The 72,089-nt window shown below is 41.0% G+C and overlaps 2 protein-coding genes and 1 pseudogene across 6 annotated transcripts in view; 1 reads left to right on the top strand and 2 right to left on the bottom strand.

The window, feature by feature from the left end:
- CLEC4D (C-type lectin domain family 4 member D) overlaps positions 1-5,455 on the bottom strand; it is a 7,330-nt gene extending 1,875 nt beyond the window's left edge. The window contains exons 1-4 of one of the 2 annotated variants that reach the window (XM_036301387.1): positions 5,196-5,454; positions 3,326-3,406; positions 2,029-2,115; positions 1,199-1,350 (exon numbers count right to left, since the gene is read on the bottom strand). In XM_036301387.1, the coding sequence (XP_036157280.1) occupies positions 1,199-1,350; positions 2,029-2,115; positions 3,326-3,406; positions 5,196-5,223 (348 nt within the window). In that variant the 5' untranslated portion in view covers positions 5,224-5,454. Of the gene's footprint in view, positions 1-1,198; positions 1,351-2,028; positions 2,116-3,325; positions 3,407-5,195 lie in introns of both variants that reach the window. The other variant, XM_036301388.1, reaches the window with a different exon arrangement.
- Positions 5,456-27,235: 21,780 nt separating this feature from the next.
- Positions 27,236-28,028, top strand: LOC118650740 (annotated as a pseudogene).
- A 10,781-nt stretch (positions 28,029-38,809) lies between these two features.
- On the bottom strand, positions 38,810-52,678 carry LOC118651673 (C-type lectin domain family 6 member A-like). Of its 4 annotated transcripts, none has more exons than XM_036301099.1 (6): positions 52,516-52,677; positions 51,758-51,850; positions 50,204-50,305; positions 41,732-41,883; positions 40,343-40,458; positions 38,810-38,965 (listed from the first exon to the last, which is right to left on the bottom strand). In XM_036301099.1, exons 1-6 carry the CDS (start codon positions 52,547-52,549, stop codon positions 38,821-38,823), a joined length of 642 nt encoding a protein of 213 aa, XP_036156992.1. In that variant the 5' UTR covers positions 52,550-52,677; the 3' UTR covers positions 38,810-38,820. The 4 variants fall into 4 exon arrangements, with proteins under 4 accessions (XP_036156992.1, XP_036156993.1, XP_036156995.1 ...); XM_036301100.1 differs by having other exon boundaries at positions 52,522-52,677; XM_036301102.1 differs by lacking the exon at positions 50,204-50,305 and having other exon boundaries at positions 52,522-52,678.
- Positions 52,679-72,089: the final 19,411 nt, after the last annotated feature.

Raw genomic sequence — 72,089 nt, 5'->3', positions numbered from 1 at the left:
CTTTCCTGCTGGCCCCGTCACCCCCAACTGCCCTCCCCTGCCTGCTTGGTTGCCCCCAACTGCCCTCCCCTGCCTGCTTGGTTGCCCCCAATTGCCCTCCCCTGATGGCCCGATTGCCCCCAATGGCCCTCCCCTGCTAGCCTGTTTGCCCCCAACTGCCCTCCCCTGCAGGCCTGGTCTCCCACAACTGCCCTCCTCTGCTGGCCTGGGCACCCCTAACTGCCCTCCCCTGCAGGCCTGGTCGACCCCAACTGCCCTCCCCTGCTGACCTGATTGGCCACAACTGTCCTCCCATGATGGCCACATGTGGGCTGCCATCTTTGACCACATGGGAGCGACCATCTTGTGCAAGGGTGTGATGGTCAATTTGCATATTACTTCTTTATTATATAAGATTATAACCGTACATCTGAATTATTTTTTCTATGCTTTATCCTGTAGCTCTTTTAGTGTCAATTAACCATTCATTTATTTACTTATTATGACAGTTATTAAGACATAGCCAGAGTGCCTAGCACTGTGCAGGACATTAGTGATACAAAGATGAGTAAGGCATGGCCTCAGCCTTCTACAAAGTAGAAATCATTGGAAGAAATGGAGTATTAAAAAGATAATTGCAGGACACTAAAGTAAGTGCCATGATCACACAATGCACAAAGTACCATAAAACACCTTCAACTTAGAATATGGAGGGTGGAGTAGGGAAGATGGTCAGGGTAGTTTTCTCTAGGAAATACTACATGAATGACATCTGGAAAGATCCAAAGAAATTGGTCATATTAATTAAATAATAGAGGACCCAGTCAGTGTGGTTCAGTGGTTGAGCATCAACCCATGCACCAAGAAGTCACTGGTTCAATTCTCAGTAAGGGCACATGCCCAGGTTGCAGGCAGGCTCCATGCCTGGTGGGAGCTGTGCAGGAGGCAGTAGATCAATGTTCTCTCTCTCTCTCTCTCTCTCTCTCTCTCTCTCTCTCTCTCTCTCTCATTCTCTCTCCCCCACCCCTTCCTCTTTCTCTAAAAATAAACACACACACACACACACACACACACACAAGTAAGGGAGGAAGAAAAGGCTTTCCAGGCACATGGAACAGATGAAGCAAAGGCACAGAAGCATGGTAGAGCAGACAAAGTCCTCTCTCTCCTCTAAGAGATTCAAAGCAGCAGAGAAACTGATGGGAGCCTCCCAACATACCTGCTCAGCTTCTGTGCTGATGGTGACCAGGTGGGCCCCTAGCCCTGTACAGTTCCTTCCACTCTCCACCCATGTCTTGTTGTCATGAAAAGGAAAATAGCAGCTGGACTGGAAGGCTCTCCAGCCAATAGGACAGCAATTCCAGGTGTCCCCTCATGAGAATATTGAAATAGAAATTAGTTACAAAGGAGCATTCATCTATACCAGATTGCATAACTCTTCTACTATCTAGTGTCCAGTTACCATTTATGGGAATAATATCAAGGTTACCAAAATCATTTTGTTTCCCTTTCAAAAAATATTCCTAATTACATTTCAAAATATCTTCTAAGCAAGAGTATTAAAATCATGTATTAACAATAAGAAAATTACAACATATTCTCTTAGAAGGGATGATTATTTTTCAATATCCCTGCATCTATTTGCATTTACTTTTAAAGTGTTTTCATAACAAAGCCTTTTACAGGACATTTTATCTAATGGGTGTGAAGAACCTACTAAAACTCTCAAGCGTTTCCCCATTCTTCAAAATGAGACTTTATAAATTCCAGAATAATAAAAGCGATAAAGACGAGAGTCGGAGGAAACAGTCCTTATGATATGTCTGAATCAAAAGATATGGAATTAAATTATACATTCTCCATTTATTTGATGACAGTCATGAGAAATAGTTCTATCTCAATTACTGATGTGGCCTCTTGTGCCATATTCTCAATCATGTTACTTTAATCTCTCCTGGTTGACTACAAATCTACTCTAAATCCGATTGTGAATTTTAATGGAAGTGGAAATGAGAAAGAAATTCTCTTATGTGTCTCTGCCACCTGTACCTTTCAGGTCTGATTTTTCCTCAATGCATGTCAGCTTGGACATTCCAGTGCTGCTTTTCTTACAGCGTAGAAAGTTGGTGTGGGTCACTGCCAAGGAGAAAAATAGTTTGTTTCCTTTCCCTATATAATCACTTAATTTGGAAAATGGGAGCTGACTGCTCTAATCTTTCTCTTATCCTAATAGGCCCTCACATTCTCTTTTTTTCCCCTTTGCAGTTCCTCTGTTGTAGCTCCAAGTGAATTGGTTGAAAGATATTGTTGAAATTAATATTTTTATTATCATACTAGAAGCCTGTTGCATGAATTCATGCATTTGGGGGGGGGGGGTCCATTAGCCCAGCCTGTGCTGTCTCGTAATACGGGACCTCTCGGGGGATGTCCGACTGCCACGCCACCCTCTGGTGGTCAGCGCATGTCATAGAGAGCGAGCGAACTCCAGGTCTCCTGGTCGAACTCCCAAGGGGACAATTTGCATATTAGGTATATATATATATATATATATATATATATATATATATATATATATATATATGATCCATTTTGTGCTTTATGGGAGTAGTTTTTCAAACCTTTAGTGCATGTGCTTTTAAGCATATTTTTTTATTAGACTTGGTGTTAGAGTGGCAACTTTTGGTAAACACTGGGATATTTCTACAGTTTTATGAGCCTTTTTGTACATGATATGAGACAGGAGACCAATTTCATTTTTAAAATCATCAATGGTATCTACACCATTAATTGAATAATACTATCCTTTTCCTATAATACTGCCATTGCCCCTTCTGTTTTATATAAAGAACTTATATATGCAGAATCTGTAACTAAGCTTTCTATTCTTTTCTTTTGGTCTATTTGCCTTTATTTGCACTTATAATGCTTTACTTAAAATAACCTTATACAAGGTCTTGATATCAGAAATAACAGGTCTTCCAACTATTCTTTTTAAAGCCAGGCTTTTAAAAGTCCGTCTGAAAGTTGTTTCTTTGTTGGTTACTCTTTACTCATACAAGGCAGCCCTTTGCAGTCCTACTCCAAAATGAGGGCTGATTTTACTGGTCACCAGCCTTCACATGTATAGATAAGGGTCTAAATTCTGTCTTTCATTTCCCAACACAAGGCAGCAGCAGCAAAGAATAGCAGATCTAGCATGTAGCTCTGAATGGTAAATCCAAGACCCTGAAGACATTATAGGATGATTTGTTGAGGAACGTAAAGATAACAAAATGTTTGGCACAACTTCATAAAATTTGTTTAGGGAAATAATTCAAGGAGAAGTCTACTTTTGCTAACAACTTACCCAAACAATTTGCAATAAAGCAGGCACCAAGAAGTGAGATGAAAACAATAGCAATGACCCAAGTGAAGTGCTGGCCTCCTTCTACCAGGACAAAAAGAAAGATAAATAGGTTACCCCCTTTTCAGCCCCAAGAGCTAAGGAAACTAATTCTATCAAGGAACAAGCTAAATATGAGATCATCCAAAGATATTTTAGATGTGGAGAAGAGCTTAAAGATTTTCCCTGAATAAGTCAATTTCAGGGTTTATAAATAAATAAAGAAGTAAATAAATAAAATGTAAGCTTTTTTTAATAGGAAAGGCTTATTATAAGTAAGACACAAAATTCAAAAATTGTAAAACATTGATAATTTGGGTACATAAAAATTAAAACTTCTGCCTGGCTGGAGTGGCTCAGTTGGTAGGAACATTGTCCTGTACACTGAAAGGTTTCAGGTTTGATTCCCTGGTTAGGGTATGTACAGAAGGCAACCAGTCGATGCTTCTCTCTCACATCAATGTTTCTCTCTCTCCCCCTCCCTCTCTCTAAGCATGGTCTTCGGTGAGGATTATAAATAAAAAATTAAAATTAAAAAATAAAGCTATGATATCTTTAAAAATATAAAAACTCCTATATAACAATATTAAAACAAAAGGAATACCTGGAAAAAATTATGTCACAATATTAATATCCAGACTATATAAAGAATTTTTTAAATTAATTAGAAAACAACAAAAATTTGATGAAAATTTAATTTGTTGATATTACAAATGGCATTAAACAAATAAAAATATGCTCAATCAGAGAAATGTAAACTAAAATATCATGCTATGATTTTTTCACATATCAGAGTTTTTAAAGTAAATTAAAAATATAACATCTTAGGTAAGAAAATAAATGCTACTGGTGAACTATAAATTAGAAAGCCATTTAGACAGATTGTTAGCAACATTTATCAATTTTTAAATGCATTATATTTGCCACAACAATTTCATTTTTATTTTTAATTTCATTTTTAAATTATAGTTTATATTCAGTGTTATTTTGTAGTAGCTTCAGGTATACAACATAGTGGTTAAATAATCATATACTTTACAAGTTTCATTTTTAGAGATTTGTCCTATAGAAATAACTAAATTTATTTCTATTAAAGGATATTCATTGGAATACTTTGGAAATACAGAAAACACTGAAACCTAATACTTATATATGTATTGTCAATAGTAGATATTTTAAACTATGATGAACCCATATGATAGAATTCTATATGGCAATTAAAATAGTCATGTATACCAGTATGTATTGTCATAAGAAATCTCCAAGACCTACTGTTGCATAAAAAAAGGTTTTTTCAGGACCATCATTCATTATGGATTCACTGAAGTTTGCCATGGTGTGGTGATGAGAGAAAGTGAAACATTAATTTTAAAATAAGATATTTCTGCATATGCTCTATATATTTCTCAAAATATTATTCAATGTTCTCATAATACACATCCACTTATGTCACTTTAGTAAAACATAAAATGGGATGAAGTTAAAGCCTCAGGAACAGCCTTAGTCAGGATGTTTTCTATATCTTTTCTCACTTTCCTTTAAAAGAACCTTCCCAAATTACTCTCTTCCCTTCCATCTTGTTTTTCTTTTATACTTTATATACTTTAACTCCCCTCTTGGCCTAATTTATGTTTTACAAAGAAGTTTCTGTTTCCCAGTGTATTAGGATTTATTTATAGCCTTTTTCTTCATCAAAGTCATTCTTATTTTCTTCCATCTTCTCCTCCCCATATCATCATTTTCAATCTTCACAACTACAACTATCAATTTTATTTTTAAATCTTAGTCATAATTTTATCTGCCTCTTTAAAATTGAAAAGAGAGAAGTACTCACGTTTATTTTGAGATCCTTCTTGCCCCATTGTGTGTTAACTCTCTTGCTGTCCAGTGTTTGGGAAAAACAGATGCCTCTTATATTTTTTCCAGGGTATATTTCTGTGGATAAAATAATATCTTCAGAAACACTTGAGATTAAACATCAGTCTTACTATTCTGGTGAGACTATAAAGCTCTCAATATAAAAGACTCGACTCAAAAGAAGAAGTCTTTCTAAAGATGAGTTTCCTTTGATTCACTCTGAGAGATGGAGCAAAGAAAAAAGGAAATTGAGAAAGCAACATCCAAAAACAGTTAGTAGAAATTTCCATAAGTATCTTGAGATCAGTAATTATGTATCGTGTGGAATTATTCAATTTATTTTTATCTATCTAAACATAAAAATTAGCAGTACCATAACAGAATAATCATTATACCTAATAAAAATTGAATGCATCTGACAGACTTGGAACAGTTGCTGCTGCTGCTGCTAAGGTTCCAGCATAGGTGTAAGAAAAAGGGTGCTTGCACTTTCTGTTCTGTCTGATTGTGGCAACCAACCTTGAATGCGGGGATACCGTAGAAAAACATGGAGCTATTACAACTCGAAAATTGCCTTGTAAACAGTCAAAGAGCCTGTTTTACTCCAAAGAAGAATCTAAAATACAAGTTTACAAGTGAAAAAATATTGATGAACATGCTTTCATTTTTCTCTTTTTCTGGATTTTATATTTTCAAGGCAGTTACATGCTTGAGGTAAACTCTGCTCCAGAAAGTCTTCTGTAGTTAGTACGTTGTGGCCAAATGATAAAAGACAATGTGACCAATGATCAAAAGCTTTTAATGCACACAGTGTATATACATTGTATGTAGAGACATAAAAACCTTTGTTTTGTGTTGAGAAGCTATTGATTAATTTGGTGGTGGAGCTATTGATTAAATTCCAAAATTTTTATAGATGAGAGAAAATAGTATTGTTACTGCAAAGGAAATAAAAGTGTGACATCCTGTGATAAAGTCACCATCAGGGTCCTTGACTTCATCTACTGTCTCTCATGCACTGAATGTTTTTGTCTTTCCATCACTGTGCTACCACCCTGATCTCAGATTTCCCAACTTTCAGAACTGTGAGAAATAAATGTCTATTGTTATATAACACCTGATTGCAAAAAAAAAAGTACAGACTAAAATAGCCCAACCAGCGTGGCTCAGTGGTTGAGCACATGGAACATTCTCTAGGATAGGTTATGTTAGGCCACAAAACAAGTCATAATAAATGTAATAAGATTGTAATCATATCAAGCATCTTTTCCAATGACAATGGTATGAAACTACAAATCAATAATAAGAAAAACTGAAAATGCACAAACATGTGGAGTTTAAACAGCGTGGTACTGAAAAATCAATGGGTCAAAGATGAAATCAAAAGAGAAATCCAAAAAAATCTTAAGACAAATAAAAATGGGAATACAACCTACAAATATATGTGGGATGCAGCTAAAGCAGTTCTAAAAGGAAACTTCTTAGCTGTAAACGACTACATGATAAAAAAAAAATAGTTCTTTGAAGTAAAAACAAAATTTTTAGAAATTCAAACATGCATTTAAAAAGTGGCATATAAATCAAATCAAGCTACTAAATCCATTAAGATTTTGACCAGACAACCCTTTCAGATAATCAAACTAACTTACAGTAACCAAGCCCAGAAATGGAGATAAGCATATGGAGTGCGAGCTTCGGAGGCTTGCTAGAGTGAAGAACCTCGGATATCTGTTATTGAAAATTTATAAATTTTTGAAAAGTCTGTAGATAATTTAGAGCACCCCTTTCTATTAGGCTGTGCAATCTCTTCTACACCACAGGTTACTGGTTTTTGCCATTTTTCACTTTGATGGCCTTGGTCGAAGACTGTCCCACAGTGTCTTACAAGTGAATTTTTGCTCTGAAGTGAAAGAAACAGTTCAGCCTCAAATCTTATTGTCCAAATTTAGCAAAGAAACTGTTCCTTTGCCCTCAGAGTTTTTGGATTCATACAGATGACAGAACCTAAAAAAGGATATATAGAAAATAAACATAACGGGGAACTACCTGATGAAAAACCAGAACTAGGAAGGAGATGGAAATAAAACTAATCATTCAGTTATAAAAATTTAGTGATAATCTACTATGATGCTAGACCAGTGATGGCAAACCTATGGCACGCGTGTCAGAGGTGACACGCGAACTCATTTTTTGGGTTGATTTTTCTTTGTTAAATGGCATTTAAATATATAAAATAAATATAAAAAATATAAATCTTTGTTTTACTATGGTTGCAAATATCAAAAAATTTCTATATGTGACACGGCACCAGAGTTAAGTTAGGGCTTTCAAAATGCTGACACGCCGAGCTCAAAAGGTTCGCCATCACTGTGCTATACACTTTGTAGACTGTAGGAATATAGCAAGGAACATTGTCTTTCACTAATTCCACAATATACTTACTATTTTCCAGGGACTCTTCCACACTCGGGAAAAGGCAGTGGCTGAATAGGTAAAAGTCACCTATTCTAGCATGTCCTAGATGATGAGTAGAAGTTGTCTCCCATGTCTTCCTAATTAGATGAAAGAGAGTTTCTTTCAAATGTGACAGAGACTCGGTACTTTACAAGATTTTTGTGTCATTCTTTGTTCTAAGATAATTTTATAAAAAGTTAATGCATAAAAATGACAAACCAGTAGTCACACACTCAAAATATTTTAAAAGAGCAAACATCAAGAAAGGACCTTAATAATAGGAACAATCTCCTTGAGAGAAAAAAATAAACAACACACACACACACCTGAATTAATGCATGGGACACATAGAAAAAAAAGACATAATCTTAGACCATTCTTGGCCCAAAAAGGTCAGAATCGTGTAAAAGTTCATTGACTAAATTGAGCCTCTCTAGAATACATGGGCACTAAATCATGGATGTCATATATAATTAAGTGCTAACACTTTAACCAGGTAAACATAAAAGTGTGGCTGACAAAAGGTAGAAATCATTCTCATTTTAATAGAGATATAACAAAAAATAAATGAACAACCTCTAGCAAGGGAGATGTTTTACAGACAAGTGAGAATCACACCTTAATTGTGTTTTTCCTGTGGCTTAAAAATGTTTTTCACATATTTATTCAATTGTTCAATCATTTATTCATTCATGCTTGAATTCAACAGGTTTCACTCCAGACCCAGTGTGTCCTCAGTGTCCTAGTGCACCCTAGTGTCCCGTAGAGGAGAACACATTAAATAAAATATGAGTTATTCCCTTACGGAGCTCCATTTCCACATGATTCTTCTGGTTACTCAAGCAGGAAACTTCGAGTGAAGTATTATTAGATAACACCCAATCCACACTTCTAACTTAAACACAAGTGGGGGACAGCTCAGCAAGGTATCACTTACCTAAAGCATGGGCCAAGAGCTTTTCATTCCTTTTTGACACCACAGTCACTCTTGTGAAGATCAGGTTTTTGTTCTAGGACCAGGATTGAAGGCAGTGGTGTCCAACATGGGATGTACAAGACAACTCATCAGGGGCACAGGAAGAAAATATTTTCATGTATCCTTATATTGTATCTTTTATTGGTAATATGTTTTACATAAGATGTATAATGTTAGTATTATATATATTAGTACACATGTGTACTTTATGAATCAATAAGTACACATATGTTATGTGCTTTAAAAATAACAAAAATAAGTGAACAAATATATTATTTATAGAGTTGCAAAAGCAGCCAATAAATTAATAACCAAAGCAATATAATCAGGCCAACTCAGAAACTAAGCAAAGCTGAGTTTGTAAGAGGTTGACATTGGTCATTACAACTGCAAGAGGCTGAAGAAAAATGTGGCTGACCAGTATGCTTTGTAGACTAATTCCTAACAAGGTAATCTGACAAGTTGTATCTGATTCATTATCCAGATCCCTTGTTGGATCTGTAGTATGCCCCCTGCCCATTCTACCCTGACACCTCTTGGTAAAAAAAAAAAAAAAATTAATACAAGTAACCCAACCATACACCTTGGAGCATTATGAAAAATATACCTCTAAAGCAATAAGTTAATATGTATTGGTATGCCAGGCTCTGTTCTAAGCACTGAACACAAATTGCTTAATCTTCACAAATTGCAAATAACATATACAAGTCTTTTGAAAAGTTAAAAACTTGCCTGAGCTCCCACAGAGAATGCTAGACCTGGAATTCAGATCTAGGTAACATGGCACTCAGACCCATACTGTTGTTAACCATACGTTACAGTCCTCTGAGAAAAGGACATTTTATCAGGTAAAATGCCACTGATAAAACAAGCACTAGCTTGCAGATAGATTTAAAAACATAGGTTAACAGTAAACAAAAACACATCTAGTATATAAATCATGACTATACTACACTAAAAAAAGAATTTACGCAAGAGGCAGAGAAAGGAAAGTTGTACACCAACTCCAGTGATGATGAAAGCAGCAAGCACACAAGATGACACCGCAGCAACACACCAATGACTCAACGGGGACCCACAGCTTCCTCTTTGGTGGAGCAAGTAAATAACACAAATCTGGGGAATATGCTTTTCTGAGAGCAGATAGGCCAGAGTAACTGAGAAACTAGAAGCCAGACTACAGTCAAAGACATTCAACAGAGAACTTTTGTCAAGTACTATAGACAGCATCCATACTTCCAGGCTACTGACTGGGTTTATATATAGAAAATGGAGTGCCTCTAAAGGGCCATGAAAATATTTGGGGGAAAAAAAACACTAAATTTTTTCCAAATTAGGTAAAAACCATAAACACACATATTAAATAAGTTTAATACACTCAAAGCAGGATGAATATCAACATACACACAAATAGAAGTGTATCATACTAGTAATCAAGCTGCTTTAAAAAATAGTGAGAAAATCTTAAAAGCAACCAAAGAAAGAAAATACATTATATACAGAGGAATATAGTAAAGAAAGATGATAGACTTCTCAACAGAAATTGGCAGGTTTTATAAGGATGTACACAGATTTTTTTCATTTGACTCAGCAATTTCACTTCTAAGAATTTACTCATGATAAATGAAAACATATGCTCAAAAAACATTGCATATAAACATTCATAGCAGATTTATGCATAGTAGGTGAACTCTGGAAGCAACCAAATGTCCATAAACAGATAAATTGTGTTACATTCATACAGAGGAATACTACTCATCAATAAAAATGAACTTGTTAACAGCTGAACAACAATAGAATGTTACCAGCAATCTCAGTACTTGAGCTCTGGCTAAGAAAGAATTGAGAGACAAGACTCAAATACAAGCAAAAGTTTATTTAGAAAGCAACAGAGGTACAAGAAGTGAGCTGTGGAAAAAGTGAGCCAGGTGGGCTGCATGGGCTCAGGAAATAAGTTACAGAAGCAAAAAGTGGCCTTTGGAGCTAAGGAGAAAGAAAGGCAAAGGTAATGTGCCTGGGGGAAGACTAAAGGGGGAAAAGGCATGGGCATGCTCCAGAGAAAAAGAGCACCTCTGAGAAGGGGGTGGGGAAGGTACAGGTGTGGGAGAGAGAGAGAAATGGGTCTTCCATCCCAAGGTTTTCTTTTTGCTCTCTAAAAGCAGAGGTCTTAGGGTAGATCCCAGGGAAGACTTTAATGAAATATTCATCAGCTTTCTAAGTGTGTCTTTTAGGGTTGTGGTCTTTACTGATTGGTTGGCACCAAGGGAGGGGTCACTAGTCATCACAGCTGGTCCTGATGTCGGCCATGGCATTGTCCCACCTGGCCTTGCTGCTTTTTTGGACCTGGAGCTGAAACACAACTGAGGCTTAGATGTTATTTCTAGTTTGACCAAAACTCTGTGATCAACAGACCCAAGGTTCTACTTCCAAGATCATTTGATGCAAGTCAGAACCTTATTGTTCTGAACACTTAAAAGAGTAGTCATGCAAGGGCTTGTATGGGAATAGTTTAAAGCTATTCTCCAGCCTCCTTATTCCTCCTTTAAGGGGGTCTACCACATGACTACCAACATGCCGTGGGAGGAAAGTTCAGGGGAGGGTCTGAACCATATGACCAGTGATAAGCTAGGGAAGGAAAAGTCACCCTACGGGTGAGTTATCACTGCACAATTGTTTGCTGCTAGGCGCTCAGGGCTGTCTGCCCTGGTGACCTTCCATACATGGCCTATTTTTTTCTTCTCTGCTCTTGCCTGTCTAACTGCCTAATACATTCCCACTTCAAGGATGCTTGGCTCTGATTTCCCTAAGAGAAGGGGTGTCCTGCTGAGGAGAAGCAAAGTTTTCCTTCAGAGCCAAGTGATCTTTGCTTTTTGTAAGAGGATCAATGAGACCTGGGCATGGAAGGAGTTTGCGATGGTCTCTAGAGTTGTTAAGAAGCAATATCCCTGGAGCACAAGTAGGCTTTGTACCCCAGTGGAGAAAAATCATGTTATAAATCTCAATAATTCTAAGTCAAAAAATGGGAGGAAAATTGGTTTAGAGAGCTGATGCTAAATATCTAAGAAAACTAGAAAAATTCAGAATCCAGTTCAGTTCACAGGTGAAAAATAAAACTTTGAAGACAATTAACGGAACCAGAATCTAATATCCACAACTGTGCATAATAGATTCTATTGAAACACAGCATAAACACAACAAGAATAGTAATTAATCCTATAGGCTCTCTTAAACCTGCTTTGCTGGAACCTCATAAGGAATCTACAGATTGCACTTTAATTAGCCTCTCAGGATGAAGCAGCCAAGCCACACAGTCAAAGCACCCAGAGACCTACCTCCACCTCCAGGCTGCCTGTTAGGCATAGTCACTGAAAGAGCCTCAAGTTGTACACCTCAGCAGGGTATAAGCTCCCTCAGAGTGGGGCAAGAGGCATTCCAGTGGGTGGGGCTATTGCTTCCCCCCAGGTTGCTGGGGCATGGAAGGGAATGCTCTGCCAGAGAAAGATGGCTTCTGCCATATATGGCAATGACAGCATAGGGATCCTGATGGCTGACTCTTCAGCTCTCTCCCCAAAGACAACAACCCCAGACTCTCCTCACATGGCTCTAGTCCACTCTGCCCTCCCTCTACCATAGCCTAGGATGAGCGGCTGCGAACAAAATTTTGGTGCATTGGTCCTTTAAGAGGGTGCCTGCTCCTCTAAGCTGCCTCTCCCATGCAGAGGAAACTTCCACTGCCTTTCACAGATGGCTGTTATGTCGGTGCATTTCCCTGGTTCTGGTGGTCTAAGACCCCACACTTCTCAGGGGGAATGCCCCCTGCCCCACAGCTGAGATATCCCTCCAGAACTTCAGGTGTAGCTTGTGGGAGCCCCACCAGCTCTCTCCTGCCTCCACATATTCTATCAGTCTTCATGTGGCTTCTCTCCAGCTAGCCTTTTTTTTAATAGCATACAAATTATTTTTAAATATGATTTTATTGATTTCAGAGAGAAAGGAAGAGGGGGAGAGAGACAGAGATGAGAGAGAATCATTGATTGGCTGCCTCCCTCATGCCCCCAACTGAAGATTGAGCCCACAATCTGGGAATGTGCTCTGACCAGAATTGAACTGGTGACCTCTTGGTTCATAGGTCAAAGGTCAACCACTGAGCCATGCTGGCCAGGCTCTCCAGCTAGTCTTCAGTTAGTTATTTGGGATGATTTTTCTATAATTTAGTTGTAACTCCAATTTGGTTCTGGGAGGATGTGAGTGTAGCTTCCACCTAATCCAGTGCCATCTTAGATCAGTATCTTAGACTCTTGAGAAAGGATCTGATGCTTTAATTGCTTCTACTGGGGAGAACTAATTCATCAAAGGACAGTATTCAAGTGTTGCTTTTCTCTCTTGGCTATCTACAGGAATGTGAGAAGGAGGTCCTTTTATTCTGCATGTAGCCTACACACTTCTCCCTAAAAGGGGTTTCCATTTTAGACTTGGAGTTGGGAGAGTACTTTAAAAACTTTTTTGACTAAAAATCCAATCCATACTTTTTTAGTATAGATTTGCCAGTAATAAAGCTAGTATTTGGGTTCCTTCCTGGTTCCTTTATATATTTCATAAATTCTCCAGAATTCAGAAATGAGAGCGGTGTCACTAATCAGCACCTTTAAACTTTAACAAGTAGGATTTGATAATAGATTAGATGAAAGGATGTAGTGTGTAAGCACCTGACAGTTGGACTTTTTTATTGTAATGCAAGTGCCTTAAGTGGTTGAGCTAAGGCAACCACCTCAAAGATTTCTGATGGTTATTGATAAAGGTGTCTTGGAATCATAATAAGAACCACAGGGTCAGGTACAGCCACAACACTGGTTTTCTCAGTGGCTGAGTGACAACCTGTGAACCAGAAGGTCATGGTTCAATTCCTGGTCAGGGCACAAGCCTGGGTTGCTGGTTCGATCACCAGTAGGGGGCATACAAAAGGTAGCCAATCAATAATTCTCTCTTATCATTGATGTTTCTATCTCTCTCTCTTTCCCTCTCCCGTCCTCTCTGAAATATTTTTTTTTTTAATAAAATAAAAGTGAAGATGTCTGTGGAGCCTCACTGCAGGCCCAGATGAGTGCCTTCAGGAACTCCTAGCCAATAACATTACTATTGGTAGACTGAGACAGCAGAAAATAGGGGGTAAAGAAAGGAAAATTGTTGAGAATGATTCTTAGATTTATAGTTTGGGCATCTGGGTATATGTTGAAACTACAATGGGGAATACTAGAAGAGACAGTTTTTTTTCATAAATTCTAGGGCCTCTTTTCAAGATGCAAAGTTTGAAATGTCTACTTATAATCTTCAAGTGAAACAGCAGGGCCTACTTATTTGAAACTCAGAAAGGAGGTCAAACCAAATAATTTGAACATTAGAACAGGAAGTCTAATTACTCATGAAAAAGTGGTCTCTTTCAGTAGGATGGCATTTCACAAGCAAGTCATAAAAAAACCAATTTTCCATTATGAAGAATTTTGACAAGTCACTGGGAAAGAGGAAGGGTGATTAGTTTGCTTACAATTTATTATGTCCTTATCAGGCTAGAGAGCTTCATGTTTTCACAAACCACCAAAACATAACCCTCCCACAGATTCTTTACTCCTCTTCTCCCACATTTATTTTTTCTTGTGTGTTTTAAGATTAAAATATGTCATCATAATTCTGACCTTTTAATGCCAATTCTCTAATCCTCTTACCAGGTGTACCGGTTAATAATGCAGATTTTTTTCAATAGCTAGAGTTACACATATGTTGATATATATGCGATTTGATATGTATGCTATTTTGTTGTATTGACAACAAGCTTCAAAACTTCATATGTCAAATTTTCTGAAGATGTTAACATTATAGATATTTTTACGCTTAAAAATGTCAAATTTCGTGCCAAAAAAAAAAGAGCATTTGCAGGAAGTTTTAATTCATTACTTTATTTTGAAGAAAAGTGCTGCTGAAAGTTATCATATACTTCGGAAAGCTTATGGTGAACATGCTCCATCTCAAGAACTTGTGGACGCTGGTTTAAATGCTTTAAAAGTGATTATTTCGATGTGAAAGACGAAGAACATCCAGGTCAATTTGAATGTCGCTTTGATCATAAAACAACCAGAATGGGCCAGAAGACATGGCAAAGTAATTTTGTTTAATGATGAGGCACCATCACATACTTCAAAAACAGTTAAAGACACGTTAGAAGATCTTGCCTGGGAAGTATTAACCCACCCGCAGTATTCACCAGACCTTGCTCCTTCAGATTACCACTTGTTCCAACTGATGTCACATGCACTTTCTGAGCAGCACTTCAAAACGTATGAAGTGGAAAATTGGGTCTCTGAATGGTTTGCCTCAAAACAAGAAAAGTTCTATTGGGACGGTATCCACAAATTACCTGAAAGATGGGGGAAATGTGTTGCTAGCGATGGACATTACTTTGAATATAGCACTTTTGATGTTTCTCTTGAAATTATTGTGTTTTCTTTGATTACAAAATCCGCATTATTAACTGGTACACCTGGTAAACATACTCACTTTTCTATGTGCCTAACCTCACGAAAAATAACTTTGCTACCTCAGAGCTTGCTTGTATGTGCTTTCATTTTTTAATTTATAGTTGTATATGTTTTTTTAATGTCCATCGAATAAAAATGAAGAGCTACAGTTAGAGTAGAGATTGTTAGGGGCCTCACTGCTTCCCTAGTACCAAGAATATAGTAATTATTCAATAGAAATGTTGATTCACTGGCTGTCTATTTCTCTGTATTTTACTATTCCTAAAAAAATAAAATCTCATGGGTCTTTCAGAAGTGTCTAAAGTTTTCTGAGTACTAGTAAATACAAAAATATATATGGAGTAAATTAAACACAGTAAATTTTTAATGCTTTGAAATATCCTAGATATCTTGCAATGAAAACTATCTTTGGTAATACATGAAATTATCTCTTTTAGTTTCTCACTTCATTTCTATACTCCTTTCATTTATTTTCTTCTGATTTGTAAAAACTCAATCCAAATTCTATGCATTTCTCTTGATTAATGAAATATCTGTCCTCAAACCCATTTCTCTAGCACTTGACCTTAAAGAAATAAACTGGAGCTGGTGTTAATGATAATGCTAATAATTTTTGAAATTTCACTAAAGTCTGAGATTTTTTTTAACATTCAGAAAACATGTTCTCAGTTCACATAATAAGGCAGCTTGGGTTTCTCTCCCATACTCTCATTAGCTTCTTATTTACCATCATATTAGAAAGTAGATACATTTTAAATATCACAGAAATAGCAAAGTAGAGAGATGAGAAATTCTTAATGCTTCTCAAAATGTAATTCTTTTTTTTAAATATATTTTTATTGATTAAGATATTACATATGTGTCCTTGTCCCCACGTTACCCTCTACCCCCCCCCCCCCGCTCATGCCCTCACTCCCCCCCCCCCCCCCGTTGTCCATGTCCATTGGTTAGGCCTATATGCCTGCATGTAAGTCCTTTGGTTGATCTTTCCCCCTTACCCCCACCCTCCCCTACCCTCCCTCCAAAGCCCGACAGTCCAATCAAGGCCTCTCCGTCTCTGGATCAGTCCTTGTTCATCAGTTTATGTTGTTCATTATATTCCACAAATGAGTGAGATCATGTGGTATTTATCCGCTCTCCAGTTCCATCCATGCTGTGGCAAATGGTAAGAGTTCCTTTTTCTTCTTCCTCTTCTTAAAGAATACCTTTCAGCATTTCATATAATGCTGGTTTGGTGGTGATGAACTCCTTTAGCTTTTTCTTATCCGTGAAGGTCTTTCTCTGACCTTCTATTCTGAATGATAGCTTTGCTGGATAAAGTAATCTTGGTTGCAGGTTCATGCTATTCATCACTTTGAATATTTCTTGCCACTCCCTTCTGGCCTACATGGTTTCTGTTGAGAAATCAGCTGACAGTCGTATGGGTACTCCCTTGTAGGTAACTGACTGTCTTTCTCTTGCTGCTTTTAAGATTCTCTCTTTGTCTTTTGCTCTTGGCATTTTAATTATGATGTGTCTTGGTGTGGTCCTCTTTGGATTCCTTTTGTTTGGGGTTCTCTGCGCTTCCTGGACTTGGAAGTCTATTTCTTTCACCAGGTGGGGGAAGTTTTCTGTCATTATTTCTTCAAAAAGGTTTTAAATATCTTGCCCTCTCTCTCCTTCTGGTACCCCTATAATTCTGATGTTGGTACGCTTGAAGTTGTCCCAGAGGCTCCTTACACTATCTTCATATTTTTGGAATCTCTTTTCTTTTTTCTTTTTCAGTTGGGTATTTTTTGTTTCTTTGTATTTCAAATCTTTGACTTGATTTTTGGGATCCTCTTGTCTGCTGTTGGATCTCCGTAGATTATTCTTTATTTCAGTCAGTGTATGCTTAATTTCTAGTTGGTCCTTTTTCATGTCCTCCATGGTCTCACTATACTTATTGAGGGACTCATTAAATTTATCGGCGGTTTCCATAAAATTCTTGAAAAACCTTATAAACGTGGCCTTGAACTCTATATCCAGTCGTTTGCTTTCCTCCATTTCTGCCATTTGTGACCTGTTTCTTTGTCTCCGCATTTTGGCTGCTTCCCTGTGTTGATAGAGTGGCTTTGTGTGCTAGGTGTCCTGTAGGGCCCAGTGGCTCAGCCTCCCCAGTTACCTGAGGTGGACACTCTTGGTGCACCCCCTCGTGGGCTTTGTGCACAGTCTTGTTGTAGCTATGCCTTGGTTGTTGTAGGATCACTGGGAGGAATTGACCTCCAGGGCAATTGGCAGCGAGAATCAGCTGCCCTGATGATGCTCAGCTGTGTAGCAATGCAAGCCGCTGTGGGGCCTTGGGCCTTCTCTTGGAAGCTCTAGGTCTATCTGGCCCGGCTGTGGTTAGGTAATTACAGGTTGCAAATGGCCGGGGCATTCATATGCAAAAGCCTCTGCCGCAGCCTGGGCGGGGCGGGGTCTCAAGGAATCAAAGGGAGGAGAAAGCAGCTATGGCGGAGCCTCAGCCCCGCCCTAAGGAGTCGCGAGTCCCAGTGTCCCAGCAATGGCTGCAAGCACCTCTGAGGGAAAGCCGCTCTCAAGCTCGCCCGCTGCCAGACAGTCCAGTTTCTCCCCGTGTGAGTCCTGGGTCCCCAGAGACTTCCTGGAACCAGATTTCAGAGCCCTCGGGAGCTTGTGTCTCCCTCCGGATTCAAAAAGACAGCCGCATCCTCAGGTGCCAGACGCTTTCCGCGCGCGAGCCCCCCGTACCTCTGCACTCCACCTCCGCAGCTCCTCCGGCTCGCAGTGTGCTTTTCTTTCCTTCTAGTTGTAGAATTTACACTCAGCCAGCCCTCCTGTAGTTCTGGATGATGTCCACCTTGTGTTTTTGATGCATTTATCTATTGTTGTGGGAAGCAGCAATTTCCCGGTGTTTATCTATGCCGCCATCTTAGTTTCTCCAACAAAATGTAATTCTTAGATATTTGCTTAATGGTATAGGAAGTGGGAATAATATATTTTAGTATTATATTTTTTGATAAATTATCCTTTGCACATGTTTTTCTTTCATAGTTTGGAAAACTTTTACATTAAAATTAAAAATATTAATCTAGAGATTATAATTATGTAAGATGCTAATTAACCAGTATACATCTTTTGAACCATGAGTATTTTAACACTGGTAAGTCTAGAATTGGGACACAGTGTGTTAAAGGGTTACTACCATTGAAGTACACATATACATGACTTCAGAGTAGAAATTTGGATGATGATAGCAAAATGGAGGGTTAGGAGGTCCCAAAACAGTCTCCCCACAAAACAAGAAAAAACAATAAACAACTACAGACTGACAAAAAATAGCTCCGAGGAAGTCTGGACCCCAGTAAGCTCAAAAACCAATAGACGCTGCAGAAAAAAAGCATAGGACTCATTTTATTTTATTTTTGTTGTTCATTTTTTAATTTTTTTATTTAAATTCTTTATTGTTTAAAGTATTACATGTGTCTCCTTTTCCCCCATTGACCTCTTCCCAGCCACTCCCACCCCCCAGCTCATGCCCTCATTCCCCTACTGTCTGTGTTCATGGGTTATGTTTTTTTGCATGCATACAAGTCCTTTGGTTGATCGCTTACCCCTCCCCTCCTCTGCCTTCCCTCTGAGCTGTCTCTGGATGTGTTTTTGTTCATCAGTTTATGTTGTTCATTATATTCCACATATGAGTGATATCATGTGATATTTCTCTTTCTCTGACTGGCTTATTTCGCTTAGCATAATGCTCCCCAGATCCATCCAGCATAGGATTCATTTTAACTGCATCATCTCATCCCCTAGTCCAGAAAAGCTCAGCACCAGAAGGAATCCCCTCAGAGGTATTTTACCCCATGGGGAACAGGTTTGTGGGAAAAACCGAGCAAGCCTCACTGCCATGGAAGTGTGCAGCCTTTGTTACAGAGTCATACTACAAATCTTCACCAACACTGATTCCAAAATTCTAGAGCTGAAGAATAGAAAGAATAAAATGAAAGCTGAAATAGAGAACTTCAGCATCAGACTCAATCAGGCAGAAGAAATTATCTGGGAACTTGAAGACCGCTCTCTTGGTATTATCCAATCGGAGGAGAAAAATAATCATATAATATAATAGACAAACATGGTAATTGACCATACCTTTGCTATGCCTCCCATTGGCTAATCAGCACGGTATGCAAATTAACCACCAAAAAGATGGCAGCTAATTTTCGTACTGCAGGCAGGGTGGGACAGAGCCATCCCTCCTGCCCTGCTGCCATCCGGGCCTGCTATCTGTGACCCAGTGCAGCGGGCGTCTGTGTGTGACCTGACCTGGGACGGCTGGGTGGTGCAGCAGCGATCGGCCAGCCCACCCTGCCACCATCCGGGCATTCTGTGTGCAACCTGCCTGGGGCGTCTCGTGGGCGACCCGACCTGGGGCATCCCGTGTGCGACCTGACCCAGGGCAGCCAGACAGGGCAGCAGCAATTGGCCGGCCCACCCAGGCATCCTGTGTGCAACCCGACCCGGGGCGGTGCCCCAACGCCTGATCAGCCCTGCTGTGTGCGCACCTGGGGCGGCGCCCCAACCCCTGATCGGCCCTGCCATGTGCACGACCCGGGGAGGCGGGGCAGGCACCAAGGGATCGGGCCTGCCATCTGCCACCCAGGGAGCGGGCCTAAGCCAGCAGGTGGTTATCTCCCGAGGGGTCCCAGACTGTGAGAGGGCACAAGTGGGGCTGAGGGACACCCCCCCACCCCACTCCCCCGCCAATGCACAAATTTTTGTGCATCGGGCCTCTAGTCATATAATAAAAGTCTAATATGCTAAGTGTCTGACCGTTCATTTGACTATTCAACCAGTCGCTATGACCCGCACTGACCACCAGGAGGCAGACTCTCTGACTGGTAGGTTAGTTTGCTGTTGGGGTCCAGCCAATTGGGACTGGGCAAGATAGGCTGGACATATTCTGGAGCCCTTCTGTGGTCCCTCCTAAGCCCCAATTGTGCACCGGTGGGGTCCCTCAGCCTGGCCTGCACCCTCTTGCAATCCAGGACCCCTCGGGGGATGTTGGAGAGCCGATTTTGGCTCAATCCTGTAGGTCAGGCTGAAGGACCTCACTGGTGCATGAATTCGTGCACCAGGCCTCTAGTTTATTATGAAAGCCATATGGTAATCACAAAGCAAAAACTTATAATAGATACACAAATGATAGAAGAATCAAAGCTTACCCCTACAAAATATCACTGACTCACAAAAAAGATAGCAAGAGAAGAAGACAGGGAAAAATAAACTACAAAACAATCAATAAGCAATTAACAAAATGCTGATAACAAGACATTACTTATCAATAATTACTCCAAATATAAATGGTTAAATTCTGCAATTCAAAGGCATAGAGTGGCTTAAGGAAATTTGTAGGCTAAAATAGAAGGGATAGGAAGACATTCCATAAACAAGGAAACTAGAAGAGTTGAAGCAGCTATACTGAAGATCAGGCAAACAGAAAAGTCCAAAACTGTAAAAAGAGATGAAGAAGGTCATTATAAATGGCAAAGGGGTCAAGTAATAAAGATAATATGCCAATTATAAATAGATGTGTTATATGTACATATTACATCATTATTAACATTTCTGAAGACAAAAATAACCATCAATTCAATAATTGTAGGAAAATTTTTGAACATTTCAATTAATTTACTTTGTAATCTTTGCCCAAGGATTTGTTTATTGATTTTAGTGAGAGAGGAAGTGGGGGGTGGAGAGAAACATTGGTATGAAAGAGAAATATTGATCAGTTGCCTCTTATAAGCTTCCCAACTAGAGATTGAACCCACAACCTATGTATGTACCCTGACTTGGAATTGAATTCACAACCTTTTTGGTGTACAGGATGATACTCCAACCAACTGAGTCACCCTGCCAGGGGCAATAATTGTAGGAAATTTTAATACCCCACTTAAAATAATGGATAGATCATCCAGACAAAAATTCAATAAGAAAATAATGGGGTGTGAGCAACAGACACGTGAGCAGCTGCCTTGAGCCTAAGAGCAGCAGCCTCATGTGGCCTTCCTCTGTCCAAGGAGGAGCAGCTGTGTGAGCAGCCCGCTTCCCCGTCCGAAGAGCAGCAACCACACGAGCAGTATGACCTGTCTGAGAAGCAGCAGCTGCACAAGAAGTCTTCCTACGTCTGAGGAGAGGCAGCCCTGCGCAGCCCGCCCCCATCCAAGAAGCAGCAGCTACACACAGCCCGCACCCTGCACTAGTCCAAGGAGCAGCAGCTGCACAAGGATCATGCCCTCGCCCAAGCAGCAGCAGCTGCACGAGCAGCCTGCCCAATCCGAGGAGCAGCAGTTCTGCGAGCAGTCCGGCCCCATTTGAGGAGCAGCGGCAGCCCACCCCGGTTCGAGGAGCAGCAGCCACACGAGCAGACCGCCCACATCCGAGGAGTGGCAGTTCTACACAGCATGCACCAATCCGAGGAGCAGAGCCACAACAGCCTACACCTGTCCAACGAGCAGCAGCCAGTCCTAGGAGCAGTAGCCCCACAAGCAGCCCACCACATCAGAGGAACAACAGCAGCATGCTGTCAGCCCCCATTCAAGGATCAGCAGCCACGTGAGCAGTCCGCCCCAGTTGAAGGAGTAGCAGCTGCGTGTGTAGCCCGCCCCATCCAAGGAACAGCAGCCTCGTGATCAGCACGTCCTCTGTCTGAGGAACAGCAGCTGTGTGTGAAGCCTCCCTCACCAAGCCAGAGGAGCCACCACAGCGGTGAACAGCACCCATGACAGGAGCTCCTGCCAACTGAGGAGCAGCTGCTACAAAAACCACCAGAGAAGCAACCACAGCCCGAGGAGCCACTGCCACCCAAGGAGCAGCCCCAGAATGACTCAACATCTAGATATGTCAGTGAGATCAAACATGGGTAGACAAAGAAACTCCCAAAGGAAAGAAAAGGAGGACTCGCCAGAAAAGCAGCTAAGTGAAACCAAGGCATGCAGCATGACAGAAAAAGAATTCAGATTAAGGGTCCTAGAGTGCATAAACCGGATGGAGGAAAAAATCAACAATTTATGCAAAAAGCAAGAAGAAACAGGTGAAAAAAATCAATAAATTATGTAAGAACCAAGAAGAAATGAGGAGTGATATAGCTGCAATAAAAAACACCATTGAAAGTTTCAACAGTAGACTAGGAGAAGTGGAGGACCGTATTAGCAAATTAGAAGATAGGGAAACAAAACACACCCAAACTGAACAGCAATTGGAGAAAAAAATTAAAAGACAGGAGAAGAGCCTAAGGGAGCTTTGGGACAACATGAAACAAAACAACATATGAATAATAGGGGTGCCAGAACAACAGAAAGAGGAACAAGACTTAGAAAACCTATTCGAAGAAATAATATCAGAAAACTTCCCTGAGGTGGGGAAGAAAAAAGTCACACAAGCACAGAGAGTCCCAAACAAGGTGAACCCGAAAAGACCCACACCAAGACACATCATAATTACCATGGCAAATGTTCAAGACAAAGAGAGAATCTTACAGGCTGCAAGAGAGAGATGGAAAGTTACATACAAGGGATCTCCCATTAGATTATCAAATAATTTCTCAACAGAAACACATCAGGCCAGAAAGAATGGATAGAAATTTACAAAGTGATGTAAAGCAAAGGACTGAATCCAAGAATACTCTACCCAGCAAGGCTATCATTCAAAATTGAAGGAGAAATAAGAAGCTTCACAGACAAAAAAAAAGGCTAAGGGAGTTTATCACCACCAAGCCAGCAATGCAAGAAATGCTAAAGGGACTGGTGTAAAAAGAAGAAATAAAAGGCTCTGAAAGAAAACAGCCACAAAAAATAGAAATGGCTACAAACAAGTACCTTTCAATAATAACTTTAAACGTAAATGGACTAAATGCTCCAATCAAAAGACATCAAGTGGCTGAATGGGTAAAAAAAATGACGCATACATTTGCTGTCTGCAAGAGACCCACCTCAGAAGAAGGGACTCACACAGACTGAAAGTGAAGGGATGCAAAAATATCTTTCAGGCAAATGTAAATGAAAAAATAGCTGGGTAGCAATACTTATATTGGACAGAATAGACCTCAAAGTGAAGGCCATAACAAGAGATAAGGGAGGCCACTTCATAATACTAAAGGGATCAATACAACAAGAGGATATAACCCTGATAAACATATATGCACCCAATGCAGGAGCACCCAAACACATAAAAAAACTCGTGGAAGATATTAAGGGAGAGATCGACAACACTACAATCATAGAAGGGGACTTTAATACACCCCTGACATTACTGGATAAATCCTCCAGACAAAAAATCAGCAAAGAAACAGCAATCCTAAATGACTCACTAGATCAGATGGACTTAATTGACATCTTCAGAACATTGGACCTCAAAGCCACGGAATATATGTTCTTCTCAAGAGCTCATGAGACATCTTCAAAAATAGACCACATATTGGGTCACAAACAAAGTCTCCCCAAATTCAAGAAGATTGAAATCATACCAAGCATCTTCTGAGACCACGATGGCATATTAGAAATAAACTACAATAAAAACAACCCAAAATACTCAAACACTTGGAAGCTGAATAGCATGTTATTAAATATTTATTGGGTTACCAATGAGATCAAAGAAGAAATTAAAAACATCCTGAAAACTAATGACAATGAAAACACAGCAACCCAAAACCTATGGGACACAATGAAAGCAGTTCTGAGAGGGAAGTTTATAGCTCTACAGGCCTATCTCAAAAAACAAGAAAAAATGGTAGTAAATCATCTAACTCTAAATCTCAAAGAATTAGAAAGAGAGCAACAAGAAAAGCCCAGAGAGAGCAGAAGGAAGGAGATAATAAAGATTAGAGCAGAAATAAATGACTTAGAGACCAAAAAAAAAAAAAAAAAAACAATACAGAAAATCAATGAAACCAAGAGCTGGTTCTTTGAAAGGATAAACAAGATTGACAAACCTCTAGCCAGGCTCACCAAGAAGCAAAGAGAGAGGACCCAAATAAACAAAATAAGAAATGATAGAGGCAAAATAACAACAGACCCCACAGAAATACAAATGATTGTTAAAAAATACTATGGACAACTCTACTCCAACAAATTAGACAACCTGGAGGAAATGGACATATTCCTAGAAAAATACAACCTTCCAAAACCCAATCAGGAAGAACCTAAAAATCTCAACAGGCCAATAACTATGGAAGAAATCGAAGCAGTCATCAAAAAGCTTCCAGCAAACAAAAGCCCAGGGCCAGACAGCTTCACAAGGGAGTTTTACCAAACATTCAAGGAAGAACTAAAACCTATCCTCCTCAGACTACTACAAAAAATTCAAGAGAAAGGAACACTTCCAAGCTTGTTCTATGAAGCCAGCATCACTCTAATACCAAAACCAGGTAAAGACAACACAATGAAAGAGAATTACAGGCCAATATCTCTCATGAACATAGATGCCAAAATCCTCAACAAAATCTTAGCAAATCGGATCCAGCAGTACATCAGAAAGATCATACACCATGACCAAGTAGGATTTATCCCAGGGATGCAAGGATGGTACAATATCCGAAAATCAATAAACATGATACATCACATAAACAAATTGAAAGAAAAAGACCACATAGTCATATCAATCGATGCAGAAAAAGCGTTTAACAAAATTCAACCCCCATTTTTATAAAAACTCTCAGCAAGGTGGGAATAGAAGGATCATACCTCAACATCATAAAAGCAATATATGACAAACCCACAGCCAACATCATACTCAATGGACAAAAACTAACCCCATTTCCCCTAAGAACAGGAACAAAACAGGGATGCCCACTCTCACCACTCCTGTTCAACATAGTACTGGAAGTATTAGCCATTGCAATTAGACAAGAAGAAGAAATAAAAGGCATCCAAATTGGAAAAGAAGAAGTAAAACTGTCCTTATTTGCAGATGACATGATACTATACATAAAAAACCCTAAAGACTCCATCAAATAACTATTAGACTTAATAAATGAATTCAACAATGTAGCAGGATACAAAATTAACGCCAAGAGATCTATGGCATGTCTATACACCAATGGTGAACTTACAGAGACTAAAAAAGCAATCCCATTTACCATCGCACCAAAAAAATTAAGCTACCTAGGAATAAACTTAACTAAAGAGGTAAAAGACCTCTACTCAGAAAACTACAGGACGTTGAAAAAAGAGATAGAGGAAGACATAAACAGATGGAAGAACATACCAGGTTCTTGGATTGGTAGAATCAACATCATTAAAATGTCCATACTACCCAAAGCAATCTATAAATTCAACACACTTCCCATTAAAATACTAATGGCATATTTCACAGACCTAAAATGAACTCTCCAAAAATTCATCTGGAATAAAAAAAGACCTCAAATAGCTTCAGCAATCCTGAGAAAGAACAAAGCAGGTGGGATCTCAATACCAGATATCAAGTTGCATTACAAAGCCACTGTTCTCAAAACTTCCTGGTACTGGCACAAGAACAGACATATATCAGTGGAATAGAATAGAGAGCCCAGAAATCGGCCTGAACCAACATGCTCAATTAATATTTGACAAAGGAGGCAAGAACATACAATGGAGTCAAGATAGTCTCTTCAATAAATGGTGTTGGAAAAATTGGACAGATACATGCAAGAAAATGAAACTAGACCACCAACATACACCGTACACAAAAATAAACTCAAAATGGAAAAAGGACTTAAATATAAGACAGGAAACCATAAAAATACTAGAAGAACCCAAAGGCAACAAAATCTCCAACATATGCCAAAGCAATTTCTTCACTGATACAGCTCCTAGTGCATTGGAAACTAAAGTGAAAATAAACAAATGGGACTACATCAAAATAAAAAGCTTCTGCACAGCACAAGAAACCATCAACAAAACAACAAGAAAGCCCACTGCATGGGAGAACATATTTGCCAATGTTATCAACAATAAGGGTTTAATCTCCAACATTCATAGGGAACTCATACAACTTATCAAAAGGAAGATAAACAATCCAATCAAAAAATGGGCAAAGGACCTAAATAGTCACTTTTCAAAAGAGGACATTCAGAAAGCCAAGAGACATATGAAAACATGCTCAAAGTCACTAATCATCCTAGAGATGCAAATCAAAACAACAATGAGGTACCATCTCACACCTGTCAGAATGGCTATCATCAACAAATCAACAAATGACTGCCGGAAGCCGGTCCATCCTTGCTGCTTGACACAGTCGCTGCGGGAAGAAACATCTGCACAGCATGTTTCAAGGGACCTGGCGTATATGGCATACTGTTCTTAATACGTTTGCTCACCTTCTTGGCGCTATGTGTTTTAACCAAGGTCACCTCTCCGAGAAAGGTTGTTTCCCCAGGTAGGGATTTCCCCTGAAGTTAGGGAGGGAATAAAACCCCTTAACTAAATGCCAGGTGGGTAGTTAATCACTTTAACTATGAACAATCACCCTTAAGCTACTTAATCTTTACTCCCTGAAATGGAGATAAGAAATGCCTTAACCTTTGGAATAGAAATTAACAGGATTAAAATCAACTGGTATAAATACAGATGTAACAAGACAATAAATAAACAGAACCTGGCTGGAGAACCTAGACCAGGGGTGGGCAAACTTTTTGCCACAATGGGTTCTTAAACTGGACGGGAGGGCCGGAACAAAAGCATGCATGGAGTGTTTGTGTGAACTAATATAAATTCAAAGTAAAATCATTACATAAAAGGGTACGGTTTTTTTTGTTTGTTTGTTTGTTTGTTTTAGTTTTATTCATTTCAAACGGGCCGTAGTTTGCCCATGGCTGACCTAGACAGAACTTGGCTGGAGAACCTGACTGGAGAACCTGGCTGGGCTGCTGATCAACTGAACGCTGTCTCTGTGGCATTTCTTCTTCGCTGACTCCGTCCACACCTTTGGGAACCCCTGGACCTGCTGGGGTTGGACCCCAACAACACAGCGCAGCGGCTTGGCCTAGCAGGGGAGGGTCCTTACGAGGCCAGCATGACCTGGTGACCCCGGCTTGCTTCAGCCACCATGCCGCACTCTTTCCTCGTCAGGAAGTCTGCCTGCTCCCGCTGGAGGCCCAACTACAGCGAGCTGCACAACTCTTCTCCAGAGTTCACCTTCCAGCAGCCCTACGACCAGGCCCACCTGCTGGCGGCCATCCCACCTGCTGAGGTCCTCAACCCCATGGCCTCACTGCCCAAGCTCATCTGGGACTCTCCTGGCACCACAAGCCCAGCCGGTTGGCTGGGCCTCCCTTCTACCCCGGGAGATCCCCAAGGTTGTTGAGCTGACCTTGCTGTCAGACGAGGGCAGTGGGAAAAGCTCCCAGCCTCCCAGCCCACCCTTGCCAGCCCTGTCCTCCTCCTCCTCCACCTCAGCCTCTTCCCTGGAGGCCGACGGTTATGCTGCCTTCCCGGGCTTGGGCCCATTGCCCAAGCAGCTGTCTGGGCTCTCAGGGGCCAAGGACCCCCAGTCTCGCAAGGCCTTCAACTGCAAATACTGCAACAAGGAATACGTTGGCCTGGGTGCCCTCAAGATGCACATCCGAAGCCACACCCTGCCCTGTGTCTGTGGCACCTGTGGGAAGGCCTTCTCCAGGGCCTGGCTGCTACAGAGCCATGTCTGCACCCACACCAGGGAGAAGCCCTTCTCCTGCTCCCACTGCAACCATGCTTTTGCCGACCGCTCCAACCGGTGGGCCCACCTCCAGACCCACTCAGATGTCAAGAAGTACCAGTGCAAGACGTGCTCCCACACCTTCTCCCACAAGCCCCTGCTCCACAAACACCAAGAGTCCGGCTGCTCAGGGAGCCCCCATTGACCCCCCACCCCTGCTTCCTTGTAGCTTAACAGAACAATAGAGTAGTGACCTTGGAATGGAGATAACAAATGCCCTAACGTTTGAAATAGAATGGATAGGATTAAAATCAACTGGTATAAATACAGATGTAACAGGAGAATAAAGACAGAACCTGGCTGAAGAACCTATCAAGAGAACCTGGACAGAACCTGGCAGGAGATGCTGGACACAGAACCTGGCTGGAGAACCTAGCGAGAGAACATGGCTAGAGAACCTGGACAGAACCTGGCAACCGAACCTGGCTGGAGAACCTAGAGGAACCTGGCTAGGAGGAACCTGGCCATGATGATCACCTGAAGGCTGCCTCATGTCATTCCTTTTTCGCTGACTCCGTCCACACCTTGGGGAACCCCTGGACCTGCCGGGGCTGGACCCCAACAAATGACAAGTGCTGGAGAGGATGTGGAGAAAAAGGAACACTTGTGCACTGCTGGTGGGAATGCAGACTGGTGCAGCCACTACGGAAGACAGTATGGAGTTTCCTCAAAAAACTAAAAATGGAACTCCCATTTGACCCTGTGATCCCACTTCTAGGAATATATCCCAAGAAACCAGAACACCAATCAGAAAGGATATATGCACCCCTATGTTCATAGCAGCACAATTCACCATAGCTAAGATCTGGAAACAGCCTAAGTGCTCATCAGTAGATGAATGGATTAGAAAACTGTGGTACATCTACACAATGGAATACTATGCTGCTATAAAAAGAAAGGAACTCTTACCATTTGCAACGTCATGGATGGAACTGGAGAGCATTATGCTAAGTGAAATAAGCCAGTCAATGAAGGAAAAATACCACATGATCTCACTCATTCATGGATAATAAAGACCATTATAAACTTATGAACAATAATAGATACAGAGGCAGAGCTGCCTCAAACAGATTGTCCAACTGCAGTGGGAAGGCTGGGCAGGGTTGGGGGGCGGGAGGAAGGGGGGTAAGAGATCAACCGAAGGACTTGTATGCATGCATATAAGCATAACCAATGGACATAAGACACTGTGGCGTAGGGGAGGCCAGGGGGTTTTCAAGGGCGGGAATAAAAAAGGAGACATATGTAATACTCTTTGTAATACTTTAAGCAATAAAACAACAACAAAAAAGAAAATAATGGACTTAACATTTTATGAAACATCCAGAACATCCAACAGCAGCAGAATACACACACAGACATTTTCCAGGATAGATTATATGTTAAGTCAAAAAGCAGGTCTAAACAAATTTTAAAACATTGGAATCATATAAAGTATTTTTTCTGACTACAATGGGATGAAACTAGAAGTCAGTAACATGGGGTCAGTAAGAAAATTCATAAATGTGTGGAAACTAAACAACACATTTTTGAGCAACTAATGGATCAAAGAAGAAACCAAAAGTAAATCCAAAACTATCTTGAGAAAAACAAAAAATGAAAATACAACATACCCAAACTTATAAGATGCCTCAAAAGCAGTTCTAAAAGGGAAGTTTATAACAATATATGCCTACATTAAGAAAAAATGATCTTAACTAAACAACCTAACCTTATACCTAAGGAACTAGAACAGAACAAACTAAAAACTAAGTTAGCAAAAGAAAAAACATAATAAAGATTAGAAAAGAAGTAAAATGGAGACTAGAAAAACAAAAGAAAGATCAATGAAACTTAGAGTTGGTTTTTGGACAGGACAAATCTATCTGACGTTTAGCTGGGCTTTCCAAAAATAAAAGAGATAGATTTAATAAAAGTATTTTTAAAGGAGACATTACAACTGGTACTGTAGGAATACAAAGAATCATAAGAGACTGTTCAGAACAGTTATGCTCCAAAAATTAGATAACTTAGAAAAAATGTAGTATACCCTAAAACACACAAATTTCCAAGAGTGAATCATGAAGTAATAACAAATCCGAACAGATATTATTAGGAGCAAGGAGATTCAATCAGTAATCAAAAATCTCTCACCAAATAAAAGCCCAAGACCAAATGGCTTCACAAGTAAATTCTACTACATATTTAAGAAGAATTAATGTTAGTCCTCAAACTCTTCCTAAAAAATCGAAAAGAAACACAAACTGACTTCATGTGACCAGAATAATCCTGATACAAAAGTCAGACCTTGACACTACAATTAAAGAAAATTACAGGACAATATTCCTGATGAACATAGATACAAAAATTCTTAACAAAACACTACCAAATTCAAAAGCACGTTACAAATGCCATATACCAAGAGTAAGCAGGATTCATCCCTGGGATGCAAGAATAGTTTAACATATGCCTATCAATAAATGTGATACAACCCATTAACTGAATAAAGGAAAAAACTCTAGAAACATATGAGCCAGGTGGTCAAGAGGAGTTCCATGGACAGAAACCACAACACAGGGGTGCCAGACTTATGCACAAGTTGTTCTCCAGGATATAATGATGACTTGGAGTCAGGCAAAGGGAGAACCTCTGTGGTCTTTGGGGAGTATTTCAGTCAGTCCCTATATGTGTGTTAAATTAGATGCCTGCCCCTCAGGCTGAAGCTTTCAAAATAGGCCTCTTTCACAGAAAGATTGGGTGTTTTGTAGTCCTCGGCCTCTGTGCTGTGCCTGAGGGATTAGCCATGATGAGCCTGCTTGAGCCCCTTGAGAATCTTTCCTTGGTTCTCTATGGACTTGGGCGGGGGGAGGGGGGGGGTGTCTCATGGATGCAAGTCCTGTTGGCTTTCAAAGCTAGATAGTTTAGTTTAGGGGCCCATTTCTCAGGTGCGGGACTAATAAATTGTGGTGCCAGCTGTGAGGTTCAAGCCTTTATTTGCTCAGGGATAAACTAGGACCCTTCCAATGTGGGTTGCCATGCCTGGGTGGGGTTTATGGCAAGATTGTGGCTCTGCCTCTCCTTCTCATATTAATATAAGTTTTTCCTCATTCACCTTGTGTGGAGGAGTTGCTTAACGAATTTTGGGGCTTCTTTTAAAGAACATTGTCCTGTATGTAGGTGTAAATTCAGTGTGTCAGTTGGAGAAAGTGAGTTAGGATTTTCCTGCATCACCATCTTGAACCACAGTATATGTTTTTCTGATCCTTTCAATTGCTCATGTTTGAGTGATTTTTCTAATTTCAGCTTTTCCTACCTATTAATGTGCTCTGTTCTCTATTTTAGTACTATAATCATCTAACTTCACACATCTCTCACTTGTTTACTTACTTTATAGATCATCACTCTTGGTATCAACATCAATTCCTAATCTTCTATTCTCGGTTTTACTTCTACTCTCCTATCTGGAACTAAAAAGAAAATAAGTTCTCATTTCCACTTTGTGGTTATTCTTTTTGAAATACTGCGTTTGCGCTCTCATAGTGAGACATACTAGGAACCTCTTATGTCTGTTTCTCTGAAGTTTTTATCCAAGAAACGGGATTTATTCAGAGAAGTTAGACTTTTGTCACTCTGAAAGTCTAGAAAATGTTGTGTAAAATTCACTTCAAAAGAAGTAGTATTGTTAAAGATTAAAGTTCCCAAAGATTTAAAAGCTTTTTCCTTTATATGGAGAATAAAACAAGCAAATGTACACTCAAAAATAAAAGAATGTTAAGGACTTCTCCAAATATGTTAAAATTATTTGCTTGGTATTTCACATGAAGTTACTCTGTTCAATTACTATGTCAGTTTATGCAAATAAAAAGCATGTAGATGACATAAAGTAATTCGTTTATATGCCTTCAAAATATGAACAATTATTCACCTTTATTGATATTTCATATATATAGATATATAATATCTATATATAATTGATTTTTTACAGAAAGGAAGGGAGAGGGATAGGGAGTTAGAAACATCGATGAGAGAGAAACATCAATCAGTTGCCTCCTGCACACCCCCTACTGGGGATGTGCCCGCAACCAAGGTACATGCCCTTGACCGGAATCGAACCTGGGACACTTCAAGTCTGCAGGCTGACGCTCTATCCACTGAGCCAAACTGGTTAGGACATTTATTGCTATTTCTACCCAATTTTGTTAGAGTTATTGGGGTGACATTGGTTAATATTTTATAGGTTTCAAGTATATATTTCTTTGATACATGATCTGTATATTTCATTGTGTGCCCACCACCCAAAGACAAATAATCTTCCAACACCATATATTTGACCCCCTTTACCCTTTACTACCTTTCACACAGCCTTTTCCCCTCTGGTAACCACTATACTGTTGTCTATGTCTATAAGTGTTTTTTTAGATTGGAAAAATCATCATAGTTAATATGTCCATATTACCCAAAGGAATATACAGATTTAATGCAATCCTCAGATAAAAATCCCAATGGTATTTTTTAAAGAAATAGAACAAAAACAAATCAGATGTATATGGAACCACCAACACCATGAATAGTCAAAACAATCCTGAGGGAAGAAAATAATAAAGCTGGAGGTATCACACTCCCTGACTTCAAATTATACTACAAAGTGACATAATCAAAACAGCATGGTATTGGCAGAAAAACAGACACACAGATCAATGGAACAAAACTGAGAGTCCAGAAATAAACCCTATGGGCAAATAATTTTTATTATTGACACTATTACCAATGTCCCCCATTCTCCTCCATTTGCCCCCCGCCTCCCAGCCCCTACCCTACCCCAAGTCTTCATCACATTATTGTCTGTGTCCATGGACTATGTATATATGCTCTTTGATTCATCTCTTCCAGTCCCCAACCCCCATCCTCTCTGAGATCTATCAATCTGTTCCATGTAACCATGCCTCTGGTCCTACTTAGTTCATCAGTTTATTTTGTTCATTAGATTCCACATATATGTGAGATCAAGTAATATTTGTCTTTCTCTGACTGGCTTATTTTGCTTTGCAAATCATGCTGTTGCAAAAGGTAAGAGCTTCTCTTTTTTTTATAGCTACATAGTATTGCATTGTGTAAATGTTTGCCGTAGGTTTACAGTTGTGAGTACAGAAAACACAGAGTTTATTCTTGTATTATTATGTATTAATTATTGTATTATTTTTCATACAAACAACTACAAACCTACTTTTGCACCACATTATTGTGGTCCTACTTGCAGTTCTCAAATTAAGAGTTGAACAATGGGCCTTGAAAGGAATGACTCCATCCTGTCCTTTGCCCTCCATCTGAACCATAGGCACTCCATCTTGTTCCTGTAATCTCCATTTTGTAAGAACTGCCATTTAAAATTTTTCACTAAACACAGATGGTCCTTTGTTCTGTTAATTCCAGGAAGTAACTAAACCAGATAGCCTCCCTGATAGAAGTGACTCTGCTATTTCTAGCTTCTGTAAGCATGCTTGCTCGAATAATGGGGAAAATAAGACATTTTGGGGGAGGGGTTAGCAATCTGAATCTGTGCCAATAACCTAATGCACATCCTTGTTAGCCTATAGCAGTGATGGCAAACCTATGAAATGCGTGTCAGAGGTGATATGCGAACTCATTTTTTTGGTTGATTTTTCTTTGTTAAATGGAATTTAAATATATAAAATGAATATCAAAAATATAAATCTTTGTTTTACTATGGTTGCAAATATCAAAAAATTTCTACATGTGACACGGCACCAGAGTTAAGTTAGGGTTTTTCAAAATGCTGACATGCCGAGATCAAAAGGTTCGTCATCACTGGCCTATAGTCCAGTCACTGCCCCCTCTTAATTATCGGGTCCTGCAAGCCGCTCTGCCAGTGTGGGGGTCTGGTCCATCCTTGGTTCCTCCCATGCCAGGTGACTTCTGGTTATCTGAGCTGTGCTCAAGGCTACAAGCTTTCTGCAAGATATCTGCTAAGCACCCTGCCCCCATACCAGCACATGGGGTTTTTAAGCCTTTATAAGCTTACCCCTAAGTTCATTCAGGGCTGCAAGAACTTAAGAGATCCAAGTCCTCCTGTGGCTGCCAGCTTTTGAAATAAAGATTCCAAATTCGGCTCTCTGATTACAGCATTTTCTGTTTTGCTTGCTGAATTTCTGGTATAACAGAGTGAAGCTTAACATCTCTATAAAACATGTTTACTAGATTGGGTATTCCTCTTCTGTGAAATGCTTTTTAAATATTTTGCCCAATTTTTTGTATTTCTAATTCATTTGTGACCATTGTATGTTCTTTGTATTAATACTGTGTTAGTTACAAATATTTGAAATATCTTATTTCAGTTCTACTTTTTAAATTTTGATAGTGTTTTAATGAACACAAGTACATAATTTTAGTGTAGAAGAATAAATTATTTCCTTTCTTGGTACACATATTTTGCATCTTTTTAAAGAAATTCTGCTATGGTAGCCAGCCTATAACATAGCCCTCAGTGCCCAGCTGGTGTGGCTCAGTGGTTGAGCATTGACCTATGAACCAAGAGGTTGCAGTTTGATTCTTGGTCAGGGCACATGCCTGACTTGCTGGCTTGATCCTGAGCAGTAGGGGGGGGGGGGGGGGGGGGACGCAGAAGACAGTTGATCAATGATTTTTCTCTCATTGTTTGTTTGTTTGTTTTAAATTATTTTAAAACTAGAGGCCCGGTGCAAAAAATTTGTGCATTCGGGGGTTGGGGGGTCCCTCAGCCTGGCCTGTGCCCTCTCGCAGTCTGGGACTCTTTGGGGGATGACCACCTACTGGCTTAGGCCTGCTCCCCAGGGGATTGGGCCTAAGCTGGTAATCAGACATCCCTCTGGCAGCCCTCGGGGGATGTCCACTTGCCAATGGGGAGCAAATCTAAGCTGCAGTCGGACATCCTTAGCGCTGCTGAGTAGGTAGGAGAGGCTCCCACCACCATCACTGTACTGGCAGCCATCAGCCTGGCTTGTGGCTAAGCAGAGCTCCCCTGTGGGAGTGCAGTGACCACTAGGGGACAACTCCTGCATTGAGCGTCTTCCCTCTAGTGGTCAGTGTGTGTCATAGTGACCAGTCATTCCCAGTCATTCTGCTGTTAGGGTCAGTTTTCATATTACCCTTTTATTATATAGGATAGAGGCTTGGTGAATGGGTGGGGGATGGCTGGTTTGCCCTGAAGGGTGTCCCGGATCAGGGTGGGGGTCCCGCTTGGGTGCCTGGCCAGCCTGGGTGAGGGACTGAGGGCTGTTTCCAGGCTGGCTGGCGACTGAAGCTCCCAGCCTCTCTTTTTTCTTTCTTTTTTTATTCTGGGATTTATTTACCTTCTATAATTGAAACTTTGTTGCTTTCGGAGTTCAGAGTCGGGCCGCAGTAGGTGGGGAACCTTGGTTTCCTCCATCACTGGAGCAAGCAAGCCTCCTGCTCACTTCAGCTGTTTGGCTGCCGGCCGCCATCTTGGTTGGGTTAATTTGCATATCTCGCTGATTAGCCAATGGGAGGTGTAGCGAATGTACAGTAAATTACCATGTTTGTCTATTATTAGATAGGATTAAATCTTTATTGTTCAAATTATTACAGTTGTTCCTCTTTTTTCCCCCCATAGCTCCCCTTCACCCGGTTCCCACCACACCCTCTGCCCTTACCCCCCCCCCCCACTGTCCTCATCCATAGGTGTACGATTTTTGTCCAGTCTCTTCCCGCCCCCCCCCCACACCCTTATACCCCCCAAGAATAGTCAGTCCATTCCATTTCTATGCTCCTGATTCTATTATATTCACCAGTTTATTCTGTTCATCAGATTATTTATTCACTTAATTTTTTAGATTCACTTGTTGATAGATGTGTATTTGTTGTTCATAAGTTGTATCTTTACCTTTTTCTTCTTCTTCTTCCTCCTCTCAAAGGACACCTTTCAGCATTTCGTATAATACTGGTTAAAAAGCTTTTCCTTATCTGTGAAGCTCTTTATCTGACCTTCAATAATAAATGATAGCTTTGCTGGATAAAGTAATCTTGGTTGTAGGTTCTTGCTATTCATCACTTTGAATATTTCTTGCCACTCCCTTCTGGCCTGCATAGTTTCTGTTGAGAAATCAGCTGACAGTCATATGAGTACTCCCTTGTAGGTAACTGACTGTCTTTCTCTTGCTGCTTTTAAGATTCTCTCTTTGTCTTTTGCTCTTGGCATTTTAATTATGATGTGTCTTGGTGTGGTCCTCTTTGGATTCCTCTTGTTTGGGGTTCTCTGTGCTTCCTGGACTTGAAAGTCTATTTCTTTCACCAGGTAGGGGAAGTTTTCTGTCATTATTTCTTCAAATAGGTTTTCAATATCTTGCTCTCTCTCTTCTTCTGGCACTCCTATAATTCGGATGTTGGTGTGCTTGAAGCTGTCCCAGAGACTCCTTACACTATCTTCGTATTTTCGGATTCTTTTTTCATTTTGCTTTTCTGGTTGGGTGTTTTTGCTTCTTCATATTTCAAATCTTTGACTTGATTCTTGCGATCCTCTAGTTTGCTGTTGGAACTCTGTATAATATTCTTTATTTCAGTCAGTGTATGCTTAATTTCTAGTTGGTCCTTTTTCATATCCTCGAGGGTCTCACTAGATTTCTTGAGGGTCTCACTAAATTTATCAGCAGTTTCTAGAAAATTCTTGAAAAACCTTATAACTGTGGTTTTGAACTCTATATCCAGTAGTTTGCTTTTCTCCATTTCTGTCATTTGTGATCTGTTTCTTTGTCTGCGTATTTTGGCTGCTTCCCTGTGTTGATAGAGTAGTTTTGTGTGCTAGGTGTCCTATAGGGCCCAGTGGCTCAGCCTCCCCAATTACCTGAGGTGGACACTCTTGGTGCACCCCTTTGTGGGCTTTGTGCACAGTCTTGTTGTAGTTAAGCCTTGATTGTTGTAGGTATCACTGCGAAGAATTGACCTCCAGACCAATTGGCTGTGAGAATCAGCTGTGTCTACAGTGAGAGAACTTCTGTACTGGAGACACCCTTATGGAGCAAGACTTACTTCAGTGGGGCTTTGGTCCTCACTGAGTCTGGCCCCTGAGTGTGTCCCTTTTGGATCTGAGAAGTTGCAATCTGGATGGTCCCACTCTGACCACTGCGTACACTGGCACTTGGATCTCTAAGGAGGTGCTAATTTAGCCTCTGCCTGAGGCTACCCAGCAGACGCTATGGAGAGATCTGCAGAGTCCTTTTCTTTGTTTGGGGTTTGGAGGTGCCCCGATGAGGCCCAGCTGTGAAGCAATACAAGCTGCTGTGGGGCCTTGGGCCTTCCTTTGGATGTTCTGGGTCTCTCTGACCCAGCTGTAGTTTGTTAGGTAATTTTCAGATAGCAGAGGGCCAAGCCTTTCATATGCAAAAGCCTCTCCCCACAGCTTGGGTGGGGCGGGACCTCAGGGAATCAACAGGGCGAGTGAACAGCTATGGCTGATCCTCAGACCTACCCTAAGAGGCCCCGCGTCTCAGTGTCCCGGTAATCGCTGCAAACACCTCTGAGAGAAAGCCGCCCTCTATTTCCAACCAATGCCAGACAGTCCAGTTTCTCCCCATATGAGTCTGGGTCCCAAGAGACCCGCCCGGAACTGGGGTTCAGAGCAGTCAGGAGCTTGAGACTCCCTCCCAATTGAAAAAGACAACCGTGTCCTCAGTTGCCTGCCCTTTCCGCGTGTGCCTCCATATCTCTGCACTTTACTTCCGCAGCTCCTCTGAGTCTCAGTGTGCTTTTCTCCTCCCTTCTAGTTGTAGAATTTCCACTCAGCCAGCCTTCCTGTGGTTCTGGATGATGTCCGTTTTGTCTTTTAGTTGTATTTTTGAAGTGGTTGTGCGAGGCAGCAATTTCTGGTGTTTACCTATACTGCCATCTTGGTTTCTCTCTCTCGTTGATGCTTGTAACTCTCTCTCCCTCTCTCTCTTCCTCTCTTAAATCAATAAAAATAAAATAAAATAAAATAAAATAAAATAAAATAAAATAAAAGTCTAAAAAAAAAAAAAAGGATAGCCCTCAGTGATTTTCATCTTGAGCTTGTCATGCCTTTGGGTAATCCACTTCTGTACTATATCAGTTTGGTCTATGTGACCAATGGACTGCACCAGAAGTTAAAGTGTTTGACTTCTGAGGCCAGATCATAAAAGTGCTACTTTCACTTGCTCTCTTGGAGTACTTCCTCTGCGGAAAGCCAAGCATCATCTCGTGAGAACACTCAAGAAACCCTATGGAGAGTTCCCTATGGTGAGGATGGGAGGCCTTCTCACAAAAACCAGTACCAAGTTGCCAGCCATGTGAGTAAGACATCGAGGAAGTAGACCCTTCAGCTCTTGCCAGGCTTCCACATGATGGCAGTCACAGTTACTTATTTGACCAAAAGAATTTCTCTATAGAGTTTTGAGGAAAGTCCTTCTTAATTTTTAATAGTTACCTCATTATGAGTCTTTGGATAGACAAAATAGTACCATCTCTTGCCCAAGGAATGTATGTGAAAAGAAGTATGAAGAAAGTAAAGAATGCATAACAAATTTTTTAAAATGGAAGAGTTCACCCTATTATTAGTGGAAAAGAAGAAACTATAAAAGGGATGACTAAAGAAAGTAAGACATCTGGATATTTCCATAAACCTCTATGACAGCAGTTCTCAACCTGTGGGTCGCGACCCTTTTGGCGGTCGAATGACCCTTTCACAGGGGTCACCTAAGACCATCCTGCATATCAGATATTTACACTATGATTCATAACGGTAGCAACATTACAGTCATGAAGTAGCAAGGAAAATAATTTTATGGTTGTGTCACAACATGAGGAACTGTATTTAAAGTGCCAGAAGGTTGAGAACCACTGCTCTATGATAAGAATTACACATAAATTACAAGAGGAAATTATCATTTTAAGATAGGTCTCCATTTTAAATGTGACAATGAATAAAGTTCTACTCATAGATAAAGTTTATTCATCTCACATATTGAATTTCTTTTAGAATCACAGAAAACATCATTCCAGCCCCATCCTCTAGGATTCCAGAAAACTACTGAAGCACATTCCTCTGCAGAAAAACTGGGCTCACCCTCGTGCCATGATCTAAAGAGAAACAAAGGATAAAAACACGTCAGTGAATGCACAGTGATTAATTAAAAAGAATATAGAGTTGGGGTTTGAAGAGAATGGGGTTCAGGGTGAAATAACACTCCAATGATTGCTCTCCTCTTCTCATACTGCCCTCTTCAAAACCCCCAAGTGTAAACACACACTTTTATAATTGCTTCTCTAACATTTCCCTGGCAAATTTTTATGTAATAGAGTAAACTTGACCTTGTTCCTAAAATCTAATCTTCACTTTTTTCTCTATAAAGAGCCCTTATCCTGATCTGGGTTGTTAAACAATTCGTGTCTTGGTAGCATAATGAAGAGGTTGCCTCCTTAATTTGTGTACTCTTATCACCTTCCTAAATACCTATTCTCATGGAGCTTGAGTCTGGTCATAAGAAGTTACCCTGCCTACAAGGAATGCAATCTGTAGTAAGGGTGACAAGGTTTGGATGGGGGTGGGAGGGTAGGACTTTGTTTTTGGAATTAAGAGACATGGTTTTCTCCTGACTCATTTTGATCTTAAGCAAATAATTTATTCTCTTCAGGTATTTGATTCTTCACCTATAAAAATAGGAATCATAGTCAGGTCCCCAAATAGCTTATAAAAGTATGTGAACATCACATGCAATAATGTATAATTAAATTCTGTATTTATTTCAAAGCCACAAATAAATAGTATTATTATATAATCATCCTCCTAGAATTGAACACAGTTCTCACACATGTATTTTAAGTCTTATTAATTGAAGTAAAGTGTAATTGAAGTGTCTGCACGAGTTTAGAGGCAGCAAATGGTAATGAATAAGAGACCCATCTTTGGAGTTAGACATGGAGTTGCGGCCCTCTTTCTCATCTTACTTCTTATTGACTTCAGGGAAGTTAATTCACTTTTCATCAGTAAAATGAGTTCTAAAAAAGTTTTCATAAAGTTTAAGTGTGACAATATATGCATTTAATAATTGTGCATGTAAGAACTTAATAATTGTTAGAATCTGTTATCATCAATATAATTATCAGTATTAGCATTAACAGTCACTGCCAACAAAATTGCCCTACATTTTTATGCCTTACTTCCTTCAGTCATCCCTCTTATAGTTTCTTCTTTTCCACTAATAATAGGGTGAACTCTTCCATTTTTAAAAATTTGTTATGCATTCTTTACTTTTTTCATACTTCTTTTTACATACATTCCTTGGGCAAGAGATGGTACTATTTTGTCTATCCAAAGACTCATAATGAGGTAACTATTGAAAATTAAAATTAGGTACTATTTTGTTTCTCTCCTCCTCTAAGTAGTAATTCTCTAGTAGTTAATTACTTTGTTATATAAACAAAGCCCATGGTTCATTAATGTGAGTCTGTACTCACCTGACATTTTCCGTGTAAGGTGTCTGATCAATCCATTGCCAATTGCCATTCCCTTGTAGATCTGAGAGTCCCAGAAAATAAGAAAGTGATTCATTCAGCTGCTGAACAATGAAATTCTGCATAAAGAAAAAGAAGCCATAGACTGAAATTCCCAAATTGAATAGAGTAAGAGTTCTTTAGAGCTCTAAAGAGAAAATAAAATGCCAGCTGTGAGGAACAGTGTCAAGACAGCTCATTGGACAACAGAACAGGCCCCAAACATCAATATCATTACAAGAAGGAGGGAGTTATAACTCATGAATTTCCATCGCAAATTTATTTTTTCTTCACCAAGTGGCAGAATTCTTTTAAAATGCATGTCAATTTTTGCACTTTCAACCATTTTTAAAATTGTATATGTTCAGATGTATTCTAGCGTATTTCTCATTGTTTATCAATGAAATTGCATTTGAGTTATCAAAATTCAAATTTGTTTCTCTCTTCCCCTAAGTAGTAATTCTCTAGTAATTAATTACTTTTAAAAGTTAAACATAAAGGAGTGTTTATTATATTTATAACAGTAGTGATGACTTCTTAAAAAAACGATTAGTCTCATTTTTCCATCTGGGCCTCGTATCACCTTTTTAATCTATCAGAATTGTTTTCTGGTTGAGATAAAGTGCAATTAATTTTGAATTCAGTTTTTTAAATCTTTCTTTATTGTTGAAAGTATTACAGATGTCCCCTTTTTTCCCCCATTGACTCCCCTCCTCCCCACCTTCACCTCCTCCCCAGGTCTTCACCAGCACTATTGTGTGTGTCCATGGGTTATGCAAATATGCATATAAATTCTTTGGTTAATCTCTCCCGCTCCCCCTCCTTCCCTCTGAGAATCATCAGTCTGTTGCATGCTTCCTTATCTCTAGATCTATTTTCTTTGTCAGTTTATTTTGTTCATTAGATTCCATTTATAAGTGAGATTGTGTGATATTTGTCTTTCTCTGACTGGCTTATTTCAGTTAGCATAATACTCTCCAGGTCCCTCCATGCTGTCTCAAAGGGTAAGAGATCCTTCTTTTTTACAGCTGCATAGTATACCATGGTATATATGACACCATGTAAATGTACACAGCTTTTTTACCTACTCATCTACTGATGGGCACTTGGGCTGTTTCAGATCTTAGCTATTGTAAATTGCACTTCTATGAACATAGAGGTGCACAAATTCGTTCTGATTGGTGTTTCAAGTTTCTTAGGATATATTCCTAGAATTGTAGAGATCTTTTTACAACAATGTTAATATAGTTAATTATTGAACTGTACACTTTAAAACAGCTAAGATGATAAATTTTATTTTTAATTAAATTTACTTTATTTAAATGAAAATGAAAAATAAAAAAACAAAAGTACCTGCTCTGCTTTTGTGTTGAGTACCACCAAATGAGCCCCCATCCGAACACAGTTCTGCTCACTCTTAGACCAAAAATTACCTTCTTTAGAAATGAAGTAGCAGCTGGAACCAAAAGATTTCCAAGTACTTGGGCAACATCCCCAGACTTTTTCTATGTTGAATGAAATAGAAGAGTGAGTGCAAGATGAGACAAATAAGATCAAAGAGGTAAATTCCATATATGTGAAATCTGAGGTTGTTTTCTAGAGATGGGCTTCTTAAGTCATGTATTTATTGTTCCCTAAATTATATAATTTGGGGCCATAGGGCTGCTTTTAAATAAACATTTTTTCACATTAAGTCCTCAGTATTTACCAAGGTTTACCTACAGAATTTATCTGGAATTTTTGCCAAAAAATCACTATAAAATTTTTTCTGTTCTTTATATCCCTTATACATTAGATGCACCAAGTTCTATCATGGTTACAAATTACTAATAAAGGTGTATCTCAAATGCCAATTCTACTTAATAATCTTGGGCAAGCCACAAGTCTCAAGTCTCAAGTTTTTAAAATGGAAATGATAATTATTCACAGGGTGATTATGAAAATTAGAATTATGCCTTACTCGAATTCTGACTCCACCATTTATTATGTATGCCTTTGGGCAAATTATATAACCTCCTTGAGCTTTAGTTATTTTGTCTTTAAAGTGTAAATAAAAACAGTCAGTACCAAACCCAAAGGGAAACTTAATCACATAATATGTGCAAAGCACTTTAAAAGATGCTTAACATTTTCTAACTCTCTGTCCCTCTCCCTTCCTCTCTGTAAAAAAATCAATAAAATATAAAAGATTCTTAACATTGAATAATTGCTCATAAATATTGCCTATTACTAATTTTTACACAGCATCAAACTTATGAGTTTTAAAAATTATCACTTCTCTCTCCTTTCCCCTTATAAACACCAATTTGCCATTATCCTAGAATTAAAAATTTCTAGCTAACCAATACAGATCCACTGACATGTTTTGATCATATATGTATATTTACATGTTTATATACAATTTTAGCACATATATATGTATACCTGAATAATAGGTTGTTTTGATTTGTTGAATTTTAAATCTCTTTAAAAGTATAATATATGTGGTCTTCTTGGCTTCATTTTTTAATTCCACATTGCTAAGATTCATTCATGTTGTTATATATAGCTCTATGTTATTCATTTTAAATATTATTGCATTAAAATTTGCATATTAAATGATGAGAAACAATCTATAGAATTATTCTTCCTTTTATAATATTATAATATGAATAAAATAAACAGACCATATCTATATCATTTTACTATTAGCCACTTTTGGAAATTTATCTTAATTATGCTTTCTGTTCATTATTAAATACTAGAGGCCCGGTGCACAAAATTCGTGCGTGGGTGGGGTCCCTAGGCCTGGACAGTGATCAGGGCCAATCAGGTTCCCTGCCTCTCCACCTCCTCTTTCCCTCGCTACCTGTGTCTGCCACCATCAACCCCCGGGGCCCAGCCCTCATTGAGTGATCGGGAACTGCCGGCTGGGGGGAGGGGCCAACAGCCACCGAGGCAAGTGGGCAGTGGGCTGATAGGTGCCTGCCAGCTGGGGGGAGGGAAGGGGCGGAGGGACCCAGGAGGTTGGCTGCCGGCCCCAAGGAGGGAGCTGGCCCTCGGCCCCCCTGGGAAAGGGGCCACATCAGCTGCCACCCACCCCAGGTTCTCCAGCCCAGTTCAGGGGCCTGCCAGCCGATGGGAGGGACTGGGAGGTTTGCTGGCAGGCTCCTGCATTGAGCATCTGCCTCCTGGTGGTCAGTGCACATCATAGCAACCAGTAGTTTCATTGTTAATAGTCGCTTATGCTCTTATATATATAGATTGTTTTTCATAATACTCCTTAAAGTATGTATTAACAATATGTTAATTTAACATGTCTAATTAAGCGGACTGTTTTGATGGTGAGAATTGGCTGTATCAGTTATGTATGGAAGCATTTTACATATGTTAAATATACTAAATCTCCAGCTCCAAGGTTGACAAAATTATTTAAAGCTGTGATGAAAAGAAGCATTTGTCAAAAAGATATATGGGCATTAATAATGTTGTATTTTTCCAATTGTGCTTTGTAATTATAAAAAGAAGTGTACTTACTTAATAGTCATTTGATAACACATATTCTTTTTGGTGTAATTCTCAGAAATTGAGAAAGTGAATCACTATTGACTGAGAAGAATACAAACCTTTTGTAAATTATTCTATTTATTATCTACACTAATAAAATTGAAACATGCAAATTGATGTCACTCTGCTATGCCCACCAGCCAATCAGAAAGACTATGCAAATTAACCCAACAAAGATGGTGGTTAATTTGCATACACAGGCGCAGAGCGAAGACTGAAGGCTCCGGCTGGAGTGAAGACTGAAGAGGCTTGGCTTCTCCACTGCAGTTGCCTTGCTGTGGCTACAGCAGAGAAGCCAAGCCTTGAGGCCAAGCCGCTGTGGCCAGACCAAAGGCCTAGGTCTTGGGTCCCAGAGGAAAACCAGTGCCAGCAGCCAGGGGAAGGAAGGCCTATTGTGCAAAACTTCGTGCACTGGTCTTCTAGTTCTTTATATTTAACAACATTGAAAAATTACCTAATCAAATTCTCAGTGAACAGATTATTATAAATAATTTTTGATACTAGATCACTATATGTTTTTAGCAAAAAACTATGCCCTAGCCGGTTTGGCTCACTGGATAGAGCGTCAGCCTTGGGACTGAAGGGTCTCGGGTTCGATTCCAGTCAAAGGCATGTACCTTGGTTGCAGGCACATCCTCAGTAGGGGGTGTGCAAGAGGAAGCTGATTGATGCTTCTCTCTCATCGATGTTTCTAACTCTCTATCCCTCTCCCTTCCTCTCTGTAAAAAATCAATAAAATATATTTTTTAAAAAGAACACTAAAAAAATTGGGTGCCATTCTAACCGAACACTTTCTATTCTATCAATTTATTTAGATAAGTAAGATTTATCATATTGTGTCACTAAAATGAAAAATAACAAAGGAGTTGATGTTGAATTCTACCTCACTCTAGTAGTAATATTATTCAATAGTAAGTATAACTGATTGCATTTTTTAAAGTCCATGTGTCTCCTTAAAATACTAGAGGCCCAGTGCACAAAATTCATGTATGGGTATGCCGGGAGCCGGTCCATGGGTTCTTAGGCCTGGCTGGCAATCAGGGCTGATCAAGGCCTTCTGGGTGCTGGCTAGGGCCTCCTCCCTTCCCTGGCTGCTCGCTGCCACCCGGGCCTTCCTTCATTCTATGCCACCCCCTGGTGGTCAGCACACGTCATAGTGAGTGATAGAACTCTCAGTCTCCTGGTTGAACTCCCACAGGGACACTTTGCCTATTAGCCTTTTATATATATACTAGAGGCCCGGGTGCACAAAAATTTGTGCACCCGGGGGGGAGGGGGGTCCCTCAGCCCGGCCTGTGCCCTTTGGCAGTCTGGGACTCCTCAGGGGATGACCACCTGCTGGCTTAGGCCCGCTCTCTGGGGGATTGGGCCTAAGAGGGCAATAAGACATCCCTCTGACAGCCCAGCAGCCCTCAGGGGATGTCCACTTGCCAGCAGGAAGCAGGCCTAAACTGCAGTCTGACATCCTTAGCGCTGCTGAGGAAGCAGGGGAGGCTCCCACCACCACCGCTGTACTGGCAGCCATCAGCCTGGCTTGTGGCTGAGCAGAGCTCCTCCAATGTGAGAGCGGCCTGACCACCAGAGGGCAGCGCCTACATTGAGCGTCTGCCCCCTGGTGGTCAGTGTGTGTCATAGTGACCAGTCATTCCCAGTCCTTCTGCTGTTAGGGTCAGTTTGCATATTACCCTTTTACTATATAGGATAGAGGCCTGGTGCACGGGTGGGAGCCGGCTGGTTTGCCCTGAAGGGTGTCCTGGATCAGGGTGGGGGTCCCGCTTGGGTTCCTGGCCAGCCTGGATGAGGGGATGATGGCTGTTTGCAGCTGGTCGCACCCCCTTCAGGGTGGGGGTCCCGCTTGGGTGCCTGGCCAGCCTGGGTGAGGGGATGATGGCTGTTTGCAGCTGGTCGCACCCCCTTCAGGATGGGGGTACCCACTGGGGTGCCTGGCCAGTCTGGGTGAGGGGCTGAGGGCCGTTTTCAGGCTGGCGGGTGACTGAAGCTCCCAACCTCTTCTTTTTTTCTTTTTTTTTTATTCTGGGATTTATTTACCTTCTATGGCTGTCACTGGAGCTGAGAGCCAGCTTTAGCTCTGAGGCTCAGCTCCAGCTCTGAGACCTTGGCTGCTGAAAGCAGGTATCTGGGTTTGTTTGGCTTCTATAATTGAAACACTGTTGCAACTCCAGCTCTGAGGCCCGGCTGGCTGAAAGCAGGTTTCTGGGGTTTGTTTAGCTTCTATAATTGCAACATTGTCTCTTAGAGTGCAGCTCAGAGGCCGGCAGCAGCAGGCGGGGAACCTTGGCTTCCTCCATCGCTGGAGCAAGCAAGCCTCCTATTCGCTTCACATGCCTAGCTGCCGGCCACCATCTTGGTTGGCAGTTAATTTGCATATTGCCCTGATTAGCCAATGGGAAGCATGTCGGAGGTATGGTTAATTACCATGTTTGTCTATTATTAGATAGGACTACAGCAGTGATGGCGAACCTATGACACGCGTGTTAGAGGTGATACGCGAACTCATTTTTTTGGTTGATTTTTCTTTGTTAAATGCATTTAAATATATAAAATAAATATCAAAAATATAAGTCTTTGTTTTACTATGGTTGCAAATATCAAAAAATTTCTATATGTGACACAGCACCAGAGTTAAGTTAGGTTTTTTCAAAATGCTGACACACCAAGCTCAAAAGGTTTGCCATCACTGTACTAGAGGCCCAATGCACAAAATTCATGCATGGGGGGGGGTCCCCTCATCCCAGCCTGAACCCTCTCTAATCCGCGACCCCTTGGAAGATGTCTGACTGCCAGTTTAAGCCCGATCCCCGGGATCGGGCCTAAACCGGCAGTCAGACATCCCTCTCAGAATCCTGGACCACTGGCTCCTAATTGCTCACCTGCCTGCTTGCCTGGTTTCCCCTAACTGGCCTGTCCCTGTTGGCCTGAGTGCCCCACACTGCCTCTGTGGCCAGTCTGGTCACCCCCAACTGCCCCCCAGCCAGCCTAGTCGCCCCTCACTGCCCCCGCCTGCCAGCCTAATTGCCCCCAACTGCCCCCCTGCCACCTGGTTGCCCCCAACTGCACCCCCTGCCAACCTGGTAGCCCCTAACTGCCCCCCCACGCTGGCATTGTTGCCCCTAATTGCACCCCCACCAGCCTGGTCGCCCCACACAACCTGCTGTTCAGTCATTTGGTCGCCCCTCACTAACCCCCCTGCCAGTCTGGTCATAGGCAGCCATCTTGTGAGGGCGTGATGATCAATTTGCCCATTACCTCTTTATTATATAGGGCTAGAGGTCCGGTGCACAAAATTCGTGCACTTGGGGAGGGGGGTCCCCCAGCTTGGCTTGTGCCCTGTCACAGTGCAGGAGCCCCACAATTGATCGCTCCAAAGAGGTAGGCCCTGCCCACCCATCTGGGGCTCCTTGATGGATTGCCCCAAAGACGTAGGCCGGAGCCGGGGATCCTGCCTCCTCCATGCTGCACGGATCCAGGAGGTGGGACCCCCAGGACTCCCAGGCAGGCCTCCCCACATGGAGCTGGGACCCCCAGGCAAGCCTCACTGTGCGGAGCTGGGGAACCCCCAGGCAAGCCTCACTGCATGGAGCCGGGGGACTCCCAGGCAGGCCTTGCCGGACCTCAGGCGGGCCTCGCCGAGTGGAGGTGGGACTCCCAGACAGGCTCTGTGCCGAGCACGCAGCATCAAGCCCAGCCCTGTACGCAGCCATCTTCGAATGGCATGAGGGCATCACGGCATGATGACCACCTAAGCTTTTATTAGTAAGGATAGACTAGAGGCTTAGTGCATGAAATTTGTGCACGAGGGCATCCCTCAGCCTGGCCTGCACCCTCTAGCTATCTGGGACCCCTCAGGGGATGTCCAACTCTCGCAATCTAGGAATGCTGGCTCCTAACCACTCGCCTGCCTGCCTGCTGGATAGCCCCTAACCACTCTGCCTGCCTGCTTCATTGCTCCTAATCCCTTTGCCTGCCAGATCATCCCTAACCACTCGCCTGCCTGATTGCCCCTAATCACTCTGCCTGCCTGATCACCCCTAACCACTCTGCCTGCCTGCCTGATAGCCTCTAACTGCTCACCTGTCTGCCTAATCACCCTAACTGCTCACCTGCTTGCCTGATCGCCCTTAACTGCCTCTGCTTCGGCCCCCGCTGCTGTGGCTTCATCCAGAAGGCTGTCCGGAAGGACATCCAGAATTATGTCCAGAAGATCATTTGGCTGTCTGGTCTAATTAGCATATTACACTTTTATTATTATAGATGGGCTTCTAATAGTTTTATGTTATCAGTAATAATTTATAAAAATATATAATAAATATGTAATGTTTTGAATATATATTCTGATGATAATTATAATAAATCCATCCAGAAGAAGTTTTATAACAAGCTTAATGTTCCATAGGAAATAAAACTATTAGAGATGTTCTTATTTACATATCTTGGCAGACAGGAAAGTGCTGTGTAAATGTTAGTCTAAAGGGGGAAAGAATGATGTAATACCCAGGACTGTTAAATAATACATGCATTTCTTCTTTTTTAATATTCATGATGGGAGTGGAGGTAGCAATTTGTAATGGTATGTAGACACCAAAGATACATTTTAAAAACATGTTTAGCAGTTTTATTTTTAAATGTTGATATTTACAAAGTTCCAGAAATTATAGCTTTACTTCTAATACATGATAAAAAAAAAGTTAGATTTCAGATTAAATAAGGGGATGCATAGTTTTTCAATATATTTCTGGGGTTTTGACAAGCATGCTTCAACATGTCCCAGCCCTCAGATGGGGGCCGAGTGGAAAACAAATAGGAAAAGATACATGTGGACCTCGATTATTTTTTTACCTTTAATGAATATGGAAAATTTTTGTTTGGACTTTTAACTTTTTATTGTAATAATAATGTGAAAGGATGTTCTTAAAATCTGAGCACTTTTATTTGCTGACGTGGTAGCATACAAGATAATTTTACATATAAGCTTATCTGTAACTTGACTTATTTGTATGAAACAGCTTGAAAGGTTATAAGAGGGAGTAAATTTTGCAGTTTCTTATGCCAGATGGATGTGGGGTTAATTTAATGAATACCCATCTTTGTCTCATTCATTTCAGAGCATGCTGAAAGCAAAGGCTAAAGTACCCATTGCTGCTTCCAGGAGGTAGTCTTTAAAACTCCAGCTGCTGATAGAGGAGTGCCTCAAGTTGTTGAGAGGAAAACAATATTGATGTAATTATGTTCTTCTCCCCAGAAGTGCCAGCTCCACAATCGACAGAAAACAAAAACAAAAACCCTCAATGGGGCAAGAAAAGCCTACGTGAGAGAGCAAAGAAAACTGTTCCTCGCCGCCCCACGTACCGTATTTCTAGCAAACACTTAAAAAGGAAAAATCCCAACATCTCATAAAAATAGAAAGACACTAAGTCCTCTCTCTCTTTAGTTCTCAGAGATTTTTCCCATAAAGGCAAAGGAGTGCATACTAAGAATCTGACATCTATTGGTATTTCTTCACTTGGAAGGAATAAGGCCATAAAAACCACTACGAACATGCATTTTGCCTGTCTTTGGCCTTTCTCACTAGACATAGTGCAAGGCGGACCGTGATTTTGAATTCAACCCTCTTAACGGTCCACATACGAAGGTGCCAGCACCACATTTTAAAGTGAGGGCAACCTCGTCCTGAGCCATGTTTCACCAACCGAACTGAGCAGTAATAAAGCTGACACTTGGAATTAAGATGGGTGTTATTAACTAGGAGCCTTAGATAACAAAAATAAATTTTATCCAAGTGATAAGGGTAAGGATAACTTTAAACCAAAACTTTTATGAAGAATTTCCAGGGTTGGCTTGAGCAAATTGCATGGTGTATGATAATAACACTTATTGATCTCAAGAAGTCTGGACAAGGGCAAATCTAGAGCCTGATAGGAGCATGTAAGTTTAGAGAAATCCTTTAAAAAAAATTTTTTTTATTGATTTCAGAGAGGAAGGGGGAAGGAGGAAAAGGAATAGAAACATCAATTAGTTACCTCCTGCACATGCCCCAACCAGGGCTCAGGCCAGGGAGGAGCCAGTAACAGAGGTACATGCCCTTGACCTGAACTGAACCAGGACATTTCAGTCTACAGGCCGACTCTCTGTCCACTGAGCCAAACCAGGTAGGGTGTGATATCCATTTTTTAAAAATAGAATAAACCAATCTTGAGCTCACCCCTGACCTCTCTTTCTCTGAGAAAAGAGAAAGTCTGGTTAAGAATTGCAACACCTTACCTGTCACCCTTGTCCCTTCATTGAAGCAGGTTAGACTTGGATGATATGTATGTAATTCAGACAGCCTTTTGACAGTTTTTGTATATGTAATATGATACGTCGCTGTGGAGGAAGAGGGAGGATTAGTATCCACCGATTCTTTTGCTACAAAACCTTGTGCTCTATAAATCTGTGCCAAGCAGGCTTTCTTCCAACTGTAACCATTTCCTTCTCTCTTCTATTCAAACTCAATAAAGGCTGTGTTCAATTACTGCTTGCCTCTATTCATTTGTTTGTGTATAAGCCTGTACTTTTTTGTTGTTGCTCTTTCCCCATTGAAATTTAAGTTCTATATCCTAGGACAGAGATTCTATTTCTACATATATTAATCGCAAACACCTAGAATAGAGACTGTCAAAAATAATCCATACCTATCCGTTGATCTACTGACTGACTGCTTCTTCTTAATTTTCATAATCATGAAGCAAGAATGCAGATTATTTTTACATTTTCTAAAAGTTCTGACTGTTAGTAGCTACAGATAAACATATGAGGTAAATAGAAACCAATGGGAGCCTTTAAACATTTAGAAACATTTTAAATGTCTCAAATAAACATTACCTTTTATGTTCAAGGGTGTGCACAGGGAGAAAGACCTGTTCTCTCTTGGGTCCTGAATTGATTCTTCACTCATTTCTGTGTTAGCCTTCTACTACTAAAGATCACTACTTTCCCACCATTCTCCTAGCCTATGCCTTGGGGTCCTTAATATCTGCTTCCTCTTGGTTAATAAAATAACTGTTCTTAAACGCTCTTCCTCTTGCACTTGACCATGAAAAATGAAACAGATTCTAACTTTTTTATAATTATTTTTATTTGTGTTTTAGTAAAGACCAAGACATTTACTTGTATCTTGAGGGAACATCAAACATGGCCCATCTGGCATATGAAATCACTTTCACTTCCTTCCAGACTATTTTATAACTATTTTTAATCGCCTTAGCAGAGAATGGAGAACAAAATTTTAGATTAGAGAGAACAAAGTGTTGAAGCTTTCTCACAAAATGTACTTGAAATATTTATTTGGAAGCAAATGGAACAGAAAAGAAATATTTTATTCCCTTACATCCTCAATATTTCATTTGAATATTTATTCTCCTTATATTAGAAAAGACTCTCACAAGAAAAATCAAAGACGCTATTCTAAAGTATTATGATTATAAAAGCAATTATAGTTGCATTCTCAATAGTGGGGGTTTGTGGGTAGAGAATATGTGATCAGTAGTGAACCACGTAGTGAAAAATGATGTCTTTGACTACAATTAACATCCAGCCATATGAGAGGTCATGATTGAGAATAAATAAAACCAGGTGAAATATATCTGGAAGCAGAATCAATTATCAAAATATGAAGAAAAGGGAGAAAAGAGAGGGAGGGAAAGGAGGAGAAAGAGGAAGAGGAGGAGGGGAAATCAACAAAAGCATTGCATTCCAATTAACAGTTGACATATTAATGGTGTATAGAACATGACAGGGAAAGAAATCACAAGAGTGTCACCTCAGTGAAGAACTTACCCACACAACTCACGATGAAACAAGCACTGAGGAATGTTATGGAAACCACAGCAACAGACCAGATCTTCACGGGGGACCACCATACTGGCCTTACTGTCAGAGAGGCAAGACAAATGCAGTTACCATGGAGCCAAGAAGCCAGAGTTCCTAAGAAACTTAGAACAATGAAGAAACTAGGTGAAGAATCTCATATTAATTAAAAACCTAAAAGAAGGAGAGAGCTTAAAAACTCCCACAGATGGTGATGGAAGGAGACTTAACTTTGGGTGGTAAACACACAATATAATATACAGATGATGTATTGTAGAATTGTATACCTGAAACTGACATAATTTTATTAACCAATGTCAACCCAATAAATTCAATAAAATGTTTAAATAAAGAAACTCTCTCAGAATAAATAACCAGGTAGTAGCTCTGAAGTCCTAAACAATTGAGGAAAAAGTCATCCTCAATCAACTGTATTTTCTACTTTCCTTTTCTTTCTTCTTAAATATTATATTCACCCATGGATTCCCCATCTTTCTCAATCCATCACTTTTGTCTCCTCCTTCTCATACCACTGTGTTAATATTTGTTTACTCATTCTAACAAGTACATCTGGCTCTGAGGAATTAGTCTTTCTTCTAACTTCTCTTGATTGCTATGGTAGTCCAATCTGTATCCCTCCAATCTGTTCATTGTCTATCTCTTCTCTCCAGGTAACTCATCATCTCATACACTTCTTTCTCTCTGGAATTAAGAAAAGGAATGCTCACCTCTACCTTGAGATTGCCCTTGTTGCACCATCATGTGGGCTCCCTGTGTTCAGAAGGCTGAGGAGCCTCTTGTGTGTCTTTTTCTCTGAAAATGTTACCCAGAGCTTTGGCTTTATTCAAATAGGTTGGAGATGAGACAAACAACTAAACACTCTGATGTGGCTAAGAGACTTCCAGTATAAAGTATGCCTCAAAAGAAGAAGTTGCGGTTTAGACTAAAAAAAAAAAAAAGAAAGAAAAGAAACTCCATCAGAATAAATAACCAAATGACTAAATAAACTTCAGTCTTTTAGTTTAGACTAAAGTTTCCAGTGATTTTAAAATATCATGAAAAATAAGAGGAAATTGAGAAACACATCTAAAACAGCTCATGAAAACTTTGACAAGAATGTTGAGATCACTTGTTCAGTTTCTGACATGAAATTTCTCCCCCTGATTCCTATTTATTCTGGCATGCAAAATAGAAAATTTTATATACCCTAAAAGAAATTTATTAAATTAATAAGGTGTATGCCTAATTAATTTAAGTGCTCCCTAGCCAATCTTTACATTGGATTTTACGTAAGGTTTAATCCATGTGTTGAACAGTGTCCTAGGAAGTGAGCAAAAGTCTGATTGAATAGATATGGTTTAAAAATATGTTAATATTTTTACTTAAAGATCCATGGACATTGTTCAGGAATGTGATTGTAAAATAGAAGGTTCTGGAATTTATCTACAAAAGTAATTAAACATTCTTAATGAATCAAGACTGGTACTGAGCAAAGATTAGTAATGTCTTTTATTTTTATTTATTGATTTGAGAGAGAGAGGGAATGAGGGACAGAGAGAGAAAGAGAGAGAGAGAGGGAGGGATCAATTTGTTGTTCCACTTACTTATGCATTCATTGGTTGATTCTTGTACGTGTCCTGACTGGGAATCGAAACCACAACTTTGGCATATTGGGACAATGCTCTAACCAACTCAGCCAGGGCTAGAGTAATCCTATGTAATAAAACCCTAATATGCAAATAGACCAAACGGCAGAATGACTGGTCTCTATGACGTGCACTGACCATCAGGGGGCAGACGGGTGGTGCCAGGCCCCCAGCCAAGGCAGGTGCCAGGGGGGGCTCCCGATCGCCCCACCTGCCAGTCACCCCACAGATGGCCCTGATCACTGGCCAGGCCTAGGGACCTTGCCCTATATATTGGGAGTAGTCTCTTAGATTTAAAAATTAAAACCTGGCAAGGCTACTCTAACATGAAAAAATAGGATGATGCAGCAATGACATGCATGAACTCTGGCTTGAACATTTTGTGCTCAGCCCTGATTCTGACACTTATAACTGTGTGACAAAGCCAATTATGAAACTTCTCTCTGCTTCAGGTTTTCCACCCATAAGACGGGGAAGTGGTACTACTACCTGAGATGGATCATGTTATGTACTACTTTTTATAATCAGGGCAAAAAAAATGTAGCTGCCCATACAACAGCAAGATGTCTTTCACCTATATGAAAATATGGTCACTGGTGCATGCAGTGTCCCGGATTGTGAGAAGTATGTCCGACTGCTGATTTAGGCCTAACTTCCCCCAAGGGGCCCCAGATTGCAAGAGGATGCAAGCCAGGCTGGAGGACACCTCATCCCCCCATCCTGCCCCCCACAAATTTTGTGTACCAGGCCTCTAGTATCTTATAATCTCTCTGATTAGGTAAGGGAAAGTTTGATGTAGTATAACATTAGAGGCAGGCTTCATGAATTCCTTGTCATTTCTCAAGGGCTTGAGGATCCCTTCTTCTTAAGATAAAGTCTCTGGACTACCGATCAACATCAAAAATACCTACACATTCTCAAATGAGAATCTTGAATACAAGAAAAATCTACTATGGATAAATGAATATTAAACTCAACAAGCTTTTTAAGTAGATAGTTATGGCTAATCATGAAATAGACACTGAGGACAGATTTAAAAACCCAGAAAATTATCCCCAAGTTGGTTTGAGATGCAACAGGTCATCCATAAAGGGAGAAGAAGAAGTGATTATAAAATATCGCAATCTGTTTCCAGTTCCCCTCAAAGATGAAAAAGTACAACCCGCAGATTGAGTCACTTGTTGTTCCAGGAAAAAGAAAACATTCTCCTTAGCTATACACAGAAAAATCAAGTTAAAGACCTCTTTGCTTCCTTGATCATCTCCAATATAGGCTCTCCTAATCACATAATTGTCTTAACCTTTGGCAGCCCTGTGCTCCATTATCTTTGCTTTTTTCCATTCCTCTGCTCCATATACATTTCTGTATTGCTACTGGAAAACCTTTGAATGGTAGTAGCAAAGTCATAAAGGAGCAATACACCAAATAAAACAAAAATTGATAGGGAGAATGGCAAATTGGAGCAAAAGCTGAAATGTGGACAGGTTCAGGTCAAATGTGCAAACAATTTTATAATATTTTAGTCTGGCCAGGGACTAATGCAAAACTAGTGATGGAGAAGATAATAACTAGTATTGATTGAATATCAAATCATATACTATTAGACAAAGTGAATATTCTTCTGTTTTGGCTTAAACTCCTTTTTAAAAGGCATGATTGGTTAATCAACAATTAGAACAAATCCCTTTCCAAGTAAGCAGCATTGGATTGCCCTTTTAAAAATTAGTGTTCATCCAAACAACTATATGCCAAAAAATTAGATAATAAGGAAGCAATAAATTCCCCAAAACATACCATACAATCTTTCAAAACAGAATAAAAAAGGAACAGAAAATATGAACAGACAAATTAAAACCAACAAAATTGAGCAGCAATTGCTTCACCTGGTTTGGCTCAATGGATAGAGTGTCAGCCTGTGAACTGAAGGGTCCCGGGTTCAATACAAAGGACTTGTACCTCAGTTGCAGGCTGGGTCCCTGACCACGGTCAGAGCTCTTGTGGTAGGCAAAAAATTGATGTGTCTCTCACATAGATGTTTCCTTCTCTGTGTCTCTCCCCTCCCTTCTACTCTCTCTAAAAATCAATGGAAAAATATTCTCAGACGAGGATTTAAAACAACAACAAAAAATTGAAGCAGAAATCAAAATACTCCCAGCAAAAAGTCCTGCACTGGATTGATTCACAGGTGAATTGTACCAAACATTCAAGGAAGAACTAACATATATCCTTCTTAAACTACTACAAAAATTTCAAGAGGAGAGATGACTTTCAAGTTCATTTTACAAAACCAGTATTATCCTAATTCCAAAACCAGATAGAGACATTACAAGGATAGAAAATTATAGTTCAACATCCCTAATGAACATAGATGCAAAAGTCCTCAAAAATATTTGCAAACTGAATTCAGCGTTACAGAAAGATTATACAACATGAACAAGTGGGATTTATTACTGGGTTGTAAAGTTGATACAATATCTGTAAATCAATGAATGTGATACACCACATAAACAAAGTAAAGGATAAGAATCCTGTTGCAGAAAAAAAATTGACAAATTTCAGCACCCACTTATGATTTTTTAAAAAACCCAAACATCTCTCAGTACAGTGGGAATAGAGGGGACAGACTTCAACATAATGAAGACCATATATGACAAACCCACAGATAATATCATACTCAGTGGAGAAAAACAAAAAGCATTTCCCTTACGATCAGGGACAAGACAGAATATCCACTTTCACCATTCTTTTTCAACTTAGTACTGAAAGCTCTAGTTACAGCAATCAGACAAGAAAAAAAAACCAAGCAAAGGCCAAAGTTAGTAAAGGAAGGGAATAAGAAAAATTAGAGCAGAATTAATTTTTAAAAAAAGACAATAGAAAAATGTAATGCAACAAAATGTTGGTTCTTTGAAAAGGTTGATAAAATTTACAAAGCTCTGGCTGGACTCACTAAGAAAAAGAAAGAAAAAAGTCTAAAAAACAAAACAAAACAAAGAACACACACACCAAAATCAGAAATGAAAGAGAAGTTACACTGGACACCACAGAAATACAAAAGACTATTGAAGAATAGTATGAAAGGAAATACACCACCAAACTCAGTAACCTAGAAGAAATGGACAAGTTACTAGAAATATAACTTTCCTAGACTGAATCATGAAGAACTGGAAAACCTAAATAAACTGACCAATAGTAAGAAAATTGAAATAGTCACTAAACACCTTCCAAAAAGTAAAAGTCTAGAACCAGATGGTTTAACTAATGAGTTCTACCAAACAGTCAAAGAAGATTTAATATCTATCCTGCTCAAACTCTTGCAAAAAATGTAAAAAGAGTCAATACATCCCAATTCATTTTATAAGGCCAACATTACTCTAATACCAAAACCTGGCAGGGAAAATACACAAAAAAGACAAATTTATACCAATGTTTGATAAATATAGATGCAAAAATCCTAAACACAATACTAAAAAAAAAAATAAAACACTAAATTGAAAAGATAACACATCAGTGAGGTTCATTCCAGGGGCACAAGAATGGTTCAACATACACAAATCGATCAATGTGGTATACCACCTTAAAAATAAAGGATAAAAAGTCATATGATCATATCAGTAGATGCAGAAAAAACATTTGACAAGATACAGCATCTTTTATCATTAAAATGCTCAGTAGAATGGGCATAGAAGGAAAGTACTTCAACAGAATGGAGGGCATATGTTACAAACCTTCAGCTAATGTCATAGTGAATGGTGATTAGCTGAAAGGTTTTTTTTTCAAGAACAGGAGCAAGAAAGGATGCCTACTCTTACCACTGCTATTCCACATAGTACTGGAAGTCCTAGTCAGAGGGTTCAGACAAGAGAAAAAAACAATTAAAAGCATCCAAATTGGCAATGGAGAAGTAAAATTGTCACTTTTTGCAGATAATGAGTCTTTATATAGAAAACTCTAAATATTCCACCAAATAAGAATCAACATCATTACAATACCCATATTACCCAAAGCAATCTATAGATTCAATGAAATCCCAATTAGAATGCCAATGGCATATTTCACAGATCTAGAAAAAACACACTCCAAAACTTTTATGGAACCAAAAGAGACTCCGAATGGCCACAGTAATCTTGAGAATGAAGAGCAAAGTTTGAGGAATTATAATACCAGATATCAAGTTATACTACAAAGCCACTATACTCAAAACAGTCTGGTACCGGCATAAAAACAGGCATATAGATCAATGGAACAGAACAGAGACGCCAGAAATTGACCCAAGCTATTGTGCTCAATTAATATTTGACAAAAGAGGCAAGATCATACAATGAAATAAAGACAGTCTCTTCAATAAATGGTTTTGGGAATACTGGACAGGTACATGCAAAAAAAAAAAAAAAGAAAGAAAGAAACTAATCCACCAACTTACAGCATACACAAGAATAAACTCAAAATGGATAAAAGACCTAAATGTAAGTTGTAAAACCATAAAAATCTTAGAAGAAACCAGAGTCAACAAAATCTCAGACATCTCTCACAGCAATATGTTTACTGATACATCTCCTAGGGCAAAAGAAACTAAGGAGAAAATGAGCAAATGGGACCACATCAAAATAAACAGTTTCAGAGAACCAAGATGGTGGCGTAGGCAAATGCTTGTACTTGCTGCTTCCCACAACCACATCAAAATTACAACGAAAATACAGAACAACCATCATCCAGAACCACTGGAAACTGGTTGAATGGAAGTCCTACAACTAGAAAAGTAAAGAAGACAGCACACTGAGATTGGTAGGAGGTGCGGAGGTGCGGAACAGGCTGGTCCGGCACCCACATGGGCCACTTTTTTAATCAGGAGGGAGATCACCTCTGTGGAGGTCACCCAGAGGAGCAAGGGCTCCCAGCCCCACACAACATGCCCAGCCCAGGGTCCTAGAGCTGGGAAAAGAAGTCCCTAAGGGCAGTAAGAACTACAGGCTGTAAAAACCAGTGCGAGTTGGGGCTGAGTAACATACAGGCTGCTGGAGACCCAGATGCTCCTCTTAAAAGGCTGGCACCATGAATTGAATTTACAAGCACCCACTTCCTCTGAGCTCCAGTGCCGGGTGAGGCTCTGGGGCAGTGATCAGCAAACTCATTAGTCAACAGAGCCAAATATCAACAGTACAACGATTGAAATTTCTTTTGAGAGCCAAATTTTTTAAACTTAAACTATATAGGTAGGTACACTATTATTAACTTAATTAGGGTACTCCTAAGGCTTAGAAAGAGTCACACTCAAGGGGCCAAAGAGCCGCATGTGGCTTGCGAGCCTCAGTTTGCCAATCACGGCTCTGGGGGACCCAGACACATACGAGGAGGAACTGGAATGTCTGGCATTTAGGTAGGAACTCTGGGGCGGCTTTCTTCCAGACAGAGGTGCTCGCAGCAGTCATTGTTCCTGTGCTGGGACCTCCCCGGTTGCAGGGCTGACTGGCAGCCATTTCTGTTTGCTCCACTCTGGTGATTTTTGAGACCCCACCCCAACCTACCCCACCCAATTTACAACCCAAACCCAAGCTGTGGGCAATGGCTTTTGCATATGAATGGCCTGTCCTTTCTTAGGCTAAAAACCTGTCAAATAAGCTGAAGATGGGTCAGGAAGCCCCAACCCTATCAATAAAAGGCCCAAGACCAGGCACCAGAACCAGCCTCAGCCTGCCTTGCTTCACAGCTGGGCCTCATCTGGGCACTTCCAAACCCAATACAAAGAGGAGGAATCTGCAGATCACTCTGCAGTTCCTGCTGGATGACCCCAGGCAGTGGCTGACTTTGCACCTCCCTGGAGATCCAAGAGCCAGTGTACCAAGTGGTTAATGTCAGACCATACCAGATTACAACTCTTCACATCCATAGGTGACACAATCAAGGGGCAGACACAGTGAGCACCAAGGCCCCACTGAAGCAAGTTCTATTCCTTAAGCGTGTCTCCTGCAGCGAAGCTCTCCCACTGTAGTCACAGCTGGTCCCCACAGCCAATTGGCCAAGAGGTCAATTCCTCCCAGTGACACCAACGGTGATCAAGGCTCAACTACAAGACTGTACACACAGCCCACAAAGGGGTGCCCCTAGAGTGTCCACCACAGCTGACTGGGGAGGCTAAGCCACTGGGCCCTATAGAACACCTAGTACACAAGGCCACTCTATCAACTCAAGGATATTTAGCAGCTCTACCCAATACATAAAAACAAACACAGGGAAGCAGCCAAAATGCAGAGACAAAGAAACATTTCATAAATGAAAGAAATGGAAGAAAGCAAACTATTGGATATAGAGTTCAAAACCACAGTTATAAGGTTACTCAAGAATCATCTAGAAACTTCTAAGGTACTTAGTGAGACTTTTAAGGATCTTAGTGAGAATGCCAAAAAAATGAAAAAGGAGCAGTCAGAAATTAAGCATACACTGACTGAAATAAAGAATAATATACAGGGATTCAACAGTAGATCCTGAGAATCAAATCAATGATTTGAAATATGAGGAAGCAAAAAACACCCAACCAGAAGAGCAAAAAGATATAAGAATTAAAAAAATATGAAGACAGTGTAAAGAGCCTCTGGGACAACTTCAAGCATACCAACATCCGAATTATGGGGGTGCCAGAAGGAGAGAGAGAGCAAGATACTGAAAACTTATTTGAAGAAATAATGACAGAAAACTTCCCCTACCTAGTGAAAGAAATAGACTTACAAGTCCAGGAAGCACAGAGAACCCCAAAGAAGAGAAACCCAAAGAGGACCACACCAAGACACATCATAATTAAAATGGCAAGGGCAAAAGACAAAGAGAGACTCTTAAAAGCAGCAAGAGAAAAGCAGTTAGTTACCTACAAGGGAGTGCCCATGCAACTGTCAGCTGATTTCTCAACAGAAATTATATAGACCAGAAGGGAGTGGCAAGAAATATTCAAAGTGATGAATAGCAAGAACCTACAACCAAGATTAATCTACACAGCAAAGCTATCATTTAGAATTGAAGGTCAGATAAAGAACTTTACAGACAAGAAAAAGCTAAAAGAGTTCATCACCACCAAACCAGTATTATATGAAATACTGAAGGGTATTCTTTAAGAAGAGAAAGAAGAAGAAAAAGGTAAAGGTAAAAAATATGAACAACAAAGTGACAACAAATACATATCTACCAACAACTGAATCTAAAAATCAAACAAATAAAAAATCTGATGAACAGAATAAACTGGTGAATGGAATAGAATCAGGGGCATAGAAATAGAACAGACAGACAATTCTCAGAGGGAAGGAGGTGTGGGGGAGTGCAGGAGGAGATTAGACAAAGATCTTATATGCAAGTATGCATTACCTATGGACACAGACAATGAGGTGGCGAAGGCCTGAGGTGGGATGGGAACTGGGTGGAGGGGAGCTATGGGGGGAAAAAGAGAGACCTCTGTAATAATCTCAACAATAAAGATTAATTTAAAAAAATTAAAAATTAAAGATTGTAAAAAATAAATAAAAATTTCTGCACAACAAAAGAAACCATCAACAAAGTGAAAAAAGAGCCCACTGCATGACAAAACATATTTGGCAATGATACATCTGATAAGGGATTAATTTTTAAAATATATAAGGAACTCATACAACTTAACAAAAGGAAGACAATCCAATTAAAAAATGGGCAAAGGACCTAAATAGACACTTCTCCAAATTAGGCATACAGAAGGCCAGAGACATATGGAAAAAATGCTCAAAGTCACTAATTATCCGAGAGATGCAAATTACAAGGACAATGAGATATCACTTCACACCTGTCAAAGGCTATCATCAAATTAATAAACCACAAGTGTTATCGAGGATGTGGAGAAAAGGGACCCTTAGTACACTGCTGTGGCTGACCAGCAGACCCTGAGCGACAGATGAATAGATTACTCTGACACTTGTGTCTGTGAAAGAGAAGGCGAAGGGGCTTGTTTGGCTTTAGGAATCAAAACATCCCCAATTGCTTGCCTTGTTAGCCTTTTATTGTAACAACAGCTTGGACTAAAATTAACCTCCAGATACAATCAGCAGGTTAGGTATCCTCAGAAAGCTCATGCTTCTACAAGGTTGGGTCTTAAAGACTACTGGTAAACATAGAGATGCCATCAAAATACCCGGGGGATCGGACTTGTTTGGAAAAGTCAAGTTAGGGGCTGCCACCTTCGGCAAGGTCCCCCCAGAGGTCCCTAACACTTCAAAAAATCCTCCTTACAGACTTTCCAACCAAGTCCCATGCTTCCCCACAGTACCCTGGTGGTGGGAATGCAGACTGGTGCAGCCACTGTGGAAAACAGTATGGAGTTTCCTCAAAAAATTGAAAATGAAACTCCCATTTGATCCGGTGACCCCACTTCTAGGAATATATTTTAAGAAACCTGAAACACCAATCAGAAAGGATATAGGCACCCCTATGTTCATAGCAGCATAATTTACAACAGCTAAGATTTGGAAACAGAGCAAGTGCCCATCAGCAGATGAGTGGATTAAAAAACTGTGGTACATTTACACACTGGAATACTATGCCACTATAAAAAAAAAAAAGAAAAGAAACTCTTACCATTTTCAACAGCATGGGTGGACCTGGAGAGTATTATGCTAAGTGAAATAAGCCAGTCGGAGAAAGATAAGTATCACAGGATCTCATTCAGATGTAGAATCTAATGAACAAAATAAACTGATGAACAAAATAGATCCAGAGACATAGAAGCATGGAGCAGATTGTCAAACCTCGGAAGGAAGGCAGGGGATGGTGGGTGGGTGGGAAGAAATCAAGCAAAGAACTTGTACGCCTGCTGGGGTTCTTGTTCCGGCATTAAGAAGGGTTCAGCAATCTGGAGAAGAGCTGTGTGTAACTTCATAAAGAGTCCAGAGATGAAACATAATTTTGAAAGGCATTATAGGGAGGCAGAGGAGCCTAAAGAAACTAAGTTCTCCTCATCTCAGGACCCCTTGCTTTTTATTAACACAAATTGTCCTAAGGCAAGGTAGAGATATACACATCAAAGGGTAAGGTTTCTGTATATACAAGCATTTTCAGAATGGGAGAATTTGCCTACGGCTGTTCAGGTGTTTGGCCAGTAGGAGGCAATAACATGTAGATTGAAATGCCCTGAGCTGTCTGGCAGCAAGCAGTCATCCTTTTCAGGTTTGGGGAAATGCCCTCAGCCATTCCCAACAGGTGACAACATATGTGACTCAGTCCTTGTTGAGTCGCCAAGTTCCATCAACCTTTCGATGAAACTCTTGAAATTATGACATGCTGGAATTGGCTTCCAGCATATTATGCCTATATGCACTGTGTTTTATTCTTTTTGTTGTAATTGCAACAGAGAACTTGTATGCCCATGGATACAGACAATGGAGTTATGAAGGCCTAGGGCGGGAGATGAGAGGAGACTAGAAGAGGTCAATAGAGGGAAAAAGGAGACATCTGTAGTACTTTCAACAATAAAGATAATTTTTTAAAAAAGACTCCACCAAATAGCTATTAGGAACAACAAACAAATGTCGTAGCATTGCAAGATACAAAACCAACATATAAAAATGCATAGTGTTCCTACATACTAACAATGAAATTTCAGAAAAAAAAGAAAAACTAAATTCAATTTGCAATTGCAACAAAAAGAATAAAATACCTACAAATGAACTTAACAAAAGATGTGAAGCATCATTCACTGAAAACTACAAAACATTATTGAAAGAAATTGAAGAAGACACGAAGAAATGAAAAAATATTGCATGTTCATGGATTGTAAGAATTAAAATAGTTAAAATGCCCATATTATCCAACACAATATGCAGATTTAATGCAATCCCTACCAAAATCCAAATGGTACTTCTCAAAGAAATAGGACAGAAAAATTATCAAATTTCTATGAAGTCACAAAGAACCCTAAATAGTCAAACCAATCCTAAGAAAAAAAGAACAAAGCTGGAGCTACCACATCCCCTGACTTCAAATTATACTACAAAGCTACAATAATTAAACAATATAGCCGAAACCGGTTTGGCTCAGTGGATAGAGCATCGGCTTGCGGACTGAAGAGTCCCAGGTTCGATTCCGGTCAAGGGCATGTGCCTGGGTTTCGGGCACATCCCCAGTAGGAGATGTGCAGGAGGCAGCTGATCGATTTCTCTCTCATCGATGTTTCTAGCTCTCTATCTCTCCCTTCCTCTCTGTAAAAAATCAATAAAATATATTTAAAAATAATAATAATAATAATAATTAAACAATATAGTACTGGCCGAAAAACAGACACACACAAAAAAATGGAACAGAATTGGCACTTCAGAATACAATTTGATGGTTTCTTACAAAACTAAAATACTTATACCATGAAATCCAATAATCACACAGTTTGGTATTTACCCAAATAAGTTGAGAATTTTGGGCCAAACAAAACCCTGCACATATGTGTTTATAGCAGCTTTCTTCATAATTGCAAAAATGTCTTTCTGTGGGTGAATGAATAATATACAGTGGCACATCCAGACAATGGACTATTATTCAATGCTAAAAAGAACTGAGCTATCAAGCCACAAAGAGACAAGGAGGAACTTCAAATGCATTTTACAAAGTGAAAGAAGCCAATCTGAAAAGGTTGCATACTGTATCATTCCCATTATATAACACTAGAGGCCCAGTGCACGAATTTGTGCACAGGTGGGGTCCCTTGGCCTGGCTGGTGATCAGGGCTAATCAGGGCCCGCTGGCCAGGGGAGGGATCACGGGAGGTTGGCTGACCATGGGAGGTTGGCTGTGGGAGCACACTGACCACCAGGGGGCAGCTCCTGAGTTGAGCATCTGTCCCCTAGTGGTCAGTGCATGTCATAGCTACTAGTCAACCAGTCGTTCAGTCAACTGGTTGAAATGGTCGCTTAGGCTTTTATATATATATAGAGACTAGAGGCTCGGTGCATGAAATATGTGCACTCGGGGGAGGTCCCTCAGCCTGGCCTGCACCCTCTTACATTCCAGGAGCCGCACAATCAATCACCCTGTACAGGGAGGCCTGACCTACCCGCTGCAGCACCGCTGGCCAGGGAGCCTGGGCTTCCCTCTGTGGTGCAATTGATCACAGGGCTCCATGATTGATCACCCCACAGAGGAAGGCTCCGCCCACCTGGCTGGGGCTCCATGATAGATTGCCCTGCAAAGGGAGGCCCCACCCACCTGCTGCAGTGCTTCTGGCCAGGTAGCCTGGGCCTCCCTCTTTGGGGCTATCAATTGTGGGGCTCTACGATCAATCAGCTCACAGAGGGAGGCCCTGGCCACCCAGCTGGGGCTCCACGATCAATCGCCTGGCAGAGGGAGTCCCCACCCACCTGCTGCAGCAACACCAGTCATGGGCCTGGGCCTTCCGGTGTGGGGCAATTGATCATGGAATCCCCACCGATCGATTGCCCCACAGAGGGAGGCCCTGCCCACCCACTGCAGCACTGCCAGTCAGGTAGCCTGGGCCTCCCTCTGTGGGGCGATCAATCACCCCAAAGAGGTAGGCCCCACTCACTTAGCTGGGTCTCTGTGATTGATCTCCCCGCAGAGGGAGGCCCACCAGTTGGTGGCCTGGGCCTCCATCTTTGGGGGATCACGGAGGCCCCCGATTGATCGACCTACAGGCCAGTGGCTTGGGTCTTCCTCTATGGGTGATCGTGGGGCAATGACGGGGCCCCCCGACCAATCTCATCACACCCACCTTGGCTGGCCTGGTGCCAGTGTGTGTCATAGCGTGGTCATCCGGACTGTCATTCTGCTGTTCAGCTGTTCAGTTGATTTGCATATTATGCTTTTATTATTCTGGAAAAGGCAAGAAAAAGATCAATGGTTCCAGGGTGAGATGGGGAGAGATAAATTGGCAGAACACAGAGAATTTTTTGTGCAGTGCAAATACTCTGTATGATATTATAATTTTGGATACATGTCATTAAAACTTTGTCCAGTCCAGCCAGTTTTGCTCAATGGTTGAGCATTGCCCTATGAACCAGGAGGTCACAGTCTGATTCCTGGTAGGTGCACATGTCGGGGTGTGGGCTTGATCCCCAATAGGGGGTGTTCAGGAAGCAACCACTCAATGGTTCTATCTCATCATTGATATTTCTATCCCTCTTTCCCTCTCCCTTCCTCTCTCTGAAATCAATAAAAACATATTTTTTAAAAACACATCCACAAAATACAATGTTTACAGCATATTTATTCATAACAACTAAAGCCTAGGAAGAACTTAAAGGTTGCCAAAGGAAAATGACTAGTATATTTTGATCTATTTAAACAATAGAATACCAGTCAACAATAAAATTTATTGTATTGCTGAAAAAATACCAAAACTTGTATGCATGTCACAAACACATTTAGCAAAAGAAGGTAGAAACAAAAGTGCATACTTTATTATTTCATTTATATGAAATTTTAGAGCTGGAAAACATATATATTGATGAAATCAAATCACTACTTTTCTAGGGTAAGGGCACAAAGGAATGACAATAATGTAAACTGTTCTTATATTGATTGACATGGTGGTTACAGGTTTGTATACATTTGTCTAAATCATTAAATTGTACTCTGAAAATGTTAGCTTTTTACTGTTTGTAAATTAAGCATCAATGAAGTTTGGTCACTAAATATAATATAGTTTCTTGCCTGGTTGTCATGGCTCAGTGGTTGAGCGTCAACCTATGAACCAGGAGTACACAGTTTGATTCTAGGTCAGGGCACATGCCTTGGGTGCTGGCTTGATCCCCAGCATGGGGCATGCAGAAGGCAGCCAATCAATAATTCTCTCTCATCATTGATGTTTCTCTCTCTCTCTCTCTCTCTCTCTCTCTCTCTCTCTCTCTCTTCCTCTCTGAAATCAATTTAAAATCTATCTATTTAAAAACCTAAGCGACCATCTCAACAGAATGGATGACAAAACAGGCTGCGTGGGGCGACCAGGCTGGCAGGGGGGTTAGTGAGGGACGACCAACCGACTGAGCAATAGGCTGTGTGGGGCAACCAGGCCGACGGCGGGGGAGAGCGGGGGGGAAGGCAGGGGGCAGTAAGGGGCAACCAGGCTGGCTGGGTGGGGGGAGTTAGGGGAGACCAGGCTGGCGGGGGGGAGGGGTCAATTGGGGGCAACCAGGAAGGCAGGGGGACAGGTGGGGGTGACCAGGCCATCAAGGGGGGCAGTTAGGGGTGATCAGGTAGGCAGGCAGGTGAGCAGTTAGGAGCCAGTGGTCCCAGATTGTGAGAAGGATGTCCGACTGCCGGTTTAGGTCCCGGATTGGAGAGGGTGCAGGCTGGGCTGAGGCCACCCCACCCCCCGTGCATGAATTTCATGCACCGGGCCTCTAGTAATCCTATCTAATAAAAGAGAAACATGTTAATTAGCCGTACCTCTGCTACCCTTCCCATTGGCTAATCAGGGCGATGTGCAAATTAACTGCCAGCCAAGATGGCGGCCGGCAGCCAGGCAGCTTGAAGTGAACATGAGGCTTGCTTGCTTCAGTGACGGAGGAAGCTAACGTTCCCCGCCTGCCACTGCCGGCCTCGAGCTTGCAGTCTGAAACATTGTTACAAATATAGAAGCTAAACAAAACCCCAGAAACCTGCTTTCAGCCAGCCAGGATCTCAGAGCTGGAGTTGAAACAGTGTTTTGATTATAGAACCCAAACAAACCAGATACCTGCTTTCAGCAGCCGAGGCCTGAGAGCTGGAGCCAAGTCTCAGAGCTAAAGCTGGCCCAGAATAAAAAAAAAGAAAAGAAAAAAAGGAGTGGTTGGGAGCTTCAGTCACCCACCAGCCTGAAAACAGCCCTCAGCCCTTCACCCAGACTGGCCAGGCACCCCAGTGAGGATCCCCACCCTGAAGGGTGTGTGACCAGCTGCAAACAGCCCTCAGCCCCTCACCCAGGCTGGCCAGGCACCCAAGCGGGACCCCCACCCTGATCCAAGGCACCCTTCAGGGCAAACCAGCCAGACCCCACCCATGCACCAGGCCTCTATCCTATATAGTAAAAGGGTAATATGCCTCCCAGAACCAGAATCAGCGTGACAGGGGGCAGCTCCCAAACCCCCTGATAGCCCTGCGGCCCTGTGTGTGACAGGGGGAGGGGCCACAACCTCCCTATCGGCCCTGCTCTGTTCGTGACAGGGGAAGGCGCCCCAACCCCCTGATCAGCCCTGCTCTGTGCCTGATGGGGGGAGCTCCCCAACCCCCTGATAGTCCTGAGGCTCTGTGTGTGACAGGGTGCAGCGCCCCAACCCCTCACCCCAATGGGCCCTGCTCTGTGTGTGACGGGGTAGAGCCATAACCTCCCCATTGGCCCTGCCCTGAGTGTGACAGTGGTGGCGCCCCAACCCCCTGATCGGCCCTGCTCTGTGTGTGACAGGGGGTGGTGCCCCAACTCCCCTATCGGCCCTACTCTGTGAGTGACAGGGGCAAGCTCCCCAACCCCCTGATGGGCCCTGCTCTGTGAGTGACAGGGTACAGAGCCCCAATCCCCCTGATGGGCCCTGCTCTGTGAGTGACAGGGGGCAGCACCCCAACCCCCTGATTGGCCCAGCTCTGTGCGTGACAGGGGGTGGTGCCGCAACCTCCCCACCGACCCTGCCTTGAGTGTGACAGGGGGTGGTGCCCCAACCCCCCAATCGGCCCTACCCTGAGCGTGACTGAGGGTGACATTGCAACCTCCCAATCCGCCCTGCTCTGTGCATGACAGGGGGCGGTGCCCCAACTCCCCAATCAGCCCTGCTCTGAGCCCAGCCAGGGGCTGCACCTAGGGATTGGGCCTGCCCTCTGCCACCCGGGAGCAGGCCTAAGCCAGCAGGTCGTTATCTCCCGAGGGGTCCCAGACTGCGAGAGGGCACAGGCCGGGCTGAGGGCCCCCCCGGGCCCCCCGAGTGAACAAATTTTTGTGCACCAGGCCTCTAGTAATAATAATAATATTGTTTCTTATATCAGCCAAGATTCAATCAGACTTAAATAATTAGCAATTTTAGCTTTCATTATTAAAAATTCAGAGTCCCAGTAGAATGTGTTTCAGGAACAGTTGATTCAGTTGCTCAACAGACCCTTAAGGTATCAGGTTCTTTCCATTGTTCTACTCATATTCACCGTGTTCCTGTCATCCTAAGGCAAGTTCCCATCATGATCACAGCATGACTATCAGTAGCAGGGAGAGCTACATACTTCTCTGGTCATACTCTTGGGAGAAGGGAGATAGGTTCCATAATTTCTCTGAGAAAGAGGAGAGGTAGTTGATGGGAATAAATTGCAATTTGTGCCTATGGCTACACCAACCACTAGGTGGTTATTTTGATCACTTTGGATTGACTAATCAATATTCACCCAGGGAGCTGAAAATGAGGTTAGCATCCCAAGGCACCTGGGAGGCACGAATAAAGTAACTCTCTAAAAGGAAGAAGAGATAAATAGACCAAAATATGCACCAAAGTCCTAATTATAAAATCCCATTTGCAACTATTTTAACTTATAAAGCATTTCATTTTGTGGACAGAATATGATTAATCAAATCCTTAACATTTAGTTTAACAGTTGAATTGTCACATTGTTTATTCCTTCCTGGAGTCATTAAATTTATCTTTGACAAAGTGTGCAGCATTGATGATTTCCATATTGGCAAAAACAGAACTGTTAATGTCTTGGTATTGAGAACATGTAACGAAAATTAATGTTATACTGGCCCTGAAGACTTATCAAGTGTTAGGAGATTCCCACCTTTAGAGAAATCCTCTAGGTTGATCGTTTCAATCCCAGTGGGAAAAGAATTTTCCCAGTATTTGACATTCCACTGGGTTTCTGCCTCCTCTTCCATTTACTAAGTGGCAATTTGACCAAAAGAGTTTGGAGCACTGGTAGACTTATTTATTTATAAGTGCATTTTTCTACAATAGTGATCTCAAAATAATTTATGATTGTACATCCTTAATAGTAGAAAAATATTATTACACACTTAAGATTTAACATATATTTGAGAACCACAACCTACGATGTAATATAACATAATAGAATAGTGCCGGAAGCCGGTCCATCCTTGCTGCTTGACACAGTCGCTGCAGGGAAGAAACATCTGCACAGCATATGTTTCAAGGGACCTGGCGTATGATCAACTGAACGCTTTCTCAGTGTCATCCTGCTGGAGTCCAACCCCAGCAGGTCCAGGGGTCCCCAAAGGTATGGACGGAGTCGGTGAAGAAGGAACAACACAGAGGCAGCGTTCAGTTGATCAGCATGGTTAGGTTCTCTAGCCAAGTTCTGGTTTGGTTCTCTCATTAGGTTCTCCAGCCAGGTTCTGTGGCCAGGTCCTGTCTAGTTTCTCCAGCCAAGCTCTGTAGCCAGGTTCTGTCCAGGATCTTTTGCCATGTTCTGTCTTTAGGTTCTGTCTCTAGGTTCTGTGGCCAGTTTCTGTCCAGGATCTTTTGCCATGTTCTCTCCAGCGAAGTTCTTCTGTCTCTAGGTTCTGTGTAGGTTCTGTGTCTAGGTTCTGTGTCTAAGTTCTGTGTCTAGGTTCTGTGTCCTGTTGTCTTGTTACATCTGTATTTATACCAGTTGATTCCAATCCTATCAATCTCTATTCCAAAGGTTAGGGCGTTTCTTATCTCCATTCCAGGGAGTAAAGATTATGTAGCTTAAGCATGATTGTTCGTAGTTAAAGTGATTAATTACCCATGTGGCACTTAGTTAAGGGCTTTTATTCCCTCCCTAACTTCAGGGGAAAATTCCTACCTGGGGAAACAACCTTTCTCAGAGAGGTGACCTTGGTTAAAACACATAGTGCCAAGAAGGTGAGCAAACATATTAAGAACAGTATGCTATATACACCAGGTCCCTTGAAACATATGCTGTGCAGATGTTTCTTTCCTGCAGCGACTGTGTCAAGCAGCAAGGATGGGCCGGCTTTCGGCATCATCCCTTCTTCGCCGACTCCATCCACACCTTTGGGGACCCCTGATCCTGCTGGGGTTGGACCCCAACAGAATAGAATAGAATAATAATAAAATGTAACATGCCCACTGTACAATAATGTGAATTAAATTATATAAAAACTTAACACTTTAATATTGTATTTTATTAATAGCACAATTACTCTACTCCCATTAAAATTGTTACTAATCTTTTTAGAGATAGCAGTGTGATTAAACATGCTTCATTCTTTCACAGAATCTTGATGCAAAAATGCAATATATTTCAAGGTGTCTCAGTTACATAATTGCTGAATAACAAAACACCCCAAAACTTATTGTCTATAAACTACTTTGTTATCTTTCACAATTCTGTCCATTGATTGGGCCTCAGCTAGATGCTTCTTCACTTAAATGTCACGCTTTAACACAAACCTTACATAAAAGCTATTACACACAATCTTTATATAATAGTGTTCTAGGGAAAATTAAAGAAGATACCCTCTTAATCACATTCATACAATGTAACGTGGAGGAAGGAGAAGGGTTCCAGCACTGAATTATATTATCATTCTCCATTTCGCTCCAGGTCAAGTACACTTTCTATTCTGACAATCAAAGGCATCTAGTAAGGGGTTCTTTTTGCCCTCCCTACATTCCATCCCCATATTACTAAAATAATAATGGGAAAAGCTGGTTGTAAATAAAGCTTCCCCAGAATTTTCCCAGAATTGTGATAGAAGTTGCTTTCTGGGAAGTAAACTGGTCAATTCTACATATAATATATAATAAAATCAGGCCTGTATAAAAATAACTCAACTTGAGATATAGTCAGGCAATATACTGTTAAATCAAGAAAACTGGGGTATAATTTTAGGCCACATGGGCATAGTTGTGGGAAACTGTTTATTGCCTTCACTATCTGATAAGCATAGACAGAGAACTCCCCGAACCCCCCCCCCCCCCCAAGGCTGGGTGCCTTTGAAGCCCTAGCAAAGCTCAGAGCTAGGTGCCACCTCTGTTTGTCCAGACAGTGGTAGCTGAAACTACTCCCCCATTTATTATTATGTAAATCCTTGCTGATGGGCTAGTCTGCCTGTTAATGGGGGGTCGCCTGCCTAAGGGCTACTCCGGATCAATAAAAGATTGGAGCAGCCTGAGCATGGGTGGAAGTCCCTCTCCTTGAGTTGGACTTGCCCGCCTGGGCCTCCAATATTGCAAAATTATCTCGTGTCTTTTTCTCTCATTTGCTGTGCGGCTCCTCTTTCAGATACCGAACCCTACTCCACGCGGGACGTGGAAGGAAACACTCAACACATAGTCATAGAGAAAATCAGCTTTATCATGATTAATTATAACTACTATAATAAAGCATGAATTGCAGACCTTATTGTAAATATCATGTATTTTAAATTTTTGTTTGTTTGTTTTGATGCTTAAAGTATTACAAAGAGTATTACATATGTCTCCTTTCCCTCCCCCCTTGACATTCCCCCGGCCCCCCCTACCCCCCAGTGTCTTGTGTCCATTGGTTATTCTTATATGCATGCATACAAGTCCTTTGGTTGATCTCTTACCACCACCACCCCCCACCACCCCCCCCCCCCCCCCCGCCCCAAACCCACAACCCTCCCCAGGCTTCCCACTGTAGTTTGACAGTCTGTTCAATGCTGCTCTGCCTCTGTATTTAAGTTGTTTTAGAAAGAAAATGATGTTCAAGAACTTTAG

Source organism: Myotis myotis, unplaced genomic scaffold (genome assembly GCF_014108235.1).
Source record: "Myotis myotis isolate mMyoMyo1 unplaced genomic scaffold, mMyoMyo1.p scaffold_m19_p_3, whole genome shotgun sequence".
In the NCBI taxonomy this organism is placed as follows: domain Eukaryota; kingdom Metazoa; phylum Chordata; class Mammalia; order Chiroptera; family Vespertilionidae; genus Myotis; species Myotis myotis.
Note: the sequence above shows the minus strand (reverse complement) of the source record. Positions and strands in the feature narration are given on the sequence as shown.

Excerpts from the sequence above, each read along its gene's own strand:
- LOC118651673 (XM_036301099.1), bottom strand. The coding sequence starts at position 52,549 with ATGATGGTGCAACAAGGGCAATCTCAAGGTAGAG. Across the intron at positions 51,851-52,515 it reads AGGGCAATCTCAAGGTAGAG|TAAGGCCAGTATGGTGGTCC; the intron begins GTGAGCATTCCT and ends CCTCTCTGACAG. Across the intron at positions 50,306-51,757 it reads TTTCATCGTGAGTTGTGTGG|CGACGTATCATATTACATAT; the intron begins GTAAGTTCTTCA and ends CTTCCTCCACAG.